This window comes from Pristiophorus japonicus, chromosome 26 (genome assembly GCF_044704955.1).
Source record: "Pristiophorus japonicus isolate sPriJap1 chromosome 26, sPriJap1.hap1, whole genome shotgun sequence".
In the NCBI taxonomy this organism is placed as follows: Eukaryota; Metazoa; Chordata; class Chondrichthyes; family Pristiophoridae; genus Pristiophorus; species Pristiophorus japonicus.
Genome location: NC_092002.1, coordinates 8,215,971 through 8,288,059, shown reverse-complemented (window position 1 = coordinate 8,288,059; position 72,089 = coordinate 8,215,971). Strand labels below are relative to the sequence as shown.

General features: G+C 49.3%; 1 protein-coding gene across 1 annotated transcript; it reads right to left on the bottom strand.

The window, feature by feature from the left end:
* Nucleotides 1-40,155: 40,155 nt before the first annotated feature.
* Nucleotides 40,156-46,902, bottom strand: snrpd2 (small nuclear ribonucleoprotein D2 polypeptide). Its single transcript, XM_070867758.1, has 3 exons — nucleotides 46,805-46,902; nucleotides 45,535-45,714; nucleotides 40,156-40,500 (listed from the first exon to the last, which is right to left on the bottom strand). Coding segments are annotated over exons 1-3 (357 nt in total). The 5' UTR covers nucleotides 46,807-46,902; the 3' UTR covers nucleotides 40,156-40,325.
* Nucleotides 46,903-72,089: the final 25,187 nt, after the last annotated feature.

Below are 72,089 nucleotides of genomic sequence, written 5' to 3'. Positions count from 1 at the left end.
TCTAAGATTATGAGGGGGCTTGTCAACGTGGATGCAGAGAGAATGTTTCCACTGATAGGGGAGACTAGAACTAGAGGGCATGATCTTAGAATAAGGGGCCGCCCATTTAAAACTGAGATGAGGAGGAATTTCTTCTCTCAGAGGGTTGTAAATCTGTGGAATTCGCTGCCTCAGAGAACTGTGGAAGCCGGTACATTGAATAAATTTAAGACAGAGATAGACAGTTTCTTAACCGATAAGGGATTAAGGGGGCGGGCAGGGAAGTGGACCCGAGTTCATGATCGGATCAGCCATGATCGTATTAAATGGCGAAGCAGGCTCAAGGGGCCGTATGGCCTACTCTTGCTCCTATTTCTTATGTTCTTATGACCCCTTCTAAAGAGGAAGTCTCCCCAACAGGGACCCCTTTTAAAGAGGGAGTCTCTATAAAAGAGAAGGCTGAGGGGTAACCTGATAGAGGCCTTTAAGATAATGAAGGAGTTTGATAGGGTAGACATAGAGAAGATGTTTGCACTTGTAGGGGGAGACCGGTATATTGAATAAATTTAAGACAGAGACAGACAGTTTCTTAACCGATAAAGGATTAAGGAATTATGGGGAGCAGGCGGGGAAGTGGAGCTGAGTCCATGATCAGATCAGCCATGATCTTACTGAATGGCGGAGCAGGCTCGAGGGGCCGTATGGCCGACTCCTGCTCCTATTTCTTGTGTTCTAATGTATCCTCCATGGTGTTTATCACCAAGAAGAAAAAAAGACTTGCATTTATATAGCGCCTTTCATGACCACCCGGCGTCCCAAAGCGCTTTACAGTCAACGAAGTACTTTTTGAAGCGTAGTCAATCGCTGTCGTGTGGGAGACGCGGCAGCCAATTTGCGCACAGCAAGCTCCCACAAACAGCAATGTCAGAATGTGCAGATAATCTGTTTTGGGTATGTTGATTGAATGATAAAGCTTAAATGTGGACATAGCAATTTATCACGGGGAAAAATGTTGTCACGCAAAATGTATCAAAAATGTGTCAGGAGTGGGTAAAGTTTTGCAGTCTTGAAGCGGGGGCAAGTGTAAGATTTTAATATTATATTAGCAGGGTGAATCGACTATGCAGGGTCACTGGATCAGCTCTGTTTACCAATCACTAGTTTGTCAGATTTCATCCCCCCCCAATTTCTGCTAATTTTCTCTCTGTGGCTCAGTGAGCAGCGCACTCGCCTCTGAGTCAGAAGGTTGTGGGTTCAAGCCCCACTCCAGAGCACATAAATCCAAGCTGCCACACCCAGTGCAGTACTGAGGGCGTGCCGCACTGTCGGAGGTGCCGCCTTTCGGATGAGACGTTAAACCGAGGCCCCGTCTGCTCTCTCGGGTGGACGTAAAAGATCCCAAGGCACTATTTCGAAGAAGAGCAGGGGCGTTCTCCCCGGTGTCCTGGGGCCAATATTTATCCCTCAATCAACATCACTAAAACAGATTAGCCGGTGGATGGGGTGCCAATCAAAGCGGGATGCTTTGTTCCTGGATGTTGTTGAGCTTCTTGAGTGTTATTGGAGTTGCATTCGTCCAGGCAAGTGGCTTGAGAACCTGAAATCCCCCCCTGCTCTTCCAAAACAGAGGAACACAAGCAAGGCCATTCAACCCCTCGAGCCTGTTCCACCACAAAAGCAGATTATCTGGTCATTATCACATTGCAGTTTGTCGGAGCTTGCTGTGCGCAAATTGGCTGCCATGCTTCCTGCATTACAACACCCTTCAAAAAGTGCTTCATTGGCTGGAAAGCGCTTTGAGATGTCCGGTGGTCATGAAAGGCGCTATTATGAATGCAAATCTTTCTATCTTTCTCTCCTATCATGACGACCCAAGCCCGCCCAAAGTGGGGGAAGAGCACCTCGAGTCTCGTCGCCCAGAGCATGCAGAGGATAAGCGCAGGGAGCGGAAGGAGCGTGCGGTAAACCAGTCCCACCCACCCTTTCCCTCGACCTCTGTCTGTCCCACCTGTGACAGAGACTGTAATTCCCGTATTGAACTGTACAGTCACCTAAGAATTCACTTTTAGAGTGGAAGCAAGTCTTCCTCGAATGCGAGGGGCTGTCTATGATGATGAATGGGTTCTGTGCTTAAGAATTCATAGCAAAACATTGCTATTAAGAACAAGACGGTTTATTAGCAAAAGGTTATAAATCACACTACACATTACCAGTTCATCCACCAGGCTCACAACCACCTGCCCCATCGTGGATCCTCTGAACCCAACTGGCCGGGGTTTTATTGAGTCTTGAGAACATCACGTGACTGGCTAAGCCACTCCCAACTCAACAGCTCTACAACTATTTCAGTGAAAATTATAAATCAAGTGCCCCCCCCCCCACCTTAAAAGGGACGCTAAAACCGACAAATTAAACCAATTAAACTTTTTACATTATTAGATTAAAGTAAAATTTGGTTGGCGAAGGTGATGATGCACTCCAGTCCCTCCGGCGCTCACCTCTCGCGGAAGGCCACAAGCGCACTGGTGGACACCGGGAGTCCGTGAACCGACTTAAAAACCGATTGCACGGGACTGCTCCGTGCAACACCCGCCAGGCCAAGTTCCCAATAGATAAAGCGAGGACTCCCGCGTAGACAGCACTCCATTGGGGACCCCCGCCTCCTCTGGATGGCAAGATGGCGTCAACAGCTCTACAACTATTTCAGTTGAACCTGTAAATCAAATGCCTCCTTATTAAAGGGGCACCAAAAACCGACAAATGAACAAATTAAACTTTAGACGTTAAACTTAAATCAAATTAAAATTTGGTTGCCGGGGGTGATGATGCACTCTAGTCCCTCCAGCGCCCACCTCTCGCGGAAGGCCGCGAGCGTACCGGTGGACACCACGTGCTCCATCTCCAGGGACACCCTGGCTCGGATGTAAGCATGGAAGAGAGGCAGGCAGTCGGGCTGAACGACCGCCCGCTGCCTGGACCGGCTGATGGCCCCCTTGGCCGTGCCCAGGAGCAGTCCTACAAGGAGGCCCTCAGACCTACCCGCTCCCCTCCGCACAGGGTGGCCAAAGATCAGGAGTGAGGGACTGAAGTGCAACCAGAAATTGAGGAGCGGCCCCCTTTAAATAATGGAACAGGGGCTGCAACCTCGCACACTCCATAAAAACGTGGAACACGGACTCCTCCAGACCGCAGAAATTGCAGGCGGTCTGGGAGCCTGTGAACCGGCTTAAAAATTTATTGCACGGGACTGCTCCGTGCACCACCCTCCAGGCCAAGTCCCCGATAAATAGTGGGAGGACTCCCGCGTAGAGTGCACTCCATCGGGGACCCCCGCCTCCTTCGGACGGCAAGATGGTGCGCCGTGGCGTGTCCGGACGGCAGACGAGGATGGCAAGGCGGAGAGTGTGCAGGAGCAGCCCGTACAGGAAACCCCTCCGCGCAGAACTGAAAGGCACGGAGGGAATTTCCCCGAGGCGGCTCAAGTTGTGAGGCGCCAGCTCCCGAGGGAGGTTCCGGGGCTTGGCGCCGATGAGGAATTCCTTCCGGGCCGGGGGTCAGTTCGGACGGGATCTCCCCACGTGCTTGAGCCTCCTCGACACACCTAACGGAGTCAGGGCCCAGAGCTGTTTTTAGCCAACAGCTCTACAACTCTTTTGTTGAATTCAGCTTCTACTAAGATTTGAACTCGGATTGCGAGATTCAGAGTGCTCACCATTACACCATTGAACCAAAAACCTATAAGCTTCCTCACAGGTGCATACATTTCATCCCTTTTGCTTGTTTAGGGCCTCGTGTGATTGAGTACGGAGCGGAGAGTTCACTTGGAGGAGAACATTCCTTTCAATCAACACCACAAGATACGTTACAAATTAAAATACATTTCCAGTGAAATGTCATGTCAAAAATGTTACATAGAAACATAGAAACATAGAAAATAGGTGCAGGAGTAGGCCATTCGGCCCTTCTAGCCTGCACCGCCATTCAATGAGTTCATGGCTGAACATACCCCATTCCTGCTTTCTCACCATACCCCTTGATTCCCCTAGTAGTAAGGACTTCATCTAACTCCTTTTTGAATATATTTAGTGAATTGGCCTCAACAACTTTCTGTGGTAGAGATTCCACAGGTTCACCACTCTCTGGGTGAAGAAATTCCTCCTCATCTCGGTCCTAAATGGCTTCCCCCTTATCCTTAGACTGTGTCCCCTGGTTCTGGACTTCCCCAACATTGGGAACATTCTTCCTGCATCTAACCTGTCTAACCCCGTCAGAATTTTAAACGTTTCTATGAGGTCCCCTCTCATTCTTCTGAACTCCAGTGAATACAAGCCCAGTTGATCCAGTCTTTCTTGATAGGTCAGTCCCGCCATCCCGGGAATCAGTCTGGTGAACCTTCGCTGCACTCCCTCAATAGCAAGAATGTCCTTCCTCAGGTTAGGAGACCAAAACTGTACACAATACTCCAGGTGTGGCCTCACCAAGGCCCTGTACAATTGTAGCAACACCTCCCTGCCCTTGTACTCAAATCCCCTCGCTATGAAGGCCAACATGCCATTTGTTTTCTTAACCGCCTGCTGTACCTGCATGCCAACCTTCAATGACTGATGTACCATGACACCCAGGTCTCTTTGCACCTGCCCTTTTCCTAATCTGTCACCATTCAGATAATAGTCTGTCTCTCTGTTTTTACCACCAAAGTGGATAACCTCACATTTATCCACATTATACTTCATCTGCCATGCATTTGCCCACTCACCTAACCTATCCAAGTCGCTCTGCAGCCTCATAGAATCCTCCTTGCAGCTCACACTGCCACCCAACTTAGTGTCATCCGCAAATTTGGAGATACTACATTTAATCCCCTCGTCTAAATCATTAATGTACAGTGTAAACAGCTGGGGCCCCAGCACAGAACCTTGCGGTACCCCACTAGTCACTGCCTGCCATTCTGAAAAGTCCCCATTTACTCCTACTCTTTGCTTCCTGTCTGACAACCAGTTCTCAATCCATGTCAGCACACTACCTTCTCTTTACAATTATGACGAGCACATAATCCAGGCTGACACTCCAGTGCAGTGCTGAGGGAGTGCCACGCTGTCGGAGGGGCAGTGCTGAGGGAGCGCCGAACTGTTGGAGGTGCCATCATTTGGACGAGACGTTAAACCGAGGCCCCGTCTGCCCTCTCAGGTGGGCGTAAAAGATCCCATGGCGCTATTTCGATGAAGAGCAGGGGAGTTATCCCCGGTGTCCTGGGGCCAATAATTATCCCTTAGTCAACATAACCAAAAAACAAATTATCTGGGCCATTCATCATCATAGGCAGTGCCTCGAAGCGAGGATGACTTGCTTCCATGCCAAAAAAAGGGATGAGTTCACAGGTGTTTCAATGAAGGACCTAATATTCCAGATCCTGAACTACATCCTGAAGGGTGGAAGATGCCTGTGGGTGGATTTTTTTAACGTGGGGTGACCGTTGCACACCAGCCACCACACGGGGCTTGACAGAGCGAGGTCTCGGTCCATTGGGTCATTATCACATTGCTGTTTGTGGGAGCTTGCTGTGCGCAAATTGTTTGCCGCATTTCCCACATTACAACAGTACTTCAGAAAAGCACTTAATTGGCTGTGAAGCACTTTGGGGGCGTCCGAAGGAGGTGAAAAGCGCTACATAATGCCAAGTGATTTTCTTTCATTAACACTTCAACAGAAACACGAAACAATTTGAGATGAGATAAGGTGCAATTTTTTTTCTGTTAACCTTCTAAAATGTCCTCGGGGTATAATGTCAGTGTATTCAAAACGCATTTGTGCAAATATTTGGATCTCTGCTTTTTCCCCCCCCGCGGAACTGTCGGTCACTGTGGACACAATGTGACCTGTTTGCAGAGAGGCCTACCCATCCCAGGGAGTATCACTGATAAACCCTGCGCTGACATCACCGGGCCTGCGTGTGAAATCAATCTCACGCCATCGCTGCACAATCTGCTGCTTCATCGTGTGTCCCACAGGACCAGGCGGAAGAGGCACACTGCGCTAAACGGATCCCTTACAGCCGGAGCTGTCAGACGTTATAAATTATACAAAGCTGTCCCTGTTGGCAGCTCTTGCGACGAGCGATGGGGGGGGTCGGGTGCATTAGAGCAGGATTCTCACTCCCACTCCACCTCCCTGCCCCCTCCCCCCAGTATCTCATCAGGTTGATTTACCTACACTGAGTCTCATCGCCGAGAGCGTGCAGAAACCAAGCGCAGGCAGCGGAAGGAGCGTGCGGCAAACCTGTCCCGCCCACCCTTTCACTCAACAACTATCTGTCCCACCTGTGACAGGGACTGTGGTTCTCGTATGGGACTGTTCAGCCACCTAAGGACTCATTTTAAGAGTGGAAGCAAGTCTTCCTTGATTCTGAGGGACTGTCTATGACGATGATGTTCACCATGCAAACATAGGTATCATCATTGTTATGTCCCGAATAAAGTAATGTGATTGAGTACTGTAGACGTGAGTAAGTGTGACCTTAGAATAAAGAGACTAACTCCAGAGTGCTGGTACAGCATGAGAGGCCTGCCTATATACAGTGCTCCCAAGAGATGCTGGGATCCCTTGGGACTCCAACAGCTACGCCCTCTGATGGCAGTAGAATGCTGGTTACATAAAGTTGCATACATAACAATCATCATAGGCAGTCCCTGGAATCGAGGATGACTTGTTTCCACGCCAAAAAGTTCACAAGTCTTTCAATGAAGGACCTAATATTCCGGATCCGGAACTACATCCTGAAGGGTGGAAGATGCCTGTGGGTGGATTTTTTTAACGTGGGGTGACCGTTGCACACCAGCCACCACACGGGCTTGACAGAGCTAGGTCTTGGTCCAGTGGCAAGGGTTAACCAAGATGACTGGAGACCAGCTCTGCTGCATGGACCCCGAACTCAGGCCTCCCCTGGGCCCCGGTCACTTCTATCTACAAACTCTTAACACTCCTTCGCCCCCCACTGCTGCGCCTACCCGCAATGCAATCAGCGACCTGGCTTCGCAGTCGGCCAGCTGGGGCCATTGGAGGGAGCAGCGTGCTGCGGCCCGGCCTGTAAGACCATCAGTAGGCCAGGGCCATTGGAGGGAGCAGCGTGCTGCAGCCCGGCCTGTAAGACCATCAGTAGACCAGGGCCATTGGAGGGAGCAGCATGTGGTGGCCCGGCCTGTAAGACCATCAGCAGGCCGGGGCCATTGGAGGGAGCAGCACGTGGTGGCCCGGCCTGTAAGACCATCAGCAGGCCGGGGCCATTAGAGGGAGCAACGTGTGGCGGCATGCCACTGCAGGGAGCAGCGCATGCTGCTGCAGGAAACATAGGTAGCACACGTGGTGAATAGAGAGAACACGCGATACTTAAAACAATAGGTTTTCTCCCCAGGCGATTTGATAGGCCACATTGTCCGCATGCCTGGCACCAGTCTCCCAAAGCGAGCGCTCTACTCGGAACTCCTACACGGCAAGCGAGCCCCAGGTGGGCAGAGGAAACGCTTCAAGGACACCCTCAAAGCCTCCTTGAAAAAGTGTAACATCTCCACCGGCACCTGGGAATCTCTGGCCCGAGACCGCCCAAAGTGGAGAAGCATCCGGGAAGGCGCCGAACATCTCGAGTCTCGTCGCCGGGAGCACGCGGAGGCCAAGCACAAACAGCGGAAGGAGCGCACGGCAAACCCAAGCCCCTCACCCACCCCTCCCTCCGACCACCGTCTGCCCCACCTGCAACAGAGACTGTAGGTCCCGCATTGGTCTCATCAGTCACCTGAGAACTCATTGTTCGTGTGGAAGCAAGTCATCCTCGACTCCGAGGGACTGCCTAAGAGAGAAGATTTGATAGGAGTAAGAGGCTGGAGTCTCAATTAACAGGGCCTCTTAATCTCTCTCTCGTGTCGCCTCTCTCTACTCTGCCACTCTCTCCTTTCTGTCTCTCTCCCGCCCTCTTTTTCTTTGCTCCCTTTCTCTTTCTCTTCTCCTTTTATTCCTTCCTGTCCTTCTTTTTCCTTTGCGCTCTTCCCGTTCCTGTCTCTTCGTTATCATTGTTTCTCTCTCCCTCGCCTGTCTGTTCCCTCTCCCTTTCCTCTCTTCCTCGTTCCGTCCAACGCACTCCTGGCCGGCCTCACACATTCTACCCGACGTAAACTTGAGGTCATCCAAAACTCGGCTGCCCCCCGCGTCCTAACTCGCACCAAGTCCCGTTCACCCATCACGCCTGTGCTCGCTGACCTACATTGGCTTCCTGATAAGCAACACCTCGATTGCAGAATTTTCATCCTTGTTTTCAAGTCCCTCCATGGCCCTCGCCCCTCCCTATCTCTGTAACTTCCTCCAGCCCCACAACCTCCCGAGATGTCTGCGTTCCTCTAATTCTGCTCTCTTGAGCATCCCTGATTGTAGTCGCTCCACCATTGGTGGCCGTGCCTTCTGTTGCCTAGGCCCCAAGCTCTGGAACTCCCTCCCTAAACCTCTCCGCCTCTCTACCTCTCTTTCCTCCTTTAAGACGCTCCTTAAAACCCACCACTTCCTGCCATAATTTCTTCTTATGTGGCTCGGTGTCAAATTTATTTGTTTTGTCTGGTGTGAAGTGCCTTGGGACATTTTACTACATTAAAGGTGCTATATAAATACAAGTTGTTGTTGTTGTCCCTCTCCCACTTTCGGTCCTCTCTCTATTGCTCTCCCCTCCCTCCTCGCGCTCTCCATTCTGCTGGGCCACAGTCTCAGAATAAGGGGTCGGCCATTTAGGGCTGAGATGAGGAGAAATTTCTTCACTCAGAGGGTGGTGAATCTTTGGGATTCTCTACCCCAGAGGGCTGTGGAGGCTCAGTCGTTGGGGATATTCAAGACAGTGCAATAGAATTTGGGATATTGAGGGAATCAAGGGGTATGGGGATAGTGCAGGAAAGTGGAGTTGAGGTAGATCAGCCATGATCTCATTGAATGGTGGAGCAAGTTCAAGGGGCCGAATGGCCGACTCCTGCTCCTAATTATTATGTTCTTATGTTCTTCTGGTCTCCGCTAAGTGAACTCACTTTTCATGCTCTCCTATCTTACTCTCCCCGCTTTCCTCCATCCACTCTCTATCAAGAAAAACAAAATACCTGCATTTATATAGCACCTTTCACGACCACCGGACGTTTCAAAGAACTTTGCAGCTAATGAAGTACTTTTGAAGCATAATCACTGTTGTAACGTAGGAAACGCGGCAGCCAATTTGCGCACAGCAAGCTCCCACAAACAGCAAAGTGATAATGACCCAGATAATCTGTTACATTGATTGAGGGATAAAGATTGGGCCAGGACACTGGGGATAACTCCCCTGCTCTTCTTCGAAATAGTGCCGTGGGATCTTTTACGTTCGTTTCAGAGAGCAGATGGGGCCTCAGTTTAACGTCTCATCCGAAAGACGGCACCTCCGACCGTGCGGCGCTCCCTCAGCTCTGCGCCTCCGACAGAGCGGCGCTCCCTCAGCTCTGCGCCTCCGACCGTGCGGCGCTCCCTCAGTGCGGCACTCCCTCAGCACTGCGCCTCCGACAGTGCGGTGCTCCCTCAGTACTGCCCCTCCGACAGTGCGGCGCTCCCTCAGTATTGCCCCTCCGACAGTGCGGCGCTCCCTCAGCACTGCGCCTCCGACCGTGCGGCACTCCCTCAGCACTGCACTGGGGAGTGTCAGCCTAGATTTACGTGCTCAAGTCTCTGGAGTGGGACTCGAACCCACAACCTTCTGAATCAGAGGCGAGAGAGAGTGCTGCCCACTGAGCCACTGGCTGACACTGTCTGTGGGTCAGATACGGTGACAGGCGTGCTGAGGCGATGTCGTCTCGTGCCACCCATTAGCGGGTCGGGAGGGCACAATGTGGTCAGAACGCGGCTGGGATTCAGCCCTGGGAAGGTCTGTCATTTTGGTGGGTGGAGTTTCTTTAAGTGCGAATGCCAGTTCCTTGACTCTGTTGTTTGTCACATAAACAGGAGGGTGGGACTGAAGTACGATTCTCTTTAACCTCGCTGCTTGTCGCCTCCGTCTGCCCCTCCTATTCTACAGTTTCTGTACCTCCTCCTGTTAAGGCTCAGGCGAAGCTCACAAGCGGCTGTTACCTGAGATTTAGGTCAGGATATGATCCTGACAATTATTTCGCCAAATCTGCTCACGTCACTCCTGAAGCTTTGGCCGCCTCACTGGGGTACAACAACAACTTGAATTTATATAGCGGCCTTTAACGTAGTAAAACGTCCCAACGCGCTTCACAGGAGCATTATCAGACCAAATTTGACACTGAGCCACGTAAAGCAGAGATTAGGATACATGAAAAGAGGTAGGCTTTAAGGAGCGTCTTAAAGGAGAAAGAAAGAAAGACTTGAATTTATATAGCGCCTTTCATGACCAGCGGACGTATCAGAGCGCTGTGCACCCAGTGATATACTCTTGGAGTGTAATCGCTGTTGTAATGTAGGAAAGAGGGACGGAGAGATTTTCGGAGCGAACTCCAGAATTTGGGGCCCAGGCAGCAGAAGGCACGGCTGCCAATGGTGGAGTAAAAAAAGTGGGAGATGCACAAGAGGCCAGAATTGAAAGAACGCAGAGATCTCAAAGGGTTAGGAACCTGTCCTAATATCTCCTTATGTAATTCGGGACTTTAGAAACATAGAAATTTACAGCGCAGAAGGAGGCCATTTTGGCCCATCATGTCTGCGCCGGCCGACAAAGCTGCACGGCCCTTGGTCAGCAGCCCTAAAGGTTACATATAAACCTATGAACAATGACGGAAAGGCAAAGAGCACCCAGCCCAACCAGTCCGCCCCCCACCACTGCAATCGCCCTTATACTGAAACATTCTACACTTCACCCCAGCCGGAGCCATGTGATCTCCTGAGAGAGGCAAAAACTAGAGAAAAACCCAGGCCAAGTTAGTGAGAAAAAATCTGGGAAAATTCCTCTCCGACCCATCCAGGCGATGAAAACAAGTCCAGGAGATCACCCTGGCCGTATTCTATTCCCCGCAGTACTTACCATTCTATCTACTCCGTCCAACAAAAGGTCATCCAGTCTAATCCCAATTACCAGCTCTAGGTCCGTAACCCTGCAGGTTACTGCACTTTAAGTGCCCATCCAACCATCTCTTAAAAGTGGCGAGGGTTTCTGCATCCACCACTCTTCCAGGCAGCGAGTTCCAGATCCCCACAACCCTCTGCGTAAAGAAGCACCCCACCCCACCCCGCCTCAAATCCCCTCTGAACCTTCCACCAACCACCTTCATTGAAACACCTGTGAACTCATCCCTTTTTGGTGAGGAAGCAAGTCATCCTCAATACGAGCGACCGCCTAAGAAGAAAAAAAGAATATCTCCTTATATAGCTCGGTGTCCAATTTTCTTTGATAAAGCTGATGTGAAGCACCATGGGACATTTTACTATGTTAAAGGCGCTATTTAATTGCAAGCTGTTATTGTTGAACATGATCCAGTTTGTTGAGCATAATCTGAATCATGTAATACAATGTCCCAAAGGCTCTATTAATCTATTCTCCTTGAAGAGTTTTCAATAAAAAACCCCATTAACTCGGGAGTCTGATTGAATCCGGTGCCACAGTCTGCGGCCTATCGAGAGGCTCCTGTCACCATTCCCACCCATGGGCCTCGGTCTCTCAAAGGCTCTCTCAGATTTCCGAAATGAAATTGTTCCTACACATTTTTACTATCGAGTGCAAGTGTTTAAACTTCTTATTGATCACAGTAAGTGCTTCGGCGATAAAATGTTTCACCACAGGGAAGTGATTGTATGACCAACCTTGCGGCGCGTTGAACCTGGAAACGCCGAGGCTGGGGAAGGGAGACTGGTATTATTGATTGGCCCTCCGATGGCTCTTAACTACAAGTGCTCAAGATCCTGGAGGTCGCCGGGGGAGGGGGTGGGGGGGGGGGGGGGGGGGAAGGTGGCTGAAATCAGACACTGTGCTACTAAACCATTTGCTGAAGATTGTATTTGAGTGTCACAGGGGAGCAGAGCGGCCCACAAGCTGACCATAAATTGCATGAAAGGTTTGCATTCATATAGCGCCTTTCACGACCTCAGGGTGTCCGAAAGGGCTTTACAACAACAACTTGTATTTATATAGCGCCGTTAACGTAGTGAAACGTCCCAAGGCGCTTCACAGGAGCGGCGTGAGGCAAAAATTTTGATACCGAGCCACATAAGGAGAAAGTAGGGCCAAAAGCTTGGTCAAAGAGGTGGGCTTTAAGAACATAAGAAATAGGAGCAGGAGTAGGCCATTTGGCCCCTCGAGCCAGCGCCGCCATTTAAGACGATCATGGCTGATCCGATCATGGACTCAGGTCCATTTCCCTGCCCGCTCCCCATAACCCCTTATCGCTTAAGATAGCATCTTGAAAGAGGAAGGAGAGGTAGAGAGAGGTACAGGTTTAGGGAGGGAGTTCCAGAGTTTGGGGCCCAGGCAGCTGAAGGCACGGCCACCGATGTTTGAGCGATTATAATCAGGGATGCTCAGGAGGGCAGAATTAGAGGAGCGCAGAGATCTCGGGAGGGGTTGGGGCTGGAGAGGATTACAGAGATAGGGAGGGGCGAGGGCCAAGGAGGGATTTGTAAACAAGGATGAGAATTTTGAAATCGAGGCATTGCTTAACCGGGAGTCAATGTAGGTCAGCGAGCACAGGGAGTGATGGATGAGCGGGACTTGGTGCGAATTAGGACACGGGCTGCTGAGTTTTGGATCATCTCTAGTTTGAGTGGGGTAGAATGTGGGAGGCCAGTCAGGAGTGTGTTGGAATAGTCAAGCCTAGACAATGAAGTAATTTCTGAAGTGTAGTCACTGGTGTAATGTGGGAAACGCGGTAGCCAATAGGCGCATAGCAATCAATCAATCATCATAGGCAGTCCCTGGAATCGAGGAAGACTTGCTTCCACTCAAAAAGTGAGTTCTTCGGTGGCTGAACAGTCCAATATGAGAACCACAGTCTCTGTCACAGGCGGGACAGACAGTGGTTGAGGGAAAGGGAGGGTGGGACTGGTTTGCCGCACACTCCTTCCGCTGCCTGCGCTTGGTTTCTGCATGCTCTCGGCGACGGGACTCAAGGTGCTCAGCGCCCTCCCGGATGCACTTCCTCCACTTAGGGCGGTCTTTGGCCAGGGACTCCCAGGTGTCAGTGGGGATGTTGCACTTTATCAGGGAGGCTTTGAGGGTATCCTTGAAATGTTTCCTCTGCCCACCTGGGGCTCGCTTGTCGTGTAGGAGTTCCGAGTAGAGCGCTTGCCTTGGGAGTCTTGTGTTGGGCATGCAAACAATGTGGCCCGCCCAGTGGAGCTGGTCGAGTGTGGTCAGTGCTTCGATGCTGGGGATGTTGGCCTGGTCGAGGACACTAACGTTGGTGCGTCTGTCCTCCCAGGGGATTTGCGCACAGCAAGCTCCCACTAACAGCAATTGAGATAATGACCAGGACATCTGTTTTTAGCGATGTCGGTTGAGGGATAAATATTGGCCCCAGGACAACGGAGAGAACTCCCCTGTTCTTCAAAATAGTGCCATGGGATCTTTTAGTCCACCTGAGAGAGCAGACGGGGCCTCGGTTTAACGTCTCAACTGAAAGATTGATAAACTGCTTGTAATGTAGTGATAACCTTTACAGCTGCTGAAATTGAAACCCAATATGGGACCGATAGCATTTCTGGCACAAAGGCATAACACTCCAACCCATCACCTTGGGGCCAGTGGTGATGTCGATGCAGTTTAAGTGTGCAGTCTCAGTTTTCACTCAATTGACCTTGCTTACGAGATTATCCCCGCGCTAACGGGTCTCTCTGCCAGATAGTATGCAGCTTTCAGATGCTGAGTGACAGCCTCGGAGCCTCTCACGCCCTCTCCGTAATGGGGTACTCCATCTTCTCCGTGTCGGTGGAGTATGTGACCGTGTGGGGCTTCACAGTCGTGCCTGGCCATGCTCCTGACTCTAACGTCCCTGATATACGCCGCACCCCTCACTGTAACACTGATATACCCCACACCCCTCACTGTAACACTGTTAAACCCCACACTCCTCACTGTAACACTCTGATATACCCCACACCCCTCACTGTAACACTGATATACCCCACACCCCTCACTGTAACACTCTGATATACCCCACACCCCTCACTGTAACGCACTGATATACCCCACACCCCTCACTGTAACACTCTGATATACCCCACACCCCTCACTGTAACACTCTGATATACCCCACACCCCTCACTGTAACACTGATATACCCCACACCCCTCACTGTAACACTCTGATATACCCCACACCCCTCACTGTAACACTCTGATATACCCCACACCCCTCACTGTAACACTCTGATATACCCCACACCCCTCACTGTAACACTGATATACCCCACACCCCTCACTGTAACACTCTGATATACCCCACACCCCTCACTGTAACACTCTGATATACCCCACACCCCTCACTGTAACACTCTGATATACCCCACACCCCTCACTGTAACACTCTGATATACCCCACACCCCTCACTATAACACTCTGATATACCCCACACCCCTCACTGTAACACTCTGATATACCCCACACCCCTCATTGTAACACTCTGATATACCCCACACCCCTCACTGTAACACTGTTAAACCCCACACCCCTCACTGTAATGCTGATATACCCCACACCCCTCACTGTAACACTGATATATCCCACACCCCTCACTGTAACGCTCTGATATACCCCACACCCCTTACTGTAACACTCTCTGATATACCCGACTTTCCTCATTGTAAACTCTGATATACCCCACACCCCTTACTGCAACACTTTCTGATATACCCCACACTCCTCACTGTAACACTCTCTGATATACCCCACACCCCTCACTGTAAACTTAGATATACTCCACATTCCTCACTGTAACACTCTCTGATATAACCCGCACCCCTCACTGTAACACTCTGATATACTCCACACCCGTCACTGTAACACTCTGATATACCCCACACCCCTCACTGTAACACTGATATATCCTGCACCCCTCACTGTAACACTGATATATCCCATACCCCTCACTGTAACACTGATATAACCCACACCACTCACTGTAACACTCTGATATACCCCCGCACCCCTCACTGTAACACTGATAAATCCCACACCCCTCACTGTAATGATGATATACCCCACACCCTATCACTGTAACACTGATATATCCCACACCCCTCACTGTAACGCTCTGGAACATGGTGGAGGTTACACCTTTTTCTGGAAAGGGAAACCAGAGGCAGAACGCCGCCTTCATGGAGTCGGCTTTGCCGTCAAGAATGAGCTGCCTCAAAGACTCTCCCTGTAGGGTTAACGGATGCCTCATGACTCTCCGTATCACCCTATCTCGGAACCAATGTGCCACAGTCATCAGTGCGTACGCCCCTACACTCGATGCAACGGCTGAGGCTAAAGAGGGTTTTTATTCCAACTTTGAGACATCCTTGTCCCGCGTCCACACGGGCGACAAATTGACCCTCCTGGGTGATTTTAATGCCAGGGTTGGCAAAGACACAGCCCTCTGGGGAGGCGTGATTGGCAGGGAGGGGGTAGGGAAAGCCAACTCCTGACAAAATGTCTAGAACATGAACTCCTCATCAACAACACCCTGTTCCACCAGAGGGACAAATACAAGGCATTGTGGCAACACCCTTGCCAAACACTGGCACCTGCTCGACTACATCATCATCCAAGCCAGGGATCGCAAGGATGTGCGCATCACCCACGTTATGACAAGAACTGACGACTGCTGGATGGACCACCGCCTAATCCGATCCATCATTAACATTAACATTGCCCCAAAGCAGAGGGGACAACAGAAGCAGTTCCGCAAAAAAGTTAATGCCGGGGCACTTAGAGACCCAGCTAAGAGAGCCCTATACAGCCAGCGCCTCACAGCCAATCTGGCGTGCCTTGATGACCCTGATATGCTGAATCCCCATAGCACTTGGTCTGCCCTCCAGGCCTCTATAACCAGTGCCTGTGAAGAGACACTTGGTCACTCAACCAGAAAACACCAGGACTGGTTTGATGAAAATGATCAGGAGATCGAAGAACTAATAGATCGCAAGCGCAAAGCATTTCTGAGCCTCAAGCAACAGCCCAACTCGGGAGCTGCAAAACAACATTACAGACGGCTCAAGGCTCAGGTCCAACAAAAAACTCGGGACCTAAAGAACAGGTGGTGGATGGAGAAAGCACAGGAGATACAACAACTGGTCGACAGCCACGATATGCGAGGATTGTTCGCCGCAGTCAAGGCCACCTACAGTCCAAACTCCCAAGGCCCCACCCCACTCCTGGCCAAGAATGGGGAAACACTCATTAAGGACACCGAGGCTGTCAGGGCCCGATGGAAGGAGTGTTGTGTATCTGTAAAGCATGCACTCCCATGTTCCGCCACCAGGGAGCACATCCCCTGAACTCCCAAGGGATCCCAGCATCCCTTGGGAGCACTGTATATAAGCCGGCCCCTAAGGCCTGTTACTCACTCTGGAGTGTCTTAATAAAGACTGAGGTCACTGTTACTTTAACCTCCCTGTGTGCAGTCTCATCTGTGTTAGGAACACAATAACTGGCTACGAGTATACGAATCCAACGCAAAGATGCAGTAAACTGTGGGCATCCTGGAGAAGTTCTCGGAGGTTGAGGACTGGGAAGCCTATGTCGAACGGCTAGACTAGTACTTTGTAGCCATCGAGCTGGACGGAGAAGGAAGCGCTGCAAAAAGTAGAGTGGTTCTCCTCACAGTGTGTGGGGCACCGACCTACAGCCTCATGAAGAATCTTCTGGCGCCGGTGAAACCCACAGATAAGTCGTATGAGGAGCTGCGTACACTGGTTTGGGAGCATCTTAACCCGAGGGAGAGCGTGCTGATGGCAAGGTATTGGTTCTATACGTACCAGCGATCTGAAGGTCAGGAAGTGGCGAGCTACGTCGCCGAGCTAAGGCGACTTGCAGGACAATGTGAGTTTGATGGCTACCTGGAGCAAATGCTCAGAGACTTTTTTGTACTGGGCATTGGCCATGAGACCATCCTTTGAAAACTTTTGACTGTAGAGACACCGACCCTCAGTAAGGCCATTGCGATAGCACAGGCGTTTATATCCACCAGTGATAACACCAAACAAATCTCTCAGCACACAAATGCTAGCAATATTCATAAATTAACTGGAACTGTGTTTGCGAGCAGAAATGTATAGGGCAGAAACCACGAGTCTGCAACTGCCAGCAGGCCTCAGGTGACCCAGATGACTCAGAGTCCGCAACAAAGGATGAATGCGAGGCAATTCACACCTTGTTGGCGTTGTGGAGGCTTCCATTCAGCCTATTCATGCCGCTTCAAAGGGTATGTTTGCAAGAGCTGTGGAACAATGGGGCGCCTCCAACAAGCTTGCAGACGAGCTGCGAGCTCTGCAAAACCTGCTAACCACCACGTGGCAGAGGAAGATCGGTCCATGGTGGATCAAAGCAATTTCGAGCCTCAGAGAGAGGAGGCAGATGCTGAAGTACACGGGGTGCACACATTTTCGACGAAATGTCCACCTATAATGCTAAATGTAAAATTGAATGGCTTACCCGTAGCCATGGAACTGGACACTGGCGCTAACCAATCCATCATGAGTAAAAAGATATTTGAGAGATTGTGATGCAACAAGACACTCAGACCAGCCCTGTGTCCCATCCACACGAAACTGAGAATGTACACCAAAGAGTTTATCACTGTCCTGGGCAACACTATGGTTAAGGTCACCTACGAGGGCACGGTGCACGAACTGCCACTCTGGATTGGCCCGGGCGATGAAACCTACACTGCTTGGAAGGAGCTGGCTGGACAAAATCTACTGAAACTGGGATGACATCCGAGCGCTATCACATGTCGATGAGGCCTCATGTACCCAGGTTCTTAACAAATTTCCTTCCCTTTTTGAGCCAGGCCTTTTCCGGGGTGAAGGTGCGGATCCACTTGATTCCAGAGGCACGACCCATTCACCACAAGGCGCGAGCGGTACCTCACATGATGAGGGAGAGAGTGGAAATCGAGCTGGACAGGCTGCAACGCGAGGGCATCATCTCCCCAGTGGAATTCAGCGAGTGGGCCAGCCCGATTGTTCCAGTACTCAAAAGTGACGGCACGGTCAGGATTTGAGGTGATTATAAAGTAACTATTAATCGTTTCTCGCTACAGGACCACTACCCACTACCTAAGGCAGATGACCTATTTGCGACAGGAGGCAAGAGGCAAGACAATCACCAAGCTCGACCTGATTTCGGCCTACATGACGCAGGAGCTGGAGGAGTCTTTGAATGACCTCACCTGCATCAACACGCACAAGGGACTGTTCATCTACAACAGATGCCAGTTTGGAATTCGGTCGGCTGCAGCGATCTTCCAGAGAAACATGGAGAGCCTACTCAAGTCGGTACCACGCACGGTGGTTTTTCAGGACGACATATTGGTCACGGGTCGGGACACCATCGAGCACCTACAAAACCTGGAGGAGGTCCTCCAGCGACTGGATCACGTAGGGCTGCAGCTGAAGAGGTCGAAATGCATCTTCATGGCAACAGAAGTGGAGTTTTTGGGGAGAAAGATCACGGCGGACGGCATTCGGTCCACAGACACCAAGACAGAGGCTATCAGGAACGCGCCCAGGCCACAGAACGTCACGGAGCTGCGGTCGTTCCTGGGACTCCTCAACTATTTTGGTAACTTCCTACCAGGGGTAAGCACCCCCTTGGAGCCCCTACATGTGTTATTGCATAAAGGTGAGAACTGGGTATGGGGAAAAAAGCCAAGTAATTGCGTTTGAGAAAGCCAGAAACATTTTATGCTCCAACAAGCTGCTTGTATTGTATAACCTGTGTAAAAGACTTGTGCTAGCATGTGACATGTCGTCGTACGGAGTCGGGTGTGTATGACAACAAGCTAACGTTGCGGGGAAGTTGCAACCTGTCGCCTATGCTTCCAGGAGCTTGTCTAAGGACGAGAGGGCCTACAGCATGATTGAGAAAGAGGCATTAGCGTGTGTGTTCGGGGTAAAGAAAATGCATCAGTACCTGTTTGGCTTGAAATTTTAGCTGGAAACCAATCACAAGCCCCTCACATCCCTGATCGCTAAAAACAAGGGGATAAATACTAATGCCTCAGCCTGAATACAAAGGTGGGCACTCGCGCTATCAGCGTATAACTATACCATCCGCCACAGGCCAGGCACCGAGAACTGTGCGGATGCTCTCAGTCGGCTACCATTGCCCACCACGGGGGTGGAAATGGCTCAGCCTGAAAACTTGTTGATGGTGGTGCAGCCCGCAGACTTGTTGATGGTCATGGAAGCATTTGAAAATGATAAATCACCTGTCACGGCCCGCCAGATTAGGACTTGGACCAGCCAAGATCCTCTGCTGTCCCTAGTAAAAAACTGTGTACTGCATGGGAGCTGGGCCAGCATCCCCGTTGAAATGCAAGAGCTAATCAAGCCGTCCCAGCGGCGAAAGGATGAGCTGTCCATTCAGGCAGACTGCTTGTTGTGGGATAACCACATAGTGCTACCCAAAAAGGGCAGGGAGACGTTCATCTCGGATCTTCACAGCATACATCGGGTATAGCAATGATGAAAGCGATAGCCAGGTCCCACGTGTGGTGGCCCGGTATCGACTCTGACTTAGAGTCCTGTGTACAGCAATGCAGCGTATGTGCTCAGTTGAGCAACGCGCCCAGAGAGGCACCACTAAGTTTGTGGTCCTGGCCCTCCAGACCATGGTCAAGGATCCATGTCGACAAGTTTCTCGGTAAAATGTTCCTGGTGGTGGTGGATGTTTTTTCAAAATGGATTGAATGTGAAATAATGTCGGGAAGCACCGCCACCGTCACCATTGAAAGCCTGAGGGCCATGTTTGCCACCCACGGCCTGCCTGACATATTGGTCAGTGACAACGGACCATGTTTCACCAGTGCCGAATTTAAAGAATTCATGACCCGCAATGGGATCAAACCTGCCACCTCGGCCCCGTTTAAACCAGCCTCCAATGGGCAGGCAGAGCGGGCAGTACAAACAATCAAACAGAGCCTCAAACGAGTCACAGAAGGCTCATTCCAAAGCCGCCTGTCCCGAGTACTGCTCAGCTACCGCACAAGACCCCACTCGCTCACAGGGGTGCCCCCGGCTGAGCTACTCATGAAAAGGACACTTAAAACCAGACTCTCGCTGGCTCACCCCAACCTGCATGATCAGGTAGAGAGCAGGCGGCAGCAACAAAATGTAAACGATGGTCGCGCCACTGTGTCACGGGAAATTGATTTGAATGACCCTGTGTATGTGCTAAACTATGGACATGGTTTCAAGTGGATCGTGGGCACGGTGATAGCTAAAGAAGGGAGTAGGGTGTTTGTAGTCAAACTAGACAATGGACAAATTTGCAGAAAGCACCTGGACCAAATGAGGCTGCAGTTCACAGACTGCCCTGAACAACCCACAGCAGACACCACCTTTTTCGATCCCACAGCACACACCCAAAGGATCAACGACACCACGCCGGACCAGGAAATCGAACCCATCCGCCCAACAGCCCAGCAAGGCCAGGCTCACCCAGCAGCCCTGCAGGGCCAACAACACGCCAGCCCAGCGAGGGCACAGCCAACACACCAGAACAGACATTTGTACCGAGGCAGTCCACCAGGGAAAGAAAGGCTCCCGACTGCCTCACCTTGTAAATAGTTTTCACTTTGACTTTGGTGGGGGAGTGATGTTGTGTATCTGTAAAGCATGCACTCCCATGTTCCGCCACCAGGGAGTGCATCCCGTGAAGTCCCAAAGGATCCCAGCATCCCTTGGGAGCACTGTATATAAGTCGGCCCCTAAGGCATGTTACTCACTCTGGAGTGTCTTAATAAAGACTGAGGTCACTGTTACTTTAACCTCTCTGTGTGCAGTCTCATCTGTGTTAGGAACACAACACTTGCCATAGAGGGAGTGCAGCGAAGGTTCACCAGACTGATTCCTGGGATGAGGGGGATTGTCTTATGAGGAGAGATTGGGTCGACTAGGCCTGTATTCATTAGAGTTTAGAAGAATGAGAGGGGATCTGATTGAAACGTATAAAATTCTGACTGGGTTGGACCTCCCTGTGTGCAGTCTCATCTGTGTTAGGAGCACAACAAGGAGCACTTTGAAAATCTCCTCAATCGAGACTCTGCCTTTGACTCGAGTGTTCTCGATTCCATCCCGCAGCATGCGACCCACCACCAATTCAGTGAAACTCCAACATTGCACGAGGTCGGCAAAGCCATAAAACAGCTCAAGAATAACGAGGCTACGGGTGCGGATGGAATCCCTGCTGAGGCGCTAAACTATGGCGGAGAGGCGCTGTTGGCGCAGATACATGACCTCATCTCTCTCATCTGGAGGGAGGAGAGCATGCCGAGAGATCTGAGTGATGCAGTGATTGTGATCATTTTTAAAAAGGGGGACAAGTCCGACTGCGGCAACTACAGAGGAATCTCCCTGCTTTGAGCCACTGGGAAAGTTGTCGCTCGAGTTCTCCTCAATCGTCTTCTCCCTGTGGCCGAGGAGCTCCTCCCGGAATCACAGTGCGGATTTCGGCCCCTACGGGGCACAACGGACATGATCTTTGCAGCGCGCCAGTTGCAGGAAAAATGCAGGGAGCAGCGCCAGCCCTTATACATGGCCTTCTTCGATCTTACAAAGGCCTTTGACACTGTCAACCGTGAGGGTCTATGGAACGTCCTCCTCCGTTTCGGGTGCCCCCCAAAAGTTTGTCAACATCCTTCGCCTGCTTCACGACGACATGCAGGCCGTGATCCTTACCAGCGGTTCCATTACAGACCCAATCCACGTCCGGACCGGGGTCAAACGGGGCTGCGTCATCGCTCCAACCCTCTTCTCAATCTTCCTCGCCGCCATGCTCCACCTCACAGTCAACAAGCTCCCCGCTGGAGAGGAATTAAACTACAGAACCAGTGGGAAGCTGTTTAACCCGCGCCGTCTCCAGGCCAGGTCCAAGATCACCCCAACCTCTGTCGTTGAGCTGCACTTTGCGGACGACACCTGCGTCTGTGCACATTCAGAGGCTGAACTCCAGGATATAGTCAATGTATTCACTGAGGCCTATGAAAGCATGGGCCTTACGCTTAACATCCATAAGACAAAGGTCCTCCACCAGCCTGTCACTGCCGCACGGCGTGGCCCTGGACAATGTGGACCATTTTCCATATCTCGGGAGCCTCTTATCAACAAAGGCAGATATTGATGCGGAGATTCAGCATCGCCTCCAGTGCGCCAGTGCAGCCTTCGGCCGTCTGAGGAAAAGAGTGTTTGAAGACCAGGCCCTCAAATCTACCACCAAACTCATGGTCTACAGGGCTGTAGTAATACCCACCCTCCTGTATGGATCTGAGGCATGGACGATGTATAGAAGGCACCTCAAGTCACTGGAGATATATCACCAACAATGTCTCCGCAAGATCCTGCAAATCCCCTGGGAGGACAGGCGCACCAACATCAGTGTCCTCAACCAGGCTAACATCCCCAGTATTGAAGCACTGGCCACACTCGATCAGCTTCGCTGGGCAGGCCACATAATACGCATGCCAGATACGAGACTCCCGAAGCAAATGCTTTATGCGGAGCTCCTTCATGGTAAACGAGCCAAAGGAGGACAGCGGAAACGTTACAAGGACACCCTCAAAGCCTCCCTGGTAAAGTGCGACATCACCACTGACACCTGGGAGACCCTGGCCGCAGACTGCCCGAGGTCTTCGAGTCTCAACGCAAAGAGCACGAAGAGGCCAAGCGCAGGCAGCGGAAGGAGCGCGTGGCAAACCAACCAGCCCCACCCACCCCTTCCCTCGACCAATGTCTGTCCAACCTGTAACAGTGTCTGTGGCTCTCGTATCGGACTGTTCAGCCATCAAAGAACTCACTTTGGGAGTGGAAGCAAGTCTTCCTCGATTCCGAGGGACTGCCTATGATATGGTATGAGGATATACCCCATACCCCTCACTGTAACACTGATATACCCGACACCCCTCAATGTAACACATTGATATACTCCACACCCCTCACTGTAACACTGAAATACCCTACACCCCTCACTGTAACACATTGATATACCCTGCACCCCTCACTGTAACACTGATATACCCCACACCCCTCACTGTAACACATTGATATAACCTGCACCCCTCACTGTAACACTGATATATCCCACACCCCTCACTGTAACACTGCTATACCCTACACCCCTCACTGTAACACATTGATATACCCCACATCCCTCACTGTAACACTCTGATATACCCCACATCCCTCACTGTAACACTCTGATATACCCCACACCTCTCACTGTAACATTGATATACCCCACACCCCTCACTGTAACACATTGATATACCCCACACCCCTCACTGTAACATTGATATACCCCACACCCCTCACTGTAACATTGATATACCCCACACCCCTCACTGTAACACATTTATATACCCCACACCCCTCACTGTAACACTGATATATCCCACACCCCTCTCTATAATACAGAAGCCATAGTCCGCTCTCCTTGCAGCCTTAAGGAGCACATTACTAGACAGCCTGGTTCCCTAACATGTTATGTTTGAATGCTCCCCCCCCAGTTACCCTCCGTAACACCGCACTGCCATTATCTGGGTTCGGGTTACACAGCGGATGGTTGATACAACTGTGGTAGGGTTTGAGTTTCATTAAGTGAGTCCACTTTGCGTCGCTGGACTCCCTCTCTGGGGACAGCCTGCCTCTGAGGGCCCTTTAATATTCATTCGTGGCAACAGTACACCCCATTGTAATGACGATGGTTGACATTCAGATTTGTATTTGAGGCTTTTGAATGACAACCGTGCTTAAAATCTAGCTGGCTGTTACTTTAACCCTTTCTCGGGAACAGATGTGACGATCGCAGGGGCATACAGCCCATAAACTTAGCCAGGCTTGTGCCTCAGTTCCTCACGTCTCCAGACGCTTTGCATGCAATGATGAATGGAACCGTCGAATTTGCAGCACCATGGGAGGCCATTCAGCCCATCGCACCGGTGCTGGTTACTAGAAACATAGAGAATAGGTGCAAGAGTAGGCCATTCGGCCCTTCGAGCCTGCACCACCATTCAATAAGATCATGGCCGATCATTCCCTCAGTACTCCATCTGCAGCTCGCTCTTCTAACCCGAGATGTCTGCCCTCTTGAGCATCCCTGATTATAATCACTCCACCATTGGTGGCCGTGCCTTCAGCTGCCTGGGCCCCAAGCTCTTGAACTCCCTGCCCAAACCTCTCCGCCTCTCTCTCCTCCTTTAAGACATTCCTTTAAAACCGACCTCTTTCACCAAGCCTCTGGCCACCTGCGCTAATTTCTCCTTTGTCGCTCGAAGGCCAAAAATTTTATTTTGTCATATTACACTCTTGTGAAGCGCCTTGGGACATTTCACTACAGGCAACTCTCGACTATCCGGGTCCCTCGGGGATTGGGCTATTCCGGGTAAACGATTTCTCCGTTAGGGTGCATCGACATTTTAAAGTTAAAACTTTGATGAATAAACACAAACAGTAACAAAAGATGGACATTACCAGCACGCATGTACAGGTTCTGTGCCTGGAACCCGGTGTTGGCACTGCCCCTGTTCCTGACGTCAGCGGCGGCCGCGAGAGACAGCGGCTGCAGCAGCGCGCGCACACACACACCAGCAAAGCACGGGCAGAGGAGGGTGATTTTGACGGTGAGTGAGAGAGAGAGTGTGTGAGTGAGAGAATGTGCGAGTGTGAGAGAAAGAGTGTGAGAGAGAGTGAGCAAATACAAATGAGCACAGTGTTGGGAAGGCAATTTTCCAAATTATTTGGAGCTGTCTTTTCACTTGTTAGCAACAGAATTTTAAATCCCATTACAACGGTTTCCCGTTAGATCCGTGTACAGATAATCGAGAGTTGCCTGTACTTTAAAGGCGCTATATAAATACAAGTTGTTGTTGTTGTTGTTTCCCGGTCCTTTCTCCTCATCCTTTTATAATCTTCCTTTTCAAATACAGATTGAACCTCCTTTATCCGGAACCCTCGGGACCTGGCCTGTTCTGGATAAGGGATTTTTTCCAAACGATAGGTGGTCACGTTAAATTGGATGGTACAGGTACGGAGCAAGGAGATATCGGGGCTGGCTGGCTTGGGGCTGGGAGTGCGGCAGAGAGATCATTGGGGTTTGGGGGGGGGGGGGGGGCGGGGGATCGCGGGGCCAGGCCAGCGATTGCGGGAGTCGACTGCGAGGAAGGACTTCAATTTGTTCATGTCAGAGTTCTGCGCATGCGCCACCCGGTGGCCGGGAATGGTTCTGGACGAGGGGTGGTTCCGGATAAGGGAGGTCTGGATAAGGGAGTTCTGGACCAGGGAGGTTCAACCTGTACTTATCCAATGGTTGTGAAATAGTGTTAGATCCTCTGCCACAATACCCTCTTGTGGTGAATTATTCCCGCGGGCTAATACGTTTCAAGATGAAAATTAATACTATACCGTCCCCACCAACGTTCCCTCTGAGGTGCCGCTCCCGCGATGCCGGCTCACCGGCTTTTAAATATGTAAAACCGCGCTGGCGTGGTATTTTGCTCAGGCCGCTTAAAGGGGTCTTAAAATATTAAAAGGAACACTGGGCCCCACTTATGCTTATCACAGACCGTCGCCTCTATTGGGCAAATAGCGCCGACCATTTGCCAGTGCTATAGGCTCCAATTACAAGGGCTTCACTTATAACCTATTAAGCGTGCCGGCTATTTTGGGGGCAGTTTGAGTAAACTCCTCGTACCTCCACGGGAGGCAGCAAATGACGATGATTTGCCTGCTGTGTTACTTCTCTGTGCTTACTGATTTTAAAAAGCGGTGCTGACTTCAGACAAGGTCCCGAAATTATTATAAAAATAATTAGACACAAGGAATTATACAGCACAGAAGGAGGCCATTCGGCCCATCGAATCGGCGCCGACCTGTATGTTAAATAACGTGTATATTCTGTCATACCTGTAATTATCTGCATACTAAATATACACTGCACCATTTCTGTAGGTTTTTTTTAATGTGTCAGCCGTGGCTCAGAGGGCAGCATTCTCTCTCGCCTCTGAGTCAGAAGGTTGTGGGTTCAAGTCCCACTCCAGGGACTTGAGCACATAAAACTAGGCTGACACTCCCAGTGCAGTGCTGAGGGAGCGCTGCACTGCCGGAGGTGCCATCTTTCGGGTGAGACGTTAAACCGAGGCCCCGTCTGCTCTCTCAGGTGGACATAAAGGATCCCATAGTGCTATTTCGAAGAATCGTAGACGTTTACAGCACGGAAGGAGGCAATTTCGGCCCATCGTGTCCATGCTGGCCAACAAGAGGCTTCCCAGCCTAATCCCACTTTCCAGCTCTTGGTTTATAGCCCTGTAGGTTACGGCACTTCAAGTGCACATCCAAGTACTTTTTAAATGTGGTGAGGGTTTCTGCCTCTACCACCGTTTCAGGCAGTGAGTTCCAAATCCTCACAACCCTCTGCGTGAAGAAATTTCCCCTCAAATCCCCTCTAAACCTTCTGCCAATTACTTTAAATTTATGTCCCCTGGTTGTTGAAGAGCAGGGGCGTTATCCCCAGTGTCGTGGGGCCAATATTTATCCCTCAATCAACATCACTAAAACAGATTATCTGGTCATTACCACATTGCTGTGTGTGGGAGCTTGCTGTGCGCAAATTGCCTGCCGCATTTCCTACATTACAACAGTGACTACACTCCAAAAGTACTTCATTGGCTGTAAAGCGCTTTGAGACGCCCGGGTAGTTGTGAAAGGCGCTATATAAATGCAAGTCTTTCTTATACAGAATACCTCTGCGTTGTTTCTGCATTTTGCTGCTTCTACATCCAACTATTGTTCCTGTCGGGGTAACTGAACGCTTTGTCCTGCACTTGGCGAATCCCAGCTGCTCACACCCTCGATTGCATCAGTGAATAGGTTCTTACCACCGGTGGCAACTGTTAAACTATCCCGAGAGGCAGTCAGAGCACGGAGACTCCGGCGCGCGCCGTTAAGCCTGACATCTTGGCAAAAATGTGAAACGTTCCCGCCGTGTGCCGGGACATAAGCCAGGAATGGTTCCCGGTGCAGGTATGCCCTTCGAACTCGACCGCGCTGTTGCATCGCTACGACACGTGACGGTTTTACCACCCACCGCGCATCGCGAGCAAACTGCGTTGGCACCAACACGCCCCGCTATTAGGGAGGAGGGGGCAATGGTCCCTTTCATTATTTTTGGGGGTACGCGGCCCCTTTAAGACATTGCGTGACCCATTCAAAATAACGCGCCTGTGCGGTTTTTCCCGTTTAACAGCCCGTGGTCCAGCCTCACAGCTCAAAGGGAACATTGCTGGTGACTGCATTAATATCAACAACAATAACTTGTATTTATATAGCGCCTTTAACGTAGTGAAACGTCCCAAGGCGCTTCACAGGAGTGATTTGCGCTAAACATTTGCTGCATAAGTAGAAATTAGCACAGGTGATCAAAAGCTTGGTCATAGAGGTAGGTTTTAAGGATCGTCTTGAAGGAGGAAAGAGGTAGAGAGGTTTAAGGAGAGAGCTCCAGAGCTTGGGGCCCAGGCAACAGAAGGCACGGCCACCGATGGTGGAGCGCTTATAATCGAGGGTGCTCAAGGGGGCAGAATTAGAGGAGCGCAGACATCTCGGGGGGGAGGGTCTGGAAGAGACTACAGAGTCTTCTTCAAAACTCACCTCTTCTCGTGATAATCCTCAGTTGCGGTCCTTGTTACGGATCCATCAACCGGTGGAACCAATCTTTCACTATTTACCCCTGCAAAACCTTTCACAATTTGGACTACCTCACTCGCTCCTTTCACTGTCTCTGTTGTATCATATAATTCATATTCCTGGTAGCGATCTAATGAATCTCTGCTGTACCCTTTCCAATATTCTGCCTTGTTTTGCCTATCTGGCAGAGAAGTCACCGAGCCCTGATACCACACTCTCTGGGTTGTTGAATGCAGTCGACCTGGAGACTCTGTGCCATCAGCTCCAGTTGGGGCGGAGTGTAGAATGTTTCAGTGTAAGGGGGTGTCGCAGTTGTGTGGGGCGGACTGGTTGGGCTGGGTGCTCTTTACCTTTCCGCCATTGTTCATTGGTTTATATGTAACCTTCAGGGCTGCTGACCGAGGGCGAGCGGCTCTTTGTCGGCCAGCACGGACACGATGGGCCGAAATGGCCTCCTTCTGCGCAGTAAATTTCTATGTTTGTATGATGTTTGCGATCCACCTTAAATATGCAAATTGTGCCGTGGGACTGGAGAGCAACTGTGGCAACACCTCTGCTCAGGAAGGGCGAAGCGAGACAAACCGGTTTCGTGTAACATCAGTTGTAGGTAAACTCCTCGATTCGGTGCCGCCCCGCTTTGGGGGCGGTAAAAGGCGCGAGGCGGGAGTTCCCCGCGCTAGGTCACGGAAGTTCCCCCCCACCCCCCCCCCCCCCCGCCCCGCGACCTGCATTCGGGTTACCGTCACCCCGGGGAGGAAGCGCAGCGCAGCGCAGAATGTCGCGGGAGCGGGGCGCAGAGTCCATATGGGCTACGCGGGTGGGACACGTGACGCTGCCCGGCACGCAGGCCCCGCCCCTTCCGCTAAAGGGGAGGGGCCAAGCCGCGGGCTCTGCGGGCGGGAAATGGGGGGGCCATCGCTGGGTCACCGGGGAGCGGGTTGCCATGGCAGCAGAGTCATCATCATCATAGGCAGTCCCCCGGAATTGAGGAAGACTTGCTTCCACTCTAAAAATGAGTTCTCAGGTGGCTGAACAGTCCAATACGGGAATTACAGTCTCTGTCACAGGTGGGACAGACAGTGGTTGAGGGAAAGGGAGGGTGGGACTGGTTTGCCGCACGCTCCTTCTGCTGCCTGCACTTACTTTCTGCATGCTCTCGGCGATGAGACTCGAGGTGCTCATTGGGTCAAAATTTGCTGAGGAAAGATTTGCATTTCTATAGCGCCCTTCACAACCACCGGACGTCTCAAAGCACTTTACAGCCAACGAAGTACTTTTTGGAGTCGCTGTTGTAATGTGGAAAACGCGACAGCCAATTTGCGCACAGCAAGCTCCCACATAACAGCAATGTGACAATGACCAGATCATCTGTTTTTGTTATGTTGATTGAGGACAACTGGCCAGGGCACCGGGGATAACTCCCCTGCCCTTCTTCAAAATGGTGCCATGGAATCTTTTACACCCACCTGAGAGTGCAGACGGGGCCTCGGTTTAACGTCTCATCCGAAAGACGGCAACTCTGACAGCGCGGCGCTCCCTGGGCACTGCACTGGGCGTGTCAGCCGAGATTTAAGTGCTTGAGTCTCTGGAGTGGGACTTGAACCCACAACCTTCCGACTCAGAGGCGAGGGTGCTGCCCTCTGAGCCACAGGCTGACTCGCGGACAGACCAGTGATTGAAGCTTGGCCTGTGTATTGCACTCGGCAGTGGGCAGGAGCGTGGCCCCAGTCTCTCTGGGGAGTTGGTGAACCGGTTCTCTCTCCAGATGGACTCGCAGCCTCCAAACCCTCTGAGGCTGTTCAAAGGTTAACATCTGATTAAGTAGCTGTCTGCTCGTATGCTCATCTATGAATATTTAATAAACTTCTTCAATCAGAGATTTGTACGGTTTGGGGGATGGAGTGAGCAAAAAAAATGTCATCGATTTCCCTTATTTTAGATGTAACTAATACTTTAAGTAAACTTGTTTTGGCCACTGTTTTTAAGTGTCTGCTACTCGGTACATCATTAGAAAAGCTTGTTCCATTTAAATGGAGAAAGTATATTCAGTTTTATTGAGTGGTGGAGGGCAGTAGATTAACTCTTTGTCCACCTTGGTGCTACATCAAAGGATAGCCCAGGAGGGGGGCACTACTACAGGCAAGGGACGTAGTCACTGTCTCTTGTGGGGGACGGGCTCTCAATTGTATACTATGTCGTTAAGAACAAAAGCAAGGACTTGCATTTATCCTGCAATCATAGAAATTTACAGCACGGAAGGAGGCCATTTCGTCCTATCGTGTCCGTGCCGGCCGACCAAGAGCTATCCAGCCTAATCCCACTTTCCAGCTCTCGGTCCGTAGCCCTGTAGGTTACGGCACTTCAAGGTGCACATCCAAGTATTTTTTAAATGCGGTGAGGGTTTCTGCCTCTGCCACCCTTTCAGGCCGCGAGTTCCAGACCACCTGGGAGTCTCAGCCTAGATTTTCGTGCTCAAGTCTCTGGAGTAAGATTTGAACCCACAACCTTTCGACTCAGAGCTACGATAGCGTCTTCCATGAAATGAAACGACCCACGTTAGTTGTGGGTTCAAGTCCCACTCCAGAGACCTGAGCATATAATCGAGGCTGACACTCCAGTGCAGTGCTGAGGGAGCGCCGCACTGTCGGAGGTGCTGTCTTTCGGATGAGATGTTAAACTGAGGCCCCATCTGCTCTCCCAGGTGGACATAAAAGATCCTATGGCACTATTTTGAAGAAGAGCAGGGCAATTCTCCCCGGTGTCCTGGGCCAATGTTAATCCCTCAATCAACATCACTAAAAACAGATTATCTGGTCATTATGACTTTGTTATTTGTGGGAGCTTGCTGTGCGCAAATTGGCGGCCGCGTTTCCTACATTACAACAGTGACTATACTTCAAAAAGTACTTCATTGGCTGTTAAGTACTTTGGGACATCCTGAGGTTGTGAAAGGCGCTATGTAAATGAAGGTCTTCCTTTTCTAAGCACCACCCAAGACACTTCCAAGTCGGTCAGCACCATCTAAATCCCTACTGCAATGTATGCAGTTTTGCAGAGCTGTTGATGATCCAGGCAGCGGGCGGTCGAGGGGGTTGTTCAGCCCGACTGCCTGCCTCTCTTCCACGGTTACATCCGAGCCAGGGTGTCCCTGTAGATGGAGCACGCGGTGTCCACCGGTACGCTCGCGGCCTTCCGCAAGAGGTGGGCACCGGAGGGACTGGAGTGCATCATCACCCCTACCATATGCACCACTACCATAAAATTTAATTTGTTTAATTTGTCGGTTTTAGTGTCCCTCTAGTAGGGGACACTTGATTTATTGTTTTACACAAAATAGTTGTAGAGCTGTTGAGTTGGGAGTGGCTTAGCCAGTCACATGATGTTCACAAGACTCAATAAAACCCCAGCCAGTTGGGTTCGGGGGATCCACGATGAGGCAGGTGGCTGTGAGCCTGGTGGATGAACTGGTAATGTGTCGTGTGATTGTTAAACCTTTTGCTAATAAACCAACTAGTTCTTAATAGCAATGTGTTGCTATGAATTCTTAAGCAAAGAACCCATGAGACAAATACATTACACCCACCAAGAGGGCGGTTTATTGACAGCAACTTGCAAGTCACTAATCCCTGACAATGCGGCCCATGTCATTCACGCTAATACTGTTTGAGAACGGGAAGGTCGTGGTAGACCTGCAACAAGTGATCGGGGCGGAGGAGTGACGAAGAACCACGGCCAAGATTTGGCGGGTGATCGTGACGGAGGTTTGGCGAATGTTTGGTGTGAGGGGGGAGGGGGTTGAACAATGTAGAGCAACGTGTTAGTTTGTATCAGTTACCCTGAGCCCTGTAATGTAAGCAAGCACACTCAAATCTATTTTTCAAAATGTATGTGAAACTGCTTTGCTGTGACTGCAATGTATCTAATAACGGCTTGGTTCACAAGCATACTTGTAGTAGTGTTCACCAGTTGGTGGCATTTACATCCAAAAACAAGTTTACAAATGTACCTCTGGAACATCGGGTCTGTTGTATATGCAGACTATAGATATACTCTCTGTGTAGTCACTGTATAGTTGCATAAGATGGAGACTTGTTTACCTGATGTACTATCAATAAGGTCTACACTGTGTATATACATGCTGGCACCACTAGAGGGTGCAACTGGTGGAGACCGGGGTTTCCTGCCCTGGTGGCAGGGGCTGTATAAAAGGGGAGCCACCATGTGGCAGCCTCATTCTGGAGTCACGAATAAAGGACCAAGGTCACTACAGTTTGAGTACAACACATTGCCTCGTGGAGTCATTCATAGGTACAGTACAGATATAATAGGGTCCTTCATTGAAACATAAGTGAACTCATGTGGAAGCAAGTCATCCTCGTTCGAGGGACTGCCTATGATGATGATGATGTTTAAGAATGTGTGAGCCATAAACTGTGGGCCTCGCACTGTGGGAGAGTGGCAGGCTGTACTATTGCCCGGCACTGATCAACACGACCTCTGACCCTTTCTAGGGCTTAGCTGTGTAAAGTGCCGCAGACCATTGTAAATGACACCATGTGTACAAAGGGCCACCTGCAGGTAAGCTGAGAGCTCACCTTTCCCCAGCACAGCATGCGGAGCACGTTCAAACCCAGGGTGACGAAGGAGTTGACGAAACCAGCTTCCCCCCCGCCCCCCCGTCTGGACCCACACCAGGAAAGTGACAATCATAAATGGGCCTCTGCTCCATTAAGCCTCTCAGTTTCTGCAACTCACAAAGGTTGCGTCTGCAGACGTCTGCTCGGACAAACACATTCCTCATTCTGAGAGTGATTCCCACCGGAGCGAGGAATTCCACGGCACTGCTGCCTACCCTCGTTTCTGCGTCTCGTTACCTCGCTCCTCCTTTTGAGATGCTCCGTAAAATGCACCTTGTTGGCCAAGCTCAGGCACAGCGGCACACCCGCCTCTGAGTCAGAAGGTTGTGGGTTTGAGTCCCACTCCAGGGACTTGAGCACATAAATCTAGGCCGACACTCCCAGTGCAGTGCTGAGGGAGTGCCGCACTGTCGGAGGGGCCGTGTTCCGGACGCGACGTTAAACCGAGGCCCCGTCTGCCCTCTCAGGTGGATCCCACGGCCACTATTTCGAAGGAGAGCAGGGGAGAGTTCTCCCCGGTGTCCTGACCAATATTTCATCATTACAGGCGGTCCCTCGAGCGAGGATGACTTGCTTCCACACGAGTTCACAGATGTTTCAATGAAGGACCCGATGTTCCAGTCCTGAACTCCGTTTGAGGGGGTGGAAGATACCTGTGCGTGGATTTTTTTTAACGTGCGGTGACCGTTGCACATCAGCCACCACACCAATATGTATCCCTCTCAATCAACATAACAAAAACAGATTATCTGATCATTATCACAGTGCTGATTGTGGGAGCTTGCTGTGCGCAAGTCGGCTGCCGCGTTTCCCATATTGCAACAGTGACTACACTCCAAAAGTACTTCATTGGCTGTAAAGCGCTTTGGGACGTCTGGTGCTTCTGAAAAGCGCTATATAAATGCAAGTCTTTCTTTCTTTCCTGCTCTGTTAAATCCCTGGCGTGTCTTGTTTAGCTACAATACAGCAAAGTGCATTCCATTCCCTGCCGTCTGACGCCAAGTGGCATGGTGGTTTCTGTCTGAAGGTGGCAGGTTCCCTTGACACCCGGTCATGGTTCGCTCGTTTACAAAACACCACTCCAGGTACTTGAACTACAGGATGAGACTTTCAAGCACCCGTAACAAAGGGTTGGCGGGGGGGGGGGCGGTGGGGGGAGAATTCAGTGTTTCATCCACAAGTTTAATCCGCAAACACAAGCTTTGCAAAGGAGCTTCACAAACATTCTCCCGGTCTTCTTGAGAGGACCGGGTTTCTGGTTGGGTGCAGGGCGTCTCCGATCCTCCAGTGCACGCTCCAACGTTAGCCAGGTCCTCAACCAGCCAACGTCTCCAGCATCTAAGCACTGACCACACTCGACCAGCTCCGATGGGCGGGCCACATTGTCTGCATGCCAGACACGAGACTCCCAAAGCAAGCGCTCTACTTGGAACTCCGTCACGGCAAACGAGCCCCAGGTGGGCAGAGGAAACGTTTCAAGGACACCCTCAAAGCCTCCCTGATAAAGTGCAACATCCCCACCGGCACCTGGGAGTCCCTGGCCAAAGACCGTCCTAAGTGGAGGAAGAGCATCCGGGAGGGCGCTGAGCACCTCGAGTCTTGTCGCCGAGAGCATGCAGAAACCAAGCGCAGGCAGCGGAAGGAGCTTGCGGCAAACCAGACTCCTCGCCCACTCTTTCCCTCAACCACTGTCTGTCCCACCTGTGACAGAGACTGTGGTTCTCGTATTGGACTGTTCAGACACCTAAGGACTCATTTTAAGAGTGGAAACAAGTCTTCCTCAATTCCGAGGGCCTGCCTATGATGATAATATTGCTTAGTGGCAATCGTGCAGTAACCTCTCGATTGGAACTGCCTGTGAGATTGCATCATTTATGAAGGAAGAAAGCGTGTTGTCTTATAGTGCCAAATTACAACTTGCACATTTAAAAAAAATAACTTGCATTTATATAGCGCCTTTCACATCCGCAGGACATCCCAAAGCGGTTTACAGCCAATGAAATCAATTTTGAAGTGTGCTCACTGTTGTAATGTAAGAAATGCGGCAGCCAATTTGCGCACAGCAAGCTCCCACACACAGCAATTAGATAATGTCCAGATAATCTGTTCTATGAAGCTCAACGTAACTCGAGGAACCGCACACCTTTCTATTTGGCACTTTACAGCTTTTCGGAGTCAACACTGAGTTCAACAATTTCAGATCATAATCTCTGCTCCCATATTTTCAGACGCTAGCTGTATCTGGTGATTCTAATATTCCAGTGTACACCTCCTCCAGACCCATCGTTGTTTCTTTACTTCTCCCATCACCCTCTCCTTTTGCCTTGCACCATCATCCCTTTTGTCATTTAATCTCTCCTGTCTTCCACCCTATCGCACACCTTCCTTTTTGTTCTTTTCTCTCCTCTCCACCATCCCCTGCCTCTGTACGTGCTTAAAACCTGTTACATCTCGAACCTCTACGAAGGGTCATCGACCTGAAATGTTAACTCTGTTTCTCTCTCCACAGATGCTGCCTGACTGCTGAGTATTTCCAGCATTTTTTGTTTTTATTGAATATCCGTGTTAGTGATGTTTGTTGCTGGATATTGTCTATATGTATATTGAATCTGCGATGCAGTGATACGTCACAAAGAGCTTTATTGAGAGGCGGAAGGGCCTGGACAATGAGCGAGAGTTTGGGACACCATTAGGGGGGTCTCATAATCCTTACAGTTACATAAGAATATAAGAAATAGGAGGAGTAGGCCATACAGCCCCTCGAGCCAGCTCCGCTATTTAATACGATCATGGCTGATCCAATCATGGACTCAGGTCCACTTCCCTGCCCACTCCCCATAACCCCTTATCGGTTAAAAACTGTTTATCTCTGACTTAAATTTATTCAATGTCCCAGCTTCCACAGCTCTCTGAGGCAGCGAATTCCACAGATTTAGAACCCTCTCAGAGAAGAAAGTCTTCCTCATCTCAGTATTAAATGGGCGGCCCCTTATTTTAAGATTATGCCCTCTACTTCGGGTCTCTCGTATCAGTAGAAACATCCTCTCTACATCCACCTTGTCAAGCCCCCCTCATAATCATATACGTTTCGATAAGATCACCTCTCATTCTTCTGAATTCCAATGAGTAGAGGCCCAACCTCCTCAACCTTTCCTCATAAGTCAACCCCCCTCATCCTTGGAATCAACCGAGTGAACCTTCTCTGAACTGCCTCCAAAGCAAGCATAGCCTTTCGTAAATATGGAAACCAAAACAGCACACGAGGGCTGTCTCTACATTTACTGGAGTCTCCCATTCTAGAGTCACGAATGGACCCGCTTCAGTGTACAGATTACATCGGAACAGGAGTGGACCATTCAGCCCCTCGAGTCTGTTCTGTTTTTTTATGCATTTAAGTGAAGTGTGCGTCACTGGCCAGCATTTATTGCCCATCCCTACTTTGCCAACTGAGTGTCTCGCTGGGCCATTTCAGAGGGCAGTTAAGAGCCAACCACATTGTTGTCGGTCTTGAGTCACATGTAGGCCAGACCGGGTAAGGGCGGCAGATTGGGTTTTTATTACAATCTGGTAGTTTCACTTCTGATATTATCTTTTTATTCCAGATTTATTTTTCTTGAATTTAAATTCCCCAGCTGCCGTGGTGGGATTTGAACTCATGTCTCTGGATCATTAGTCCAGGCCTTGGGATTACTAGTCCAGTAACATAACCACTATGCCACCATACTCCAGTGTCAGCTGTGGTTCAGTTGGTCGCACCCTCACCTCTGAGACAGAATGCTTTGGGTTCAAGTCCCACTCCAGAGACTTGAGCCCAAAGATCTAGGCTGACACTCCCGAGAGAATGCCGCACAGTCGGAGGTGCCATCTTTCAGATGAGACGCTAAAACGGGGGCCCATCTGCCCTCTCGGGTGGACGTAAAAGATCCTATGGCATTATTTCGAAATGGAACAGGGGAGTTATCCATGGTGTAAAAACAGAAAATGTTAGAAATCTCAGCAAGTCTGTGGAGAAGAAGCAGAGTTAATGTTTCGGGTCCGAACTCAGAGCAGTTATCCATGGTGTCCTGGCCAATATTTATCCCTCAATCAACATAACCACCAAAAAACAAGATGATCTGGTCATTATCACATTGCTGTTTGCAGGAGCTTGCTGCGTGCAAATTGGCAGCTGAGTTACAACAGTGACTGCACTCCAAAAAATATACTTCATTAGCTACAAAGCGTTTTGGGACCTCTGGTGGGTTGAGAAGGGCGCTATATAATTGCAGGTCTTTCTTTACCTGGATTTGATATATGCCGAATAAAAGGTCCGTCCCATCTCCATCAATTGACCCAGCAACCACAGCCTTTTGGGGGAATGAATTCCACATTGCCTCTACCCTTTAAAACAACCCAATTGTGAGGGATCAAATAACTCCCCGACAAAGCACTTGAATTCTCTCGGATGGCTCAGGGCAGTCAAACCCGTTGCCTGGATTAATGGGTCATAAACTCTGCATGTAATCAACCCCAATGCCAATTTATTTATTTTTTGACGTGCTAATCCTTCTGAACAGTTATAGAGAGCTGTTTATTCTTCCATTGATAAATCACACTTGAAGAACTGGGCCAGCAACAAGGCTGAACGGAGAAAGCACTGAATTAATGATTAGATATCTGATCATCATAGGCAGTCCCTCGGAATTGAGGAAGAATTGCTTCCACTCTTAAAATGAGTCCTTAGGTGGCTGTGCAGTCCAATACGGGAGCCACAGTCCCCATCACAGGTGGGACAGATAGTCATTGAGGGAAAGGGAGGGTGGGACTGGTTTTCCGCACGCTCTTTCCGCTGCCAGCGCTTGGTTTCTGCACGCTCTCGGCGGCGAGACTCGAGGTGCTCAGCGCCCTCCCGGATGCACTTCCTCCACTTAGGGCGGTCTTTGGCCAGGGACTCCCAGGTGTCGGTGAGGATGTTGCTCTTTTTCAGGGAGGCTTTGAGGGTGTCCTTGTAACGTTTCCTCTGCCCACCTTTGATATCTGATACAACCCTAATGAAAGTTAGTGGGACCGAAGTTATTCAAAAAAAAAGGTATTTACCCCGCGCTATGCCAGTGCTACGCCTGCCCTTGGTGTGGTTTGTTTTCCGTCCGTTAGATGCCGGACCTGGCTGAAAACCCCCCTCACCACACTGAAGAGTGTTCAACACACACTATTGAGAAATCCACAGGGTAGTTTGTCTGGCTGATACGGGCTTATAAGAAATAGGAGCCGGAGTAGGCCATCTGGCCCCTTCGAGCCTGTTCTGCCATTCAATGAGATCATGGCTGATCTTAGATCTTGGCCTCAACTCCACTTCCCTGCCCGCTCCCTATAACCCTTGACTCCATCCTTCAAAAATCTGTCTCTCCGTCTTAAATTTATTCAATGACGCAGCCTCCACAGCTCTCTGGGGTAGAGAATTCCAAAGGCTCACAACCCTGAGAGAAGAAATTCTTCCTCATTTCTGTTTTAAATGGGCGGCCCCTTATTCTGAGACTATGCCCCCCTAGTGCAGAATTCCCCCACGAGAGGAAACATCCTCTCTGCACTCTCTTCCAATTTTATTTACTCAAGCCCAGAGAGCTTGAAAGCAGGTTGGCAACAACTTGCATTTATCTTGCGTCGTTAACACAGTCCCAAGACACTTCAGTCAATGAATTACTTTTGAAGCTGTTCACAATCGATATCAATGATTTGGATGAGGGGACCAAATGTAATATATCCAAGTTTGCTGATGATACAAAACTTGGTGGGAATGTTGTGAGGCAGATGCAAAGAGGCTTCAAGGGGATATAGACAGGCTAAGTGACTGGGTGAGAACATGGTAAATGGAATATAATGTGGTAGAAAAAAATAGAAAAGCAGAGTATTTTTTAAATGGTGAGATTGGGAAATGTTGGTGTTCAGAGGGACCTGGGTGTCCTTGTACACAATTCACAAAAGTTAACATGCAGGTACAGCAAGTGATTAAGAAAGCAAATGGTATGTTGGCCTTTATTTCAAGAGGATTTGAGTACAAGGGTAAAGATGACTCACTGTAATTATATCGGGCACTGGTGAGACCGCACATGGAGTATTGTGTACAATTTTGGTCTCCTTACATAAGGATATACTTACCATAGAGGGAGTGCAACCAAGGTTCACCAGACTGATTCCTGGGATGGGGGGATTGTCCTATGAGGACAGATTAAGTAGACTAGGCCGATATTCTCTAGAGTTTAGAAGAATGAGAGGTGATCGCTTTGAAACATACAACATTCTTACAGGGCTTGACAGGGTGGATGCAGGGCGGATGTTTCCCCCGGGCTGGGGAGTCTAGAACCAGGGGTTACAGTCGCAGAATAAGGGTTCTTTACTCAGAAGGTTGTGAATCTTTGGAATTCTCTACCCCAGAGAGCTGTGGAAGCAGTCGTTACGCATATTCAAGTCAGAGATCGATAGATCTTTGGATATTAAGGGAATCAAGGGATATGGGGATTGGGCGGGAAAGTGGAGTTGAGGTAGAAGATCAGCCATGATCTCAATGAATGGCGGAGCAGACTCGAGGGGTCGAATGGCCTACTCCTGCTCCTATTTCTTATGTTCTTCGGAAGTGTAGTCACTTTTGTAGTGTAGGAAGCGCAGCACCCAATTTGCGCACAGCAAGCTCCCACAAACAGCAATAATGACCAGATCATGTTTTTTTTTTTAGTAATGTTGGTTGAGGGATAAATATTGGCCAGGACACCATGGATAACTCCCCTGTTCTTCTTCTAAATAGTGCCATGGGAACTTTTACATCCACCCGAGAGGACAGATGAGGCCTCGGTTTCACGGTTCATCCGAAAAATGACAGCTCCCTCAGCACTGCACTGGAGCGTCAGCCAAGATTTTGTGTCAAAATGTACTTCATTGGCTGTAAAGGGCATTGGGACTGTCTGAGGTCACTCAAGGCACTATATAAATGCATGTCTTTCTTTCCTCGCATGAGGCAGTATCACAGCCAAGCCCAATGCAATCCTCTCTCTTATTCTACCATGAGTGATGGGGAAGGAAAGACTTGGATTTATATAGCGCCTTTCATGACCACCGGACGTCCCAAAGCACCTTACAGCCAATTTTACACTTTTTGAAGTGTAGTCGCTGTTGTAATGTAGGAAATGTGGCAGCCAATTTTCGCATAGCAAGCTCCCACAAACAGCAATGTGATAATGACCGGATAATCTTTTTTTTGTTTTGTTGATTGAGGGAGAAATATTGGCCCCGGGACAACTCCGCTGCTCTTCGAAATAGTGCCATGGCATCTTTTGCGTCCACCTGAGGGGGCAGACGTTGCTCCTCCCGGACAGATTGTGACAGGATGGAACCCTCCGTCTCACCCTGCAAGTTTGAACAAATGCATGCGTGCCACAGCTAAGTGCTGGATCTCATACATGGGCCAGAGTGCGCTCTTCCGTTGCACAGTGTGAATCAACCGTCATTGCAAGAGAACGCGAAAGACTAAAGAGCCATGCTGGACTGTGGCCAAGGCTGATCCTGGCATCCACCAGGACCCCCAGGAGTCGACTTTCATCAAACAGTGCGGTTCAAAAGGTGGACCAGGTCCCATTTCTTGACGCCTGACAAAGTTTTACTTGAGCGAAAGTAAAAGCACAAGCTCATCAAAATTATAGCAATTTTATTACAAAGTAAACTGAACAGTTTATCAAAAGTGATGTCTGTTGTCACTTTCCCGATAATGACAAGAAACAAAAAAAAACAGGGAATTATGGTTCTTCGTTCTAAGTTTTCCCCCCAGCGCTATAAGTTACAATTCTTGCAGAAACCACCATTTCATTTGCCCGTGATTAGCGGATTTCTGAGTACAACGATCACAGAGTCACCTCGGAGGAACATCTTGGAGATGTATCGGTCCTTGTTCACTGGCTTTGACTTTTTCTTGCCTTTTCCACTCTTCGGCACCTCTGTCCACATCTCTTTGACGTTCTCCAACACCATGTTGCAATGTCTGGAACGGGAAAGGGGGAGGAAGAGAAAATGGTCTAAAACTCTTCAGATCAGAAATGCTTTCGGCCTGGACGCAACGAGCAACTCGTCTCGATTCGGGGCCCCGTCCGGACGGCAGATCTTTAAACGTGTCTCGCGTGTGCTGGGGGGGAACCTCTGCAAATGCGAAAAATCCCGGAGCCCTGGTGCGAGAACGTGTGTTGTAAGTGCAGCCACTACAGAAAATGCATCAGCCGCAGCAGCAGAGGCATTAGCCCAAAGATTGCAGCCGGAGGCTTCCCGCAGTGGACGCCTCCAGCCCAAATGTTTTCCCCAAAACTATCGGATGGCCCTGGAGGAACCCAGACTTGCGGTCTGAGGCCGAGATGCATATGGGCTCACACATCCCAGGAACGTAAGCGCAACCTGGGATCACATGGGCCAGAGCCACCAATGAACATCGAGTACTTTCATTGATAATACTGGGAGCTCCGTTTGTACGAGCTCCCATTGCTATCAATGAGAATACCTCCAAAAACACAAATTAAAAACAAACACCTCACATATTTAAAATGAATTGAAATTGAATGTTTTAGAAAAAATAATATTTTTTTGAATTAAAAAAAAAATGTTATACAGGTTGGACCTCTGTGGTGGGCGACCCCTTATCCTGAAACGATGCCCCCTAGTTCTAGATTGCCCCGTAGGGGAAACATCCTCTCTGCATCTACACTGTCCAGCTCCCTCAGAATCTTACATGTTTCCATAAGATCACCTCTCATTCTTCTAAACTCCAATGAGTACAGGCCCAACCTGCTCAACCTTTCTTCAGAAGACAACCTCTTCATCTCAGGAATTAACCTCAGGAATCTTTTCTGAACTGCCTCCAATGCAAGTATATCTCTCCTTAAATAAGGAGACCAAAACTGTACACAGTACTCCAGGTGTGGTCTCACCAATACCCTGTACAGTTGTAGCAGGACTTCCCTCATTTTATACTCCATCCCCCTTGCAACATTCCATCTGCCTTCCAAATTATTTGCTGATAAACTACCACTTTGAGCACTCCAGGTGTACTTAAAAAAAAATTGCCATCATGTTTAATGGATTGACTGAGGAAATCAAAGCTGTGCAATCTATTTTGACAAGCTAATCAGCCATCCACACCCCGCTACAAAGCTACATGGTTTCTCAGCTGCTAGGCACATGGATTGCTAAGAAAAATGTAGCAGCTATGGCTTAAAGCTAGAAACCAGTGACCAAAGACATCCTGATGTTGCCTCTCTATACTTAACCAACCAGGGCTCATATTCTTCCCCCCTCGACCCACAGAGGCTAGGCTTCCAGCACAAGGTGCGTTGCATACCAGAATTCACCAGTTCTTGGGCGAAGCCCATTTGAGAGACAGTTCCTGACAGCAGACAGACCACAAAGTGAATATATTACCGGAAAGGATGACGGCTGCAGATTCATTCGTTTCAAGAAATGTCACCAGACCAGACAGACAGGAGATTTTCTAAATCCAATGCACCTGCAGACAACACGCGAGCTACGAGACGAGTGTCGATTGGATTATGCGGCTGTGAGGCATTCTGCTGGGTCCCCGGCCGCCATCGCAAGGTGCCGTTCCAGGCTGGGATCAGCCCCATGGACATCGGCATTTAGGTTCCCGTTAAGCTGTTTGGGCGCACAGCGCTCTGGAGCTCCCGCGCAGCCGGCTCACCGGCTTTTAAATGAGAAAAAACGCGCTATGTTGAATGGGTCGCGCACCCCTCCAACAAACAAATTAAAGGGAACATCAACTGGCATCCCATCGACACCTCGTCCCAAGCTGCCCTTCCTCACACAAGCAAAGTCCAAAGACGCATGTGTATGTGTGTCTGTCTGTGCGTGTGTATGCGTGTGTATGTGGGAACAGCTCCGCAGGTCGGGCTATAAGTGAGCTGGAGAGGCGGACCACTTCAACCTCCAGTGCGAGCTGCTCCAAGTATGCGACGTTTTTGAGATGGGCAACTGGGTGATGTCATCAAAACCCTGGTTGCCGTTTTGGAGCGTGGGCAGGAACATCGGGTACAGAGGAGTGGGAAGGTCGGGGCGGATGAGCGGCGAGTGTTTGTGGCGAGATGCGGTGAATGTTTATGCGGTGGAGCGGCGAGAGATCGTGGCGGAGGTGCGACAGATGAGGGTACGGGGCCCAGAAGAGCCGGGGGCCCAGGGGCAGCACAGGCCAGCCCACACTGCGATATGTGTGCGCACTTGGTCCGTGCAGCAGAGCAGGTCTCCAGTCGTCCTGGTTAACTCTTGCCACTGGATAAAGGCCTAGCTCTGTCAAGCCCATGTGGTGGCTGGTGTGCAACGGCCGCCCCACGTTAAAAAAAAAATCCACGCACAAGCATCTTCCACCCCCTTAATTGGAGTTCAGGACTGGAACATCGGGTCCTTCATCGAAACACCTGTGAACTCGTGGAAGAAAGTCATCCTCATCCGAGGGACCGCCTATGATGACATATGTGTATGTGTATCTCAATCACAGAATGGTCACAGCACAGAAGTGGGCCATTCGGCCCATCGAGCTCGTGTCGACTCTCAGCCAGTCCCACTCCCCCGCCCTTTCCTCGTAGTCCTGCAAATGCTTTTCTTTCAGATACTTTCCAACACCCCTTTGAAAGATAAAATTGAGTCTGCCTCCACCACCCAGTCAGGCAGCACATTCCAGATCCTAATCACTCGCTGCGTAAAAGTTTTTCATGTCGCCTCTGGTTCTTTTGCCAATCGCCTTAAATCCATGTCCTCTGGTTCTCAACCCTTCCACCAATGGGAACAGTTTCTCTCTATCTACTCTGTCCACACCTCCCCTCAACCTTCTCTGCTCCAAGAACAACCCCAGCTTCTCCAGTCTCTCCACGTAACTGAAGTCCCTCATCCCTGGAATCATTCTCACAAATCTTTTCAGCGCCTTCTCTAAGGCCTTCACATCCTTTCTAAAGTGCGGTGCCCAGAATTGGACACAATACTCCAGTTGGGGCCGAACCAGGGTTTTATACAGGTTCATCATAATTTCCACACTTTTGTACTCTGCACCTCCATGATGAAGCCGTAAGGCTTTTAAACTGCTTTCTCAACCTGCTCTGCCACCTTCAATGATTTATGCACACATACCCCTAGGTCTCTCTGTTCATGCACCTACTTTAAGACTGCACCATTTAGTTTAGATGTCCTCTCCTTATTCTTTCTACCAAAATGCATCACCTTACACTTTTCTGCTTTAAACTTCATCTGCCATGTGTTCGCCCATTTCGCCAGCCTGTCTGTCTTCCTGAGGTCCATCACTCTCCTCCTCACTGTTCAGTATACTTCCAAGTTTTGTGCCATCTGCAAATTTTGATGTGTGCAGTATTGACTTGGACATGGGTGCACAATCAAAAAAAGCAGTGGTCCTAGTACCGACCCCTGGGGAACACCACAGTATACCTTCCTCCAGTCAGAAAAAACAACCGTTCATTACTCCTGTTTCCTGGTCTCACCGAGTAAATTCGTACTATCCATCAGGATACAATTCGGGATAGGGAACTCTAGGTGATCGCCTCCTCCTTAAATCAGGAATCCTGGGGCCAGAGGCGATGAGCTAACTCGGCCAAGACAAAGAATGCAACATCGCCATCCTGCTCCACAAAACTCAGCTCGCCACCTGAAAATATTTGGAAGTCAAAGGAGGAACTGTTATAGAGAGCTCTTTCACCTGGCACAGACTGCCATCAATCTCCAGGAAAGAAAAGACTTGTTTGTGTGTAACCTGTTGCAATTACACCCTTGCGATGCCAACATTTTGAACAGGACTGCCGATTCTAACCCACCCGGTTTTTCCAGTGGTGACAAAGACGTTTATATAACCTATGTGGCAGGCTCAGTACAGGAAGCAAGGGGGAGTTTTTGTGACTGGAAGGCTGTTTCCAGTGGGGTTCCACAGGGCTCAGTGCTCGATCCCTTACTTTTGCAGTATATATTAATGATTTAGACTTAAATGTAGCGGGCATGATTAAGAAATCGGCAGATAATACAAACATTGGCCATGTGGTTGACAGTGAGGAGGAAAGCTCCAGACTGCAGGAAGATATCGATGAAGTTGGGCAGAACAGTGACAGATGGAATTCAATCTGGAAAAGTGTGAGGTAATGCATCTGGGGAGGTGCAACAAGGCAAGGGAATACACAATAAATGGGAGGACACAGAGGTGTGGAGGAACAGAGGGACCTTGGAGTACATGTTCCCAAATCCTTCAAGGTAGCAGGACAGGGCGATAAGGTAGTTAAAAAGGCATGCGGAATGCTTTCCTTTATTAGCCGAGGCACAGAATACAAGAGCAAGGAGGTTATGCTTGAACTGTATACAACAATAGTTAGGCCACAGCTAGAGTACTGCATGTAGTTCTGGTCATCACATTACAGGAAGGATGTGATTGCACTGGAGAGGGTACAGAGGAGGTTTACAAGGATGTTGCCTAGACTGGAGAATTTTTAGCTACAAGGAAAGATTGGATAGGCTGGCTTTGTTTTCTTTGGAACAGAGGAGGCTGAGGGGAGTCCTTGTTGAGGTGTATAAAATTATGAGGGGCCTGAATAGAGTGAATAGGAAGGACCTAGTTCCCTTAGCAGAGGGGTCAACAACCAGGGGGCATAGATTTAAAGTAATTGGTAGGAGATTTAGAGGGAAGATGAGGGGAAATTTCTTCACCCAGAGGGTGGTGGGTGTCTGGAACTCACTGGCTGAAGGGGTGGTAGAGGCAGAAACCCTCACCACATTTAAAAAGTATTTGGATGTGCACTTTAAGTGCCGTACCCTACAGGGCTACGGACCAAGAGCTGAAAAGTAGGATTAGTCTGGATGGCTCTTTGTCGGCCGGCGCAGACTCAATGGGTCGAAATGGCCTCCTTCCGTGCTGTAAATTTCTATGATTCTATAACTTATATGTGATAAAACCCTTCTCCCATGACATACTTTTTTGTTGAGGGTGGAAAGGAAGGAGTGACAGGGAGCGGAGAAAACATAAAGCAACTACCTGTCGAAGGCCTTAACTCGGCCCAGAAGCTTCTTGTTGTTACGACAGTTGATGAGGACCTGAGTGTTATTTTTGACGGACTGTGTCAGAACCGAGAGGGGTCCTGTGTTAAACTCCTCCTCCTCCCGCTTCTGAAGCTCCTCGGGAGTCATCTCGCTCTTGGGCTTGTTTAGTAGACTCCTAGATGGGGAAAAGACAAAAAACACCACACGTAATTTCACAGCGATGTTCACTGTTGCGGATGCAATATTAACTGACAAGACATAATATCATGGCAGTGAGATTCACTTCTGCAAAGAAGGGATTGGGGCTTGTTTGGCCTAATCCTAAAAGAACTTACACTTGTATAGAGTGCTATCATGCCCTCAGAATGCTTCAAGCAATTCACATCGAACCCAAGTGTCAGCCGTGCCTCAGGGTAACACCCTTGCATCTGGGCCAATAGGTCGTGGGTTCAAGCCCCACTCCAGGGCCTTGAGCATAAAAATCTAGGCTGACGCTCCCAGTGCAGTGCTGAGGGAGTGCTGCACTGGCGGAGGTGCCAGCTTTCGGATGAGACGTGAAACCGAGGCCCCGTCTGCTCTCTCAGGTGAACGTAAAAGATCACATGGCACTATTTCGAAGAAAAGCAGGGGGAGTTCTCCCCCAGTGTCCTGGGGCCAATATTAATCCCTCAATCAACATCACTAAAACAGATGATCTGGTCATTATCACATTGTTGTTTGTGGGAGCTTGCTGTGCGCAGGTTGGCTGCTGCGTTTCCCACATTACAACAGTGACTACACTCCAAAAAGTACTTCATTGGCTGTAAAGCGCTTTGGGTCATCCTCAAGTCATGAAAGGCGTTATAGAAATGCAAATGTTTCTTTCATTACTTTTTGGAGTAGAGTCAGTGCTGTTATGTAGGCAAATGCAACAGCCAATTTGTGGATAGCAAGATTGCAAAGAAACAGAAAATAAAGGAACGATCAGAGGGGGGAGGGAGACGGAAAGAGGGCGTGGATGGGGGAAAAGAGAGGGAGGGGGCAAAGAGATACCAATCCTGGGGGCAAAGTGGGCCGATCCGGGGCAAAGTGGGCCGATCCGGGGCAAAGTGGGCCGATCCGGGCCGAGGCCGACCGCACACTAGGCCTCGGGCCTTAGCAACATCGCCCGCCGCCTCCGCGCCGGCTGTGGCGGGCCCAGGGGGATGGCCGGTCTGCAATCCCCCGCTCCCGGCCTCTCTCTTGCCCCTCCATCACTCTCCGCCCTCACTCACTCACTCACTTACATGCTGCTCGATGTCCTAGTGCCGCCGCCGCCGCCTCGCTCCCCTCACACCGCGTTTGAGCCTCCCGCCGGAAGAGAAGGCGCCACTTCCGCTCCCGGCCGCCGGGCCGGCTGGGAGTTGTAGTCCGCCGGCCCGCCTCTCCCTGTTGTCCAACGGCGCCCCAGGACTACAACTCCCAGCACCCTCCAGCGCCCGCCCGCCGCCGCCGCCAGGCTCTTTAGTCCTTGTTCTTAAAGGGACAGTGACACTGAGTCTGCTGGGTGGCCCCACTTAAAGGCATATTGCTCTCCCTCAACGTTGTGTTAACATAGAAACGTAGAAAATAGGTGCAGGAGTAGGCCATTCGGCCTTTCGAGCCTGCACCACTATCCAATAAGATCATGGCTGATCATTCACTTCAGTACCCCATTCCTGCTTTCTCTCCATACCCCTTGATCCCTTTAGCCGTAAGGGCCATATCTAACTCTCTCTTGAATATATCTAACAAACTGGCATCAACAACTCACTGAGGTGAAGAAAAAAATATTAGGAGGTTTAGAGGGGAGTTGAGAATTTTTTTTAACCCAGAGGGTGGTGTGGGTCTGGAACTCACTGCCTGAAAGGGTGGTATAGAGGCGGAAACCCTCATCACATTTAAAGAGTACTTGGATGTTCATTTGAAGTGCCGTAACCCACAGGGCTACGGAGCGAGAGCGGGAAAGTGAGATTAGGCTGGATAACTCTTAAGGTGGGCACTGACATGATGGGCCGAATGGCCTCCTTCTGCGTCCTATGATTCTATGAAAGGAACCAGAGGCCACATGAGAAAACTTTTTTCTTTATGCAACGAGTTGTCATGAACGGGCGGTGGAAGCAGATTCACTAGTAACTTTCAAAAGGGAATTGCTTAAATACTTGAAAGGATTTTTTTTTTTACAGGGCTATGAGGAAAGAGATGGGGAAATGGGACTAATTTGATCGCTCGACCAAAGAGCTGGCACAAGCTCGATGGGCCGAATGGCCTCTTTCTCTGCGGTATCATTTTTTGACTCTATAACAGGAAAATGAAGCAAGTGGGAGATTAATTACATGGAATGTACAGCACAGAAACAGGGCATTGAGCCCAACTGGTCCGTGCCAGTGTTTATGCTCCACACCAGCCTCTCTCCACCCCTCTTCTAACCCTATCAGCATCACTTTATATTCCATTCTCCCTCTTGTGTTTAGCTTCCCCTTAAAAGCATCTATGAGTATTATTTTTTTTAGTCAGCGAGTGGTTATGATCTGTAACTTTAAGAGAGATGAGGAGGAATTTCTTCTCTCAGAGGGTCGTGAATCTTTGAAATTCTCTACCCCAGAGAGCTGTGGAAGCTGAGTCATTGAATATATTCAAGGCCGAGATAGACAGATTCTTGAACTACAGGGGAGTCAAGGGTTATGAGGAACAGGCAGGAAAGTGGAGTTGAGGCCATGATCAGATCAGCCATGATCTTATTGAATGGCGGAGCAGGCTTGAGGGGCCGTATGGCCGACTCCTGCTCCTATTTCTTATGTTCTTATGCGCTGCCTGAAAAGTAACATTCAAGGGGAAATTGAATATATGATTGTAAAGCTAAATCAATTGCAGAGCTATGGGGAAGGAGTAGTTGAGTGGGACTAATTGGATAACTCTTTGGAACAGCCAGCACGATGGGCCAAATGGCCTCCTTCTGTGCTGGATGATTCTCAAACATTCCTTCCTTCTTGAAAACACTTTTATTTTTGAATATATATATTTTTAAGTTAAAATTTGTGCTCAATAAGAGAACCGTGAAACAGATTTTAGTACTGATAAAGGGGATGCTTTTCTTCATGTTAGGCACGTTGATTCCATATCCAGCACTCCCAGGATTGGCAGAGGCAGCTCCAGAGTAAAACTGCTCGAACCCCAACCTCACAATCATAGAATCACAGAACGGTTACAGCACAGAAGGAGGCCATTCGGCCCGTCGAGCCCGTGCCGGCTCTCGGCAAGAGCCCCTCAGCCAGTCCCACTCCCCCGCCCTTTCCCCGTAGCCCTGCAATTTGTTTTCCTTCCGATTCTTATCCAACTCCCTTTTGAAAGCCGCGATTGAGTCTGACTCCACCGCCCTCTCAGGCAGCACATTCCAGATCCTAACCACTCGCTGCGTAAAAAAGTTTTCCCTCACATCGCCTTTGGTTCTTCTGCCAACCGCCTTAAATCTGTGCCCTCTGGTTCCCGACCCTTCCACCAATGGGAACAGTTTCTCTCTATCTATTCTATCCAGACCCCTCATGATTTTGAACAACTCGATCAAATCTCCTCTCAACCTTCTCTGCTCCAAGGAGAACAACCCCAGCTTCTCCAGTCTATCCACGTAACTGAAGTCCCTCATCCCCGGAATCATTCTTGTAAATCTTTTCTGCGCCCTCTCTAAGGCCTTCACATCCTTCCTAAAGTGTGGTGCCCAGCATTGACCAAAGGGAGAGAAAAATTGCAGGGATATGGGGAAAGAGCGGGGGGAAGCGGGACTAACTAGATGGCTCTTCGAAAGAGCTGGCGCAGACTCGATGGGCCGAAAGGCCTCCTTCTGTGCTGCACTATTCTATAATACTTGAAGAATTTGGAGGCAGACCCTGAGAACTTATACACCAGCAGGTGGTCTGCACTCTCAGGAGGGAAGGAATCATGGGGAACAAAGATTAGGACTATTTTATTAATAGGGGCTTACATAATTGCTCTGTTGCATGGGGGAAACAATTAGCTGTGAGTGTTAAAGAAAGAAAGACTTGCATTTATATAGCAACTTTCACGACCACCGTGCGTCCCAAAGCGCTTTACAGCCAATGAAGCACTGTTGTAATGTTGTTTGAAAAGTCTATGCTTTAAGCAGCTGAATCTCCTTCCTACTTAGTATAAGCAAGCCACACTCCAGGGACTTACGCACAAAATCTAGGCTGACATTCCCAGTGCAGTACTGAGGGAGGGCTGCACTGACGGAGGTGCCGTATTTCAGATGAGATGATAAACCCAGGCTCTCGAAGCCAATGAAGTACTTTTTTGAAGTGTAGTCACTGTTGTAATGTGGGAAACATGGCAGCCAATTTGTGCACAGCAAGCTCCCACAAACAGCAATGTGATAATGACCAGATAATCTGTTTTTGTTATGTTGATTGAGAGATAAATATTGGCCAGGACACCGGGGAGAACTGCCCTGCTCTTCTTCGAAATAATGTCCTGGGATCTTTTACATCCCCCTGAGAGAGCAGACGGGGCCTTGGTTTAACGCCTCATCCGAATGACGACACCTCCGACAGTGCAGCACTGCAGTGTTAGCCTGGAATAAAATCAGAAAATGCTGGAAATACTCAGCGGGTCAGGCAGCAGCTGTGGAGGGAGAAACAGAGTTAACGTTTCAGATTGATGACCCTTCGCCAGCACTGGAAAAAGTTAGTGACGTAACAGGTTTCAAGCAAGTTCAGGGGCAGGGCGAGGAGGGAGGGGAGGAAAGAACAAAAGGGAAGGTCTGTGCTAGGGTGGAAGGCAGGAGAGATTAGAGAGACAAAAGGGACGATGGTGCGAGGCAAAAGGAGATGGTAACGGGACAAGTTAAGAAACAAAAGATGAGTCTAGTTAGGGCGTAAATGGGAATGGCAGAGTAATCAACAGTTGCCGTCGGAATGAGGGAAAAACAGGGGCAGAGGTCAGCCTAGATGTTTGCACTCACATCCTTGGAGTGGGACTTGAACCCACAACCTTCTGACTCAGAGGCGAGGGTGCTGCCCACTGAGCCACGACTGAGACATATGTTACAGTGTGAGGTTTAGTCATGCATGAGAAGGCAATTAAGAAGGTGAGCGGTAGGGTAATGTTAGAAGATGTCAGAAAAGGCCTCGACAAGATGCACTGGGACATGAATAGAGTTGGTCTTTGTGAGGCACCTGAACGTGATGATTATGAACCAGACAAAGCCAGGAGCCTATTCCCTCACAAACGGCGTAGGTATTGGCTTACAGCTCACAGAGAGTCTGTCGCCTGGGGTCTGTCAGACACGTTCTTTCCCTCACACGCCCTGTGAGTTTATCATTCTGCTCAGGGCGACTAAAGAAAGTTTCTACATATGGGTGAGTGTTTAACCCCTTTTTTACATAGAATTACAGCCCAACTGGTCAGTGCCGGTGTTTATGCTCCACACCAGCCTCCTCCTACCTCTCTTCATATCAACATATCCTTCTATTCCTTCCTCCCTCACCTGCTTATCTATCTTCCCCTTAATTGCATCTCTGCTATTCGCCTCAACCACTCCCTGTTCCTCATCCGTGTTCCACATTCTCACCGCTCTCTGGGTAAAGAGGTTTCTCCTGAATTCCCTATTGGATTTATTGGAGAAAAAAGAAAGATTTGCATTTATATAGCGCCTTTCACGACCTCTGGACGTCCCAAAGCGCTTTACAGCCAATGAAGTACTTTTGGAGTGTAGCCGCTGTTGTAATGTGGGAAGCGCGGCAGCCAATTTGCGCACAGCAAGCTCCCACAAACAGCAATGTGATAATGACCTGATCATCTCCTTCAGTGGTGTTGGTTGAGGGACAAATATTGTCCCCAGGACACCGGGGAGAACTCCCCTGCTCTTCTTCAAAATATTGCTATGGGATCTTTTACGTCCACCTGAGAGGGCAGACGGGGCCTCGGTGTATCGTTTCATCCAAAAGACGGCACCACCCACAGTGCAGCACTCCCTCAGTACTGCACTGGAATGTCAGCCTGGTGCTCAAGTCCCTGGAATGGGACTTGCTTATACTTTGTGGGAAGGAGATTCCGCTCCTTAAAGTGTAGGCTTTTCAAACAAAATTACAACAGTGACTACACTCAAAAAGTACTTCATTGGCTGTAAAGAGCTTTGAGACGTCCAGTTACAAGGGGCGATTACACAAATTAGGGTTGTATTTTGGAAGTGGAGGTGTGGTGGGTTCAAATAAGTGTTTTAATATTTCCAGGGTGTCTTTGGGATGTCTCAGTAATTTCAGGGGTATCCTCAGGAGTGTCATCATATCTGCAGGTTTATTGGGAATGTCTCAATACCTGCAGGGGTGTCCCCGGTATGCTGATGTTTGCAGGCACATGTCCCTGGCTAAGTGGGGTTGCCAGCGTTTGCAGGGGCTCCCTGGGAATGTTTTAATATTAGCTTCTCCAGGTTTAAAGGGAAGGCTGGAGTTAATCTTCAAACAAGGGATGGTCTCCTTTATATTAAAGGAAAGCAAAGACTTGCATTTATATAGCGCCTTGCACGTCCTTTACAGCCAATGACGTACTTCCTGACATGTAGTCGCTGTTGTAATGTGGGAAACGCGCCAGCGCAATTTGCGCACAGCAAGCTCCCACAAACAGCAACTTACAACAACCAGACCATCTGTTGGTTGATGAACAAATATTGGCCGGAAACACTGGGGAGAACTCCCCTGCTCTTCTTCAAAACAGAGGCCATGGGATCTATTTACACCCACCTGAGAGGACAGACAGGGCCTCGGTTTAACATCTCATCTGAAAGATGGCACCTACGACAGGGCGGCTCTCCCTCAGCACTGCACTAGGAGTGTCAGACCAGAGTTACATAGAAAGATAGAAAATAGGTGCAGGAGTAGGCCATTCGGCCCTTCGAGCCTGCACCGCCATTCAATAAGATCATGGCTGATCATTCACCTCAGTACCCCTTTCCTGCTTTCTCTCCATACCTCTTGATCTCTTTAGCCATAAGGGCCATATCTAACTCCCTCTTGAATATATCCAATGAACTGGCATCAACAACTCTCTGCAGCAGGAAATTCCACAGGTTACTAACTCTCTGAGTGAAGATGTTTCTCCTCATCTCAGTCCTAAATGGTCTAGCCCTTATCCTAAGACTATGTCCCCTAGTTCTGGACTTCCCCAACATCGGGAACATTCTTCCCGCATCTAACCTGTTCAGTCCCGTCAGAATCTTATACGTTTCTATGAGATCCCCTCTCATCCTTCTAAACTCCAGTGAATAAAGGCCCAGTTGATCCAGTCTCTCCTCATATGTCAGTCCAGCCATCCCTGGAATCAGTCTGGTGAACCTTCGCTGCACTCCCTCAATAGCAAGAACGTCCTTCCTCAGATTAGGAGACCAAAACTGAACACAATATTCCAGGTGAGACCTCACCAAGGCCCTGTACAACTGCAGTAAGACCTCCCTGCTCCTATACTCAAATCCCCTAGCTATGAAGGCCAACATACCATTTGCCTTCTTCACAACCTGCTGTACCTGCATGCAAACTTTCAATGACTGATGAACCATGACACCCAGGTCTCGTTGCACCTCCCCTTTTCCTAATCTGCCGCCATTCAGATAATATTCTGTCTTCGTCTTTTTGCCTCCAAAATGGATAACCTCACATTTATCCACATTATACTGCATCTGCCATGCATTTGCCCACTCACCTAACCTGTCCAAGTCACCCTGCAGCCTCTTAGCGTCCTCCTCACAGCTCACACCACCACCCAGTTTAGTGCCATCTGCAAACTTGGAGATATTACACTCAATTCCTTCATCTAAATCGTTAATGTATATTGTAAAGAGCTGGGGTCCCAGCACTGAGCCCTGTGGCATTCCACTAGTCACTGCCTGTCATTCTGAAAAGGACCCGTTTATCTCAACTCTCTGCTTCCTGTCTGCTAACCAGTTCTCTATCCACATCAGTACATTACCCCCAATACCACGTGCTTTAATCTCTTGTGCGGGACCTTGTCAAAAGCCTTTTGAAAGTCCAAATACACCACATCCACTGGTTCTCCCTTGTCCACTCTGCTAGTTACATCCTCAAAAAATTCCAGAAGATTCGTCAAGCATGATTTTCCTTTCATAAATCCATGCTGACTTGGACCGATCCTGTCACTGCTTTCCAAATGTGCTGCTATTTCATCCTTAATGATTGATTCCAACATTTTCCCCACTACTGATGTCAGGCTATAATTACCCGTTTTCTCTCTCCCTCCTTTTTTAAAAAGTGGTGTTACATTAGCTACCAGTCCATAGGAACTGATCCAGAGTTGATAGACTGTTGGAAAATGATCACCAATGCATCCACTATTTCTATGGCCACTTCCTTAAGTACTCTGGGATACAGACTATCAGGATTTATAGGCCTTCAATCCCATCAATTTCCCACCTAATAAGGATATCCTTCAGTTCCTCCTTCTCACTAGACCCACTGCCCCCTAATACATTCGGAAGATTATTTGTGTCTTCCTTCGTGAAGACAGAACCAAAGTATTTGTTCAACTGGTCTGCCATTTCTTTGTTCCCCATTATAAATTCACCTGAATCCAACCGTAAGGGACCTACGTTTGTCTTCACTAATCTTTTTCTCTTCACATATTTATAGAAGCTTTTGCAGTCAGTTTTTATGTTCCCTGCAAGCTTCCTCTCGTACTCTATTTTTCCCCTCTTAATTAAACCCTTCATCCTCCTCTGTTGAATTCTAAATTTCTCCCAGTCCTCAGGTTTACATGCTCAAGTCTCTGGAGTGGGACTTGAACTTTCGACCTTCTGACTCAGGAGGCGAGGGTGCTACCCACTGAGCCACAACTGACATGGAAGTAAGGGATTTATGCCACCACTTAAATCACCGAGACAGTTATGACACATGAAGCGGTTAAATACTAGTCACTTATAGGAGACGGTTGTCTCTTGGCCTACCTGGAGTGAGTGCGATGTTGAGACAAGCTTGGGCCTTGTTTTTGCTGAACGAGCGCTGTGCCTCAGAGGCAGAAGAATTGATACCTGTGTTTAAGTTCGTTTGCCCAATGTCCCCTTCATGCAATCAAAACAGTTTCATGTCAATCTGACATCCAGTGGTGACAGTACTAAATCATTAAATCGATGCAACCCGATGAAGGTTTAAGATAAATTTACTGGAGAAATTATCAGAGCGATGAAAAATGCACTTCAGAGCATCACAATTTCTAAATGACACTCAAACTTTGGATCCAAGCGGGTGAGAGGTCCCCATGCCTCAGGTGGGGAGAAGCATTTCCAGGTGTGTCACATACAAAGCAGGTATGTCTGCAGGTCTATGCTAGGTTATCGCATCTCTGCTAGAGTGGAGGTAAAGGAGAAGTTTGCATTTATGAGCCACTCTGCTATCACCTAGAGATTCTCACGTTCAATGAATTGTTCTTGTGGTGTGTTAGCCAATGGCTCAGTGGGCAGCACTCTCGCCTGAGTCCGAAGGTTGTGGGTTCAAGTCCCACTCCAGGGACAAAATGTAGGCTGACACTCCCAGTGCAGCGCTGAGCGAGTGCTGCACTGTTGGAGGTGCCGTCTTTCAGATGAGGCGGTAAAGTGAGGCAAAACTGTCCCCCATGAAGAGTCAATGCCCCATGAAGAGCGAGTCAATAACCCATGAAGAGTCAATGCTCCATAAAGGGTGAGTTAGTGCCCTATGAAGAGAGAGTCAATTACCCATGACGAATCAGTCAATGTTCCATGAAGAGCCAATGCCCCATGAAGAATCAGTTATTGTTCCATGAAGAGCCGATGCCCCATGAAGAGTCATCACCTTTGAAGGAGGGGCCAAGAAAAGAGGAGAAATGAGGTCACACTCCACGAGGTTAAACAATGCCACATATCTAGAATAAAATGGTGAGTCAGTAATCCTGATGTCACACTCTGGTCATCGCACTCCAGATAAGAACATAAGGAGCAGGAGTCGGCCATTCGGCCCCTCGAGCCTGCTCCACCATTCAATGAGATCATGGCTGATCTACTTCAACTTCACTTTCCCGCCCGATCCCCATATCCTTTGATTCCCTTAATATCCAAAAATCTATCGATCTCTGCCTTGAATATACTCAACGACTGAGCCTCCACAGCCCTCTGGGGAAGAGAATTCCAAAGATTCACCACCCTCTGAGTGAAGAAATTTCTCCTCATCTCAGTCCTAAATGGCCGACCCCTTATTCTGAGACTGTGTGACCCCTGGTTCTAGACTCCCCAGCCCAGGGGGGAAACATCCTCCCTGCATCTACCCTGTCAAGCCCTGTAAGAATTTCGTATGTTTCAATGAGATCACCTCTCATTCTTCTAAACTCTGGAGAATATAGGCCTAGTCTACTCGATCTCTCCTCATAGGACAATCCCCCCATCCCAGGAATCAGTCTGGTGAACCTTCGTTGCACTCCCTCAAGTGGAGTTGAGGTAGAAGATCAGCTGTGATCCTATTGAATGGCGGAGCAGGCTCAAGAGGCCCAATGGCCTACTCCTGCTCCTATTTCTTATGTTCTTATGTTCAAGTGTCACGCTGTCACACATTCTCATTTCTATGCCTCTCTTAAAAAGAGGAAGCCAGCAATGTCCAATGGAGCCAGACCCAGCAGTAGTAAATAGCCTTCAATTACCTTCAGGTATCAAAAGATCCCCCCTCAACCATCATCATAGGCAGTCCCTCGGAATCGAGGAGGACTTGCTTCCACTCCCAAAGTGAGTTCTTTGGTGGCTGAACAGTCCAATACGAGAGCCACAGACCCTGTTACAGGTGGGACAGACATTCTTCGAGGGGAGGGGTGGGTGGGGCTGGTTTGCCGCGCTTGACCTCTTCATGCTCTTTGCATTGTCTCCCCCTCAACCAACACCGCCATTCGTTCATTTGCTTCTCTGTGGGATCTTTCTGTGTACAAATTGGCTGTGCCATGTTTGCCTGACTGCCAACAGCGACTGCACTTCAAACGTAAGCCACCGGTGGCAAAGCTGTGACGTGATCAGGCCTCTTATTAATTCAAGTTCTTTCATAGAATCATAGAGTCACAAGAGCACAGAAGGAGGCCATTCGGCCCATCTTTGAAAGAGATGTCCAATAAATCCCACTACCTCCTGCTCTTTCCCCCACAGCCCTGCAATGTTTTCCCCCTTCAAGCATTTATCCAATTCCCCACTTGAAAGTTACTATTGCATCTGCTTCCACCGCCCTTTCAGGCAGGCGTTCCAGAACGCAACAACTCACTGTGTAAAGAAAATTCTCCGCACCTCTCCGCTCTGGTTCTTTCGCTAATTACCCAAAATCTTTGTCCTCTGGTTACCAACCCTCCTGGCCAGTGGAAAAAGATTCTCTTTATTTACTCTGTCACAACCGCTCAAAATTTTGAACACCTCTATCAAATCTCCCCTTAATCTTCACTGCTCTCAAAGAAAGAAAGACTTAGAAAACATAGAAAATAGGTGCAGGAGCAGGCCATTCGGCCCTTGGAGCCTGCACCACCAATCAATATGATCATGGCTGATCAATGACTTGGATTTATATAGCGCCTTTCTCGACCACCGGACATCTCAGCAGAACAATCCCAGCTTCTCAAGTCTCTCCACATAATTAAAGTCCCTCATCCCTGGAACCACTCTGGTAAATCTTCCTCGGCACCCTCTCCAAGGCCTTGACATCCTTCCTAAAGTGTGGTGCCCAGAATTGGACACAGTACTCCAGCTCAGGCCTAACCTTGATTTCACAAAGAAAGATTTAACTATAAAGGTTTAGCATAGATTCCTGTCAGCTGTGGCTCAGTGGACAGCACACACACCTCTGAGTCAGAAATGGTTGTAGGTTCAAGTACCCACTCCAGGGACTTGAGCACAAAAATCTAGGCTGACTCTCCCAGTGCAGTGCTGAGAGAGCACCGCACTGTCGGAGGTGCCGTCTTTCCGGATGTGATGTTAAACTGAGGCCCCATCTGCTCTCTCAGGTGGATGTAAAAGATCCCACGGCCACTATTTCAAAGAAGAGCAGGGGAGTTCTCCTGTCCTGGGCCTAAAATTCATCCCTCAATCAACGTAACAAAAATCAGATTATCTGGCCATTATCACATTGCTGTGTGTGGGAGCTTGCTGTGCGCAAATTGGCTGCTGCATTTCCCACATTACAAAAGTACTTAATTGCCTGTAAAGTGCCATGAGACGTCCAGTGGTTGTGAAAGGCACTATATAAATGCAAGTCTTTTTTTTCATAAATAAGTTCTTAATTTTTGCATGGAGTGTGCCCCCGAGGGCTAAATGAGGCCACGGTTTCTCGGGAAGCCTGATATGCAAGTAATCTCGGAATGTGGTACACACAGCTCTTTCTTGTGCAATCATTCTGTAGGAGGGATTGTCACACAAACATGATATGGAATGTTTTTCTGTACTGCAGACACTGCGGAGGAGCCAAGCTCCTCAACCCGGCCAACTCCGAGGGCGGAGTCCCTGTGCTGTGCGCCAGCTTTATGTCAGTGCGTCTCTCGGCTCAGTTCCAGGCCTTTGTTGCTGTCTCTGTGAAATCAAAGTTCTCCCTTTATCGCCTCGAGGCGGTGGCTTGTGCTGGGGTAGAGTTACACTGGCCCTCCAGCACCTTGTCTGAATGACCCAATCCTCTCCTCGCCCGATGGCCAACAGTAACTTGCATTTACATCGTGCCTTTAACATAGCAAAATGTCCCAAGGTGCTTCACAGGTGTGCTATCGGGCTTGGTTTGACACCGAGCCACATAGAAATAAAGAAAGACTTGCATTTATATAGCGCCTTTCACGACCACCGGACGTCTCAAAGCGCTTTACAGCCAATGAAGTACTTTTCGAGTCTCGTCACTGTTGTAATGTGGGAAATGTGGCAGCCAATTTCTTAACCGATAAGAGAGTAAGGGGTTATGGGGAGCGGGTGGGGAAGTGGACCTGAGTCCATGATTGGATCGGCCATGATCGTATTGAATGGCAGAGCAGGCTCGAGAGGCCGTATGGCATACTCCTGCTCCTGCTCCTATTTCTTATGTTATGTTCTTATTTGCACCCAGCAAACAAGCAGCACTGTGATAATCTGTTTTTGTTGTGTTGATTGAGGGATAAATATTGGCCCCAGGACACCTGGGATAACTCGTCTGCTTTTCTTCGAAATAGTGGACACGGGATCTTTTACGTCCGCCCGAGAGAGCAGACGGGGGCTCGGTTTAACGTCCGAAAGACAGTGCGGTGCTCCCTCAGCACTGCACTGGGAGTGTCAGCCTAGATTTTTGTGCTCAAGTCCCTGGAGTGGGACTTGAACCCACAACCTTCTGTCTCAGAGGCGAGTGTGCCGCCCACTGAGTCACAGCTAACATAAGGAGATAATGGGATAGGTGGCCAAAAGTTTGGTCAAAGAGGTCGGTTATAAGTCCTAACTTGAAATTGGGAGTGCCTGGTGTGGACATTGGGTAAATTGCTGATTGGTATGTTCCACCTCTGTGAGCTCAAAGTGACAACTCCCCAGATGATGTCTGGCTGTGACACATCAAATAGCTCAGACCACGTCTTAAAAACCTCACAGCTCACGAGTTACATTCGCATTCCACTTTCCTCCACTGCTTTCCCGAAGGCACTGTCTCTAACCGGAGACCGGGATGCACCGTCGCTTGGTGCGTCCCAATACCTGGTCCACCGTGGCCATTCTTCATGTGTCAACTCAGTCGGCGAGGGCGGGGTTGAGTCATAAGAACATAAGAAATAGGAGCAGGAGTCGGCCATACGGCCCCTCAAGCCTGCTTCACCATTTAATACGATCATGGCTGATCCGATCATGGACTCAGCTCCACTTCTCTGCTCGCTCCCCATAACCCCTTAATCCCTTACAGGGCTGTAGTAATACCAGCCCTCAGAGACATGGACCATGTACAGCAGACACCTCAAGTCGCTGGAGAGATACCACCAACGATGTCTCCGCAAGATCCTACAAATCCCCTGGGAGGACAGATGCACCAACATCAGCGTCCTCGGCCAGGCCAACATCCCCAGTATTGAAGCGCTGGGCAGGCCACATTGTCCGCATGCCTGACACGAGACTCCCAAAGCAATCGCTCTACTCAGAACTCCTTCATTGCAAACGAGCCAAAGATGGGCAGAGGAAACTTTACAAGGACACCCTCAAAGCCTCCCTGATAAAGTGCAACATCCCCACTCACACCTTGGAGTTCCTGGCCAAAGACCGCCCTAAGTGGAGGAAGTGCATCCGGGAAGGCGCCGAGTCTCATGCCGAGAGCATGCAGAAACCAAGCGCAGGCAGTAGAAGGAGCGTGCGGCAAACCAGTCCCACCTACCCTTTCCCTCAACCACTGTCTGTCCCACCTGTGACAGGGACTGTGGCTCTCGTATTGGACTGTTCAGTCACCTAAGAACTCACTTTAAGAGTGGAAGCAAGTCTTCCTCGATTCCGAGGGACTGTCTATGATGAATCCCTTATTGGTTCAGAAACTGTCTATCTCTGTCTTAAATTTATTCAATGTCCCGGCTTCCATAACTCTCTGAGCTAGCGAATTCCGCAGATTTACAACCCTCTGAGAGAAGAAATTCCTCCTCATCTCAGTCTTAAATGGGCGACCCCTTATTCTAAGATTACGCACCCCTAGTTCTAGTCTCCCCCATCAGTGGAAACATCCTCTCTGCAGCCAGCTTGTCAAGCCCCCTCGAGAGGGCGGTTCACATCCGAGCACAAAGCTCACCCTCCCTTGACATTCAGACTTGTGTCAGCAGGGCTCGCAGTGTTGAAGGAGATGACTTTCTCCCCCACCCTAGCCCAGGGGGCATTGAGGCCAATTGCATCGTTGCAAATGGCCACCTGAGATCTGACACGCGCTAGCGCTCAAAGCTACGCCTGGGCTTGGGGTTGACGGACAATGCGGTACTGTGCTATGGGAGCTTGCCTGGGTAAGTTGCCTCTTCGATTTGCATATGATATAGTATATGGATTATGGTGCAATTAGTTTCAGAGTTACAACCGCCTGTTGTTCATTACAATGATTTAGTGTATGATTCAAAGCCATTTGGTATAGAGTTGCACCCGTAGGCTTCCAGTACTGATAACATTTCATTCCACAGGTATGATACACTGTGAAGCTGACTACATCATTACCTTACTTCCTTTGAGCAGAAATAAATCACACAAAAGGTCAAACTGCGTTCAAGTCTTTCTTCCTCAAGAGGATTATGTGAACGGGTTCGGAGATCGCATCAGAGGACTTCCCATTGATCTGAGGGGGCTTGACAGGGTAGACTCAGAGAGGATGTTTCCCCTTGTGACGGAATCGAGAACTGGGGGGTATAGTTTCAGAATAAGGGGTCGCACATTTAAAGCGGAGATGAGGAGCATAGAAACATAGAAACATAGAAAATAGGTGCAGGAGTAGGCCATTCGGCCCTTCGAGCCTGCACCACCATTCAATAAGATCATGGCTGATCATTCACCTCAGTACCCCTTTCCTGCTTTCTCGCAATACCCCTTGATCCCTTTAGCTGTAAGGGCCATCGCTAACTCCCTCTTGAATATATCTGACGAACTGGTCTCAACAACTTTCTGCGGTAGAGAATTCCACAGGTTAACAACTCTCTGAGTGAAGAAGTTTCTCCTCATCTCAGGCCTAAATGGCTTACACCTTAAACTTAGACTGTGATCCCTGGTTCTGGACTTCCCCAGTATTGGGAACATTCTTCCTGCCTCTAACCTCTCTGAGGGTCGTGAATCTTTGGAATTTTCTACCCCAGAGAGCTGAGGGGACCAGGTCATTGAATATATTTATGGTGGAGATAGACAGATTTTTGAACGATAAGGGAGTCGAGGGTTATGGAGAAGTGGGCTGGGAAGTGGAGCTGAGTCCATGATCAGATCAGCCATGATCTTATTGAATGGCGGAGCAGACTCGAGGGGCCGAATGGCCGACTCCTGCTCCTATTTCTTATGTTCTTATATGGTACATGGTCGAGCCAAGGTTACAATTATGGGGTCACGGGGGGGGGGGGGGGCGGGGTTGGGGATTGTGTAAGTGGGCTCATCAAAATCAATCATTATATCGAAAATGGAGAAAGAAGGAGGTGCTTAATGGCACTGACTCACACTGGGCAGGGTCCCAGTGGGTATCTCACTCAAGTGGTCTTTCTTCATGTGTGACCCTGGGCAGAGAGTGTCAGCAGGTAAGTTGGGTGGAAGAGGGACCCTCATAGTTGGATCCAGTCCCGTAATCTCTGGATATTTCATTTTTCATCGTGACTGGAAAAGAGGCACGAGCATTGATTACAGCAAGTTGGGTCAGGCACCTATGAACAGCTGAAGTCTGCAAGAGGCTTAATACTGAGGTTTATTTCCCAAAGTATGTTCGACTCATTATTTTTTTTTAAGAAGCGATAGAACTTGCATTTCTATTCATAACCTCAGGATGTCCTGAAGCGTTTCTCACTCAATGAAGTACTTTTGAAGTAGCAGCACATGTGTGTCAGCTGTGGTTCAGTGGGTAGCACACTTGCCTCTAGGATCAGAGGGTCGTGGGGTCAAATCCCACTCCAGGGACTTGAATGTATAAATTTAGGCTGAGTGCAATGCTGAGGGAGTGCTGCACTGTCGGAGGTGCCGTCTTTCGGATGAGATGTTAAACCGAGACACCGTCTGCTCCCTCAGGTGGATGTAAAAGATCCCGTGGTACTATTTCGAAGAAGAGCAGGGGAGTTATCCCCGGTGTCCTGGGGCCAATATTTATCCCTCAATCAACATCACTAAAACAGATTATCCGGTCATTATCGCATTGCTGTTTGTGGGAGCTTGCTGTGCACAAAATGCTGCATTTCCCACATTACAACAGTGACTGCACTCCAAAAAGTACTTCATTAGCTGTAAAGCGCTTTGGGACGTCTGGTGGTCGTGAAAGGCGCTATAGAAATGCAAGTCTTGCTCTCTTTGTTCTGCGTGTGGTCCCTTTAAATTTACAATGGAGAGGCAGGTGAGCGGCCTGCGCGGGGATCCTTTCCATTACTGCATGGTCGCTTAGAGGGAACACTGGTTATACCACTCTCTATAACACCACACCCTCACTATCAAGCTCTCAGTTGCAATGTTCTGTTATATGAGTACCATATGTTGGCTTCTGATGTAGCCGTGTTGCATGTTATGGTGTGTGGTGTGATAGCCACTGATGTTCACTTGTTATGACACGTCGCACGGTTGGCTCGTACAATGAGAATAGGCTGCAGGTTGTATGTGACATTTTTGGCAGCATAATATCAACCTGACGCTCTGCGGCGCTACCCATCATTCTAAATCAAGACAGAAAAATAATTAAACTACCTCTAATAGGTCTCATATGGGCTGTCTGTCAAGACATGTTTCGCAACAAAGTTAGTATCAACTTCAAATCTAATTGACCTCAAACAGTATCACAGTAACCTACAATGTTCCAGTTTACTGAACTGAATTGGCTTCATCGGGAATATTTCGATTGCACTGCACAATATCGAGAAAGTCTAGAACAGGGTATCACAATGCCTTTGTGCTCCAGAACAGAGGGTTTCAAATCGTTTTGGTTGAAGGACCCCTTTTCAAATGGATTAGTAAAAGGACTATGCATTTCTATAGCGCCTTTCACAACCACCGGACGTCCCAAAGCGCTTTACAGCCAATGAAGTACTTTTTGAAGTGTAGTCACTGTTGTAGGAAACGCGGCAGCCAAATTACGCACAGCAAGCTCCCATAAACAGCAATGTGATAATGACCCAGATAATCTGTTGCAGTGATGTTGATTGAGGGATAAATATTGGCCCCAGGACACCGGGGAAAACTCCCCCTGCTCATCTTCGAAATAGTGGCCGTGGGATCTTTTACATCCACCTGAGAGGGCAGAAATGGCTTTGGTTTAACGTCTCATCCGAAAGACGGCACCTCCGACAGTGCGGCGCTCCCTCAGTACTGCACTGGGAGGGTCAGCCTGAACTTATTGTCTCTGGAGTGGGACTTAAACCCATCAGCTTCTGGCTCAGAGGCAAGAGTGCTACCCACTGAGCCACAGCTGACACTTAGTATTCAAGGACCACCCCCCCGCCCATCTAAAATGTAGTTATAGAATTATAGAATCATGGAATGGTTACAGCACAGAAGGAGGCCATTCGGCCCGTCGAGCCCGTGCCGGCTCTCTGCAAGAGCCCCTCAGCCAGTCCCACTCCCCCGCCCTTTCCCCGTAGCTCTGCTAATATTTTTCTTTCAGGTACTTATCCAACTCCCTTTTGAAAGCCGCAATTGAGTCTGTCTCCACCACTCTTTCAGGCAGCGCATTCCAGATCCTAACCACTCGCTGCGTAAAAACGTCTTCCCTCATGTCGCCTTTGGTTCTTCTGCCAATCGCCTTAAATCTGTGTCCTCTGGTTCCCGACCCTTCCACCAATGGGAACAGTTTCTCTCGATCTACTCTGTCCAGACCCCTCATGATTTAGAACACCTCGATCAAATCTCCTCGCAACCTTCTCTGCTCTAATACCATATAATGCACTAAAATGTAATTATACGACAGAATACTATATAATATACATTTAGAAGCTGATATTTCCCTTCTCTCTCAGCTGCCGTCGCAGTGAAATCTTTTCTTTAATTTTCTTTTCCCACCAATCATGCACACAGGAGAGGGAGTGGGGCCATGTTCAAACAACAACACAACAGTAACTTGTATTTATATAGCGCCTTTAACGTAGTGAAACATCCCAAGGTGCTTCACAGGAGTATTATGAGATTTTAAAAATTGACACGAGCCACATAAGGAGAAATTGGCGCCGGTGACCAACAGCTTGATCAAAGAGGTAGGTTTTAAGGAGCATCTTGAAGGAGGAGAGAGAGGCGGAGGGGTTTAGGCAGGGAGTTCCAGAGCTTGGGGTCTAGGCAACAGAAGGCACGGCCACCGATGGTGAAGCGATTATAATCAGGGATGCTCAAGAGGGCAGATTAAGAGGAGCGCAGACATCTTGGGGGGTTGTGGGGCTGGAGGAGATTACAGAGATAGGAAGGGGCGAGGGCCATGGAGGGATTTGAAAACAAGGAGGAGAAACTGGCTGTGCCTGACCAGAGATCACTCCTCGGATTGGTTCATTGACGAGATGGTCATGCGGTGATTGGACGGGGATCAGGTCAATCACCAGCAGCATGTGTTTGTGTGCAAGTGTGGTGGTGAGTCGGTGGGCAGGGTCCGGTGCGGTAACACTGGGCTGTGTGCAGTGGGAAGTCAGTGGGTTGTGACTGCGCTTATGTCGCGGACCCTTCCCAGACCACCCGGAACGTCTCCGCGGACCCCAGTTTCAGAGCCGCTGCTCGCGACCAGCCTGTTGCAGCGTCCAATGATATTGTGATCTAGATCCATATGGTTACAGCATGCAATGCCAATCCCTCCATGGCCCTCGCCCTTCCCTAGCTCTGTAATCTCCTCCAGCCCCACAATCCACCGAGGTGTCTGCGCTCCTCTAATTCTGCCCTCTTGAGCATCCCTGATTATAATCGCTCCACCATTGGTGGCCGTGCCTTCATTTGCCTGGGCCCCAAGTTCTGGAACTCCCTGCCTAAACCTCTCCGCCTCTCTTTCCTCTTTCAAAACGCTCCTTAAAACCCACCTCCTCGACCAAGCTTTTGGTTACCTGCGCTAATTTCTAGTTATGCGGCTCGGTGTCAAATTTTTTATCACATAATATTCCTGTGAAGCGCCTTCCAAAATCTAATGGAAAGTCATGGGATTATGGTCCACTCCAGAATGTGAACACATAATCCAGGCTGACACTCCCAGTGCAGTGCTGAGGGAGTGCTGCACTGTCAGTGCTGAGGTGGTCACAGCAAAGCAAGAAACGGTAGATTGGAAACAGTACCAGGAGGAATGTGATCTCAAAATTGTTATGTCTTATGAATGACCCCATGACCCCATGTGTTGTACTCAAACTCAAACTGTAGTGACCTTGGTCTTTTATTCGTAACTCCAGAGTGAGGCACAAGCATGGTGGGCAGCCTTTTATACTGGGCCCTCCACACCTATGCAGGTGACATAGAAACATAGAAAATAGGTGCAGGAGTAGGCCATTCGGCCCTTCGAGCCTGAACCGCCATTCAATGAGTTCATGGCTGAACATGCAACTTCAGTACCCCATTCCTGCTTTCTCGCCATACCCCTTGATCCCCCGAGTAGTAAGGACTACATCTAACTCCTTTTTGAATATATTTAGTGAATTGGCCTCAACAACTTTCTGTGGTAGAGAATTCCACAGGTTCACCACTCTCTGGGTGAAGAAGTTTCTCCTCATCTCGGTCCTAAATGGCTTACCCCTTATCCTTAGACTGTGACCCACTGGTTCCGGACTTCCCCAACATTGGGAACATTCTACCTGCATCTAACCTGTCTAAACCCATCAGAATTTTAAACGTTTCTATGAGATCCCCTCTCATTCTTCTGAACTCCAGTGAATACAAGCCCAGTTGATCCAGTCTTTCTTGATATGTCAGTTCCGCCATCCCGGGAATCAGTCTGGTGAAACTTCACTGCACTCCCTCAATAGCAAGAATGTCCTTCCTCAAGTTAGGAGACCAAAACTGTACACAATACTCCAGGTGTGGCCTCACCAAGGCCCTGTACAACTGTAGTAACACCTCCCTGCCCCTGTACTCAAATCCCCTCGCTATGAAGGCCAACATGCCATTTGCTTTCTTAACCGCCTGCTGTACTTGCATGCCAACCTTCAATGACTGATGTACCATGACACCCAGGTCTCGTTGCACCTCACCTTTTCCTAATCTGTCATCATTCGGGTCTTCCACTGCAGTGACCTCTGGTGGACAGCCTCTACCACAGGGGCAGGAAACCTCAGCCCTCTAGTGGTGCCAGCATAGTATATACATAGTGTAAACCTTATTGATAGTACATCAGGTAACAAGGCTCCATCTTATGCAACTATATAGTGACTACACAGAGAGTATATCTATAGTCTACATATATAACAAAAATGGCCCAGGATGCAGCATCACAAGGTATCTCCCTGAGGAAGAGGGACTGGAGACACCAGTCAGTGTACAGATATCTCCCTGAGGAAGAGGGGACTGTGAGACACCAGTCAGTGTACAGATATCACCCTGAGGCAGAGGGACTGAGAGACACTAGTCAGTGTACAGATATCGCCCTGAGGGAGAGGGACTGAGATACACCAGTCAGCGTACAGATATCTCCCGAGGGAGAGGGACTGAGAGACAACAATCAGTGTACAGATATCTCCCTGAGGGAGAAGGACTGAGAGACACCAGTGTACAGATATCTCCCTGAGAGAGAGGGGACAGATACACCAGACAGTGTACAGATATCTCCCTGAGGGAGAGGGACTGAGAGACACCAGTCAGTGTACAGATATCTCCCTGAGGGAGAGGGACTAAGAGACATCAGTCAGTGTACAGATATCTCCCTGAGGGAGAGGGACTGAGAGACACCAGTCAGTGTACAGATATCACCCTGAGGGAGAGGGACTGAGAGACACCAGTCAATGTACAGATATCACCCTGAGGGAGAGGGACTGAGAGACACCAGTCAGTGGGTTGAAAACAAGACCAGGGATGTGTTTTGAACTGGACCTCGGTTGAATGTCTTCTTGCAGGACTAGTTTGCAACCGAACCTTCGATTCTTACACCTGTTGGCCAGATGCGCAGCCCAACACAACCATGCGCATGCCATGTCCCTAGTACCTGGTGTGGTTCAAGACAGGTCAGTGCTGCCTCTGTTCTTTCCCTGCTCCTCCCACTGACTCTGACCCGTGCCCTTTGCCCCCCGCTGACCTCTCTGTGTTTCTCTCCCTCCACCCTGCGGAGGTGCGTCCCAAATGGATGCTGGGTCAAGGACAATTCGCGTCAGCCTTGGCGAGATCAGAGCAGGTGTAACGTCTCGAGCTGCAGGTAAGGAGCACCCATTACCGCCTTCAGTTCAAGGGCATTGTGGGGGGGGGAGGTCTTCTCAACACGGACCCCTTCTAAAGAGGGAGTCTCCCCAACAGAGTCGGGATAAATGGTTCATTCTCGGGTTGGCAATTAGTAACTAGTGGGGTGCCGCAGGGATCAGTGCTGGGACCCCAACTATTTACTGCACAAGATAAAAGTTCACAGGGTTGGGGGTAATATATTAGCATGGATAAAGGATTGGCTAACTAACAGAAAACAGAGATAAATGGTTCATTCTCAGGTTGGCAATCATTAACTAGTAGGGTGCCACAGGGATCAGTGCTGGGACCCCAACTATTTACAATCTATATTAACGACTTGGAAGAAGGGACCGAGAGTAATGTAGCCAAGTTTGCTGATGATACAAAGATGGGAGGAAAAGCAATGTGTGAGGAGGACACAAAAAATCTGCAAAGGGATATAGACAGGCTCAGTGAGTGGGCAAAAATTTGGCAGATGGAGTATAATGTTGGAAAGTGTGAGGTCATGCACTTTGGCAGAAAAAAAATCAAAGAGCAAGTTATTATTTAAATGGAGAAAGATTGCAAAATGCTGCAGTACAGGGGGACCTGGGGGTACTTGTGGAAAAGGTTAGTATGCAGGTACGGCAGGTGATCAGGAAGGCCCAAGGAATCTTGGTCTTTATTGCAAAGGGGATGGAGTATAAAAGCAGGGAAGTCTTGCTACAGTTGTACAGGGTATTGGTGAGGCCACACCTGGAATACTGCGTGCAGTTCTGGTTTCCGTATTTATGAAAGGATATGTTTACTTTGGAGGCAGTTCAGAGAAGGTTCACTCGGTTGATTCCGAAGATGAGGAGGTTGACTTATGAGAAAAAGTTGATGAGGTTGGGCCTCTACTCATTGGAATTCAGAAGAATGAGAGGTGATCTTATCAAACCATATAAGATTATGAGTGGGCTCGACAAGGTAGATTTAGAGAGGATGTTTCTACTAATAGGGGAGACTAGAACTAGGGGACATAATCTTAGAATAAGGGGCCGCCCATTTAAAACTGAGATGAGGAGGAATTTCTTCTCTCAGAGGGTTGTAAATCTGTGGAATTCGCTGCCTCAGAGAACTGTGGAAGCCGGTACATTGAATAAATTTAAGACAGAGACAGACTGTTTCTTGACCGATAAGGGATTAAGGGGGCGGGCAGGGAAGTGGACCCGAGTCCATGATCGGATCAGCCATGATCGTATTAAATGGTGGAGCAGGCTCAAGGGGCCATATGGCCTACTCTGGCTCCTATTTCTTATGTTCTTATGACCCCTTCTAAAGAGGAAGTCTCCCCAACAGGGACCCCTTTTAAAAAGGGAGTCTCTATAAAAGGGAAGGCTGAGGGGTGACCTGATAGAGGCCTTTAAGATAATGAAGGAGTTTGATAGGGTAGACATAGAGAAGATGTTTCCACTTGTAGGGAGAGACCAGAACTGAGGGGCCATCAATATAAGATAGGCACTAATAAATCCAATGGGTAATTCAGGAGAAACTTCTTTACCCAGAGGGTGGTGAGAATATGGAACTCGCTGCCACAGGAAGTGGTACAGGCGAATAGCAGAGATGGATTTAAGGAGACCAGAACTGTGCACGGTGCTCCAAATGTGGTCTAACCGATGTATATGGAGACCAGAACTGTGCACAGTGCTCCAAGTGTGGTCTAACCCAGGTATACAGAGACCAGAACTGTGCACGGGGCACCAAGTGTGGTCTAACCGAGGTATATGGAGACCAGAACTGTGCACGGTGCTCCAAGTGTGGTCTAACCGAGGTATATGGAGACCAGAACTGTGCACGGTGCTCTGTGTGGTCTAACCAAGGTATATGGAGACCAGAACTGTGCACGGTGCTCCAAGTGTGATCTAACCCAGGTATACAGAGACCAGAACTGCGCACGGTGCTCCAAGTGTGGTTTAACCCAGGTATATGGAGACCAGAACTGTGCACGGTGCTCCAAGTGTGGTTTAACCCAGGTATATGGAGACCAGAACTATGCACGGTGCTCCAAGTGTGGTCTAACCAAGGTATATGGAGACCAGAACTGTGCTCGGTGCTCTGTGTGGTCTAACCGAGGTATATGGAGACCAGAACTGTGCACGGTGCTCCAAGTGTGGTTTAACCCAGGTATATGGAGACCAGAACTGTGCTCAGTGCTCCAAGTGTGGTCTAACCCAGGTATACAGAGACCAGAACTGTGCACGGGGCGCCAAGTGTGGTCTAACCCAGGTATACAGAGACCAGAACTGTGCACAGTGCTCCAAGTGTGGTCTAACCCAGGTATATGGAGACCAGAACTGTGCACGGCGCTCCAAGTGTGGTTTAACCCAGGTATATGGAGACCAGAACTATGCACGGTGCTCCAAGTGTGGTCTAACCCAAGTATATGGAGACCAGAACTGTGCTCGGTGCTCTGTGTGGTCTAACCGAGGTATATGGAGACCAGAACTGTGCACGGTGCTCCAAGTGTGGTTTAACCCAGGTATATGGAGACCAGAACTGTGCTCGGTGTTCTGTGTGGTCTAACCCAGGTATATGGAGACCAGAACTGTGCTCAGTGCTCCAAGTGTGGTCTAACCCAGGTATACAGAGACCAGAACTGTGCATGGTGCTCCAAGTGTGGTCTAACCCAGGTATATGGAGACCAGAACTGTGCACAGTGCGCCAAGTGTGGTCTAACCGAGGTATATGGATACCAGAACTGTGCACGGTGCTCCAAGTGTGGTCTAACCCAGGTATATGGAGACCAGAACTGTGCACGGTGCTCCAAGTATGGTCTAACCCAGGTATATGGAGACCAGAACTATGTACGGTGCTCCAAGTGTTGTCTAACCCAGGTATATGGAGACCAGAGCTGTGCACAGTGCTCCAAATGTGGTCTAACCAGGGTATGATTCAAGTTTTCTGCTTTTTGATTGCAGAAATGAGCTCCAGTGCATTTTTTTAATGGCCTCATTAACCTGTGTCGCTGGGAAATTTGTGAACCTGTACCCCGAGATCTTTGGTGCGCCGTCTCCAGTGCCTCTTTATGGCGGAGGAGTGGCGAGTGATCGTGGCAGAGATGCGACAGATGAGGGTACGGGACCCAGAAGAGCCGAGGGCCCAGGGGCAGCACGGGCCAGCCCACACTGCAATATGTGTGCACACTAGGTCCATGCAGCAGAGCCAGTGTCCAGTCGTCCTGATTAACCCTTGCCACTGGATAACGGCCGAGCTCTGTCAAGCACGTGTGGTGGCTGGTGTGCAACGGCCACCATACATTAAAAAAATCCACGCACAGGCATCTTCCACCCCCTCAACTGGAGTTCAGGACTGGAACATTGAGTCCTTCATCGAAACACCTGTGAACTCGTGGAAGCAAGTCATCCTCGTTCACGGTTACTGCCTATGAGGAGGGATGCAATGTCGGAGGTGCCGTCTTTCGGATGAGACGTTAAACCGAGGCCTCATCTGCCCCCTCAGGTGGATGTAAAAGATCCTACACACACAATTGGAAGAAGAGCAGGGGAGTTTTCCCCGGTGTCCTGGTCCAATATTTATCCTTCAATCAACATTACTGCCACGGGTTATCTGGGTTATTATCACATTGCTATTTGTGGGAGCTTGCTGTGCGCAAATTGGCTGCTGCGTTTCTCACATTACCACAGTGACTGCACTCCAAAATAGTATTTAATTTGGCTGTAAAGCGTTTTGGGATGTCCTGAGGTCGGGAAAGGCGCTATATAAATGCAAGTCTGGCTTTTTTTGTGGTATCTTGTCCTCACCAACACCGATAGTCCAGCAGGGGGAGTCACTGGACCCTGATTCAGTACAGCAATCCTGGCCAATCGCCACGACCCTACCAACGTAAAGACACTGTGGCTAATCGGAATAACCATACTGCCCCCGCACCCCCGCCCCAATTTGTGTTGAACTAAAAGCATAAATGGGGAGGGGCAGTATTTTCTTTAATGGTCATTGGGGAAATCAAATTCTTTTTTTCGGGCATGTTGTAATCAACTCAAAGAATTTAGTAAATTGGAAACTGGAAGCTTGTGAAAGAAATGCAAAACTTTAACGAGATTTTCCTTGTGCAACAGAGCAGCTGATAGCAAACATGATAAGACAGGCAAGCATGGACTGACACATCAAAGATGCTTGTCAGGTAACCTGTAACGTAGAAAGGTGTCAGACACAGTGTTGGTACCAGTGTTTAGTGTATATAGATGTCACTACACCAAGGGAATACAAATGACATTTCAACCGTCCACTCCTCTCCGGTCTCAGACCCTCCAACTTGTGCCAATGCTGCAAACTCCAGTACTGTACCCCAGTGTTATACAGTGACAGACCTGTACCCACCAGTACTGTACCCCAGTGTTATACAGTGACAGACCTGTACCCACCAATACTGTACCCCAGTGTTATACAGTGACAGACCTGTACCCACCAGTACTGTACCCCAGTGTTATACAGTGACAGACCTGTACCCACCAGTACTGCACCCCAGTGTTATACAGTGACAGACCTGTACCCACCAGTATTGCACCCCAGTGTTATAC

What these genes read in the sequence shown, in the direction of transcription:
- snrpd2 (XM_070867758.1), bottom strand. An exon ending in CGAGTTAAGGCCTTCGACAG is followed by an intron (nt 40,501 to 45,534) that starts GTAGTTGCTTTA and finishes TTCCCGTTCCAG; the next exon opens with ACATTGCAACATGGTGTTGG.